General features: G+C 36.8%; 1 protein-coding gene and 1 long non-coding RNA gene across 4 annotated transcripts; one reads left to right on the top strand and one right to left on the bottom strand.

Annotated features, from left to right (window-relative positions):
• Positions 1-11,856: 11,856 nt before the first annotated feature.
• Zmat3 (zinc finger matrin-type 3) lies at positions 11,857-45,873 on the bottom strand. 3 transcript variants are annotated; one of them, XM_015494245.2, is made up of 6 exons: positions 45,677-45,873; positions 41,694-42,020; positions 24,499-24,618; positions 21,442-21,608; positions 21,212-21,312; positions 11,857-18,846 (listed from the first exon to the last, which is right to left on the bottom strand). In XM_015494245.2, exons 2-6 carry the CDS (start codon positions 41,961-41,963, stop codon positions 18,635-18,637), a joined length of 870 nt encoding a protein of 289 aa, XP_015349731.1. In that variant the 5' UTR covers positions 41,964-42,020; positions 45,677-45,873; the 3' UTR covers positions 11,857-18,634. The 3 variants fall into 3 exon arrangements, with proteins under 3 accessions (XP_015349731.1, XP_015349732.1, XP_048670210.1); XM_015494246.2 differs by having other exon boundaries at positions 11,857-18,843; XM_048814253.1 differs by lacking the exon at positions 45,677-45,873 and adding an exon at positions 45,572-45,673.
• Positions 45,874-45,920: 47 nt separating this feature from the next.
• LOC125620053 lies at positions 45,921-47,772 on the top strand. Its single transcript, XR_007351641.1, has 2 exons — positions 45,921-46,511; positions 47,553-47,772. It is a non-coding gene; the product is annotated as an uncharacterized LOC125620053 (long non-coding RNA).
• The last annotated feature ends 11,660 nt before the right edge of the window (positions 47,773-59,432 follow it).

Below are 59,432 nucleotides of genomic sequence, written 5' to 3'. Positions count from 1 at the left end.
GGGGGGTCTGGATGACATACCCATTGGTGAGAGTGCCTTATTGAAATTTCCAACTATTACGTATTGTAGTTATAGTTTTAATGGTACTTTTTATGAAATTGGGGTGCTCCGTTATTAGGTGCATATGGATTTATACTCATAATACTACTTCCTGATGCATTGATCCCTTCATCATTATTTAGTGATCTTCTTGTCTCTTCTTAGTATTTTTGTCTTAAAGTCTGTTTCGTTGGATATAAGTATAGGTACTCCTGCATGTTTTTTTTTATTCTATTTGTTTGGAATATCACTTTTCAGCCTTTTACTTTCAGTCTATATGCATCCTTACAGATGAGATGAGTTTCTTCTAGGCAGCATAGTTTGAGGTCTCATTTTTAAATCCATAGAGCCAGTATGTATCTTTCAACTGTAGAATTAAGACCATTTACATTCACAGTTATTAATAAAACATATGGAGTTGTACCTTGTCATGAGCCATCTGTGGGCTGTGTGTGGACTATGTTGCACATAGGAGCCTCCTGAGGGGATCAATCTGGTGCTGCGAAGTCCCTGGGGCCCTCCCTCCAGGGATTAACCTCATGATGCAGGTGAACTTCCCCCTTAAACTCTGCCTAAGATCCCACATAGCACCTGAGATATGTGTGACCTGCCAAGACATCAGTCAACCTGATGACTGCAAGACATCACAAAGCAAGACTTCTCCCTTGAAACCTTATCCCTGACTTTGATGTACTCCCTTAAATAAACCCCTGGAGGCATTTTGTCTTTGTCTAATTCAAGAACCTATGTGGATTCTGTCTATCAGAGGCTTTGCTTTTATAAATATATTTCTGAGTGTTTGTGCTTTATTATTTGTTAATTATTTGAGATATTAATATTTAGGGTGGCTTGGATTCCTCTGGGGAGAAGAACCCCTCAATGAGATGCTGGCCATCTTCCCCCACAAAGTACCTGTCATTTCATTGATTTTCTTCTGGTTGTTTTGAATATTCTTCACTTGATTCTTCCTCTTATTTGTCTTTGTGGTTTGATGGTTTACTGATTGATACTGTTTGATTATTTTTCTGTTTCTCAATTTTGTCCCTAGTGGGATTTATACCTCCACATGCTATTCTGATAGTAGTTATCTTTCTTCAACTTCCAGGTGTAGAACTTCCCTAAACATCTTTTGTAAGACTAGTCCAATGGGTATGAATTCCCTGTTTTTTCTTATCTTGGAAGATTTTTATTTCTTCTTCAATTCTGAAGGATACCCTTTTTGTGCATTATAATAATCTTGTTTGGCAGTTATTTCCTTCAGGGTTTGAAATTCATTACTCCAGGCCTTCCTAACCTGGAGAATTTCTTCTAAAAAATCTAATATTAGTCTAATGGTGTTACCCTTAGCATGACTGGCACTTTTTTCTTGCAGATTTTAAGATTCTTTGTCTCGTACTTTTGACAGTTTGACTGTAATATGTCATGGTGAGGATCTTTCTGATCATATCTATTTAGAGTTCTAAATGCCTCCTGTATGAGGATGTCCTTGTCTTTCCCAAGATGAGGGGAGTTCTGGCTGTTATTCCATTGAGTAGGTTTTCTGTGCTCTTACTCTTTATTTCTTCCCTTTTGGGAATGGCAAGCATTCATACATTTGATCTTTTAATGGTGTCTCAAAGATTTTGTATGCTGTCTTCATTCTTTCTTATATTTTTTTCTTGATTTTCACTTGAATGTGATATTTCAAAAGATCTGTCTTCAAGCTCCAACATTCTTTCTTCTACTTGATCTCATCTTGTCAAGACTTCTAGCTATATTTTTTATTGGACTTATAGAGCTTTTTACTTTCAAAATTTCTGGGTTTTTAAAAAAAATCTCTCTTTGCTGAATTTCTTATTCATAACCTGCATTGTCTTTGTAATTTCATTTAACTGTTTATCTGAATTCTTTTGGATCCTGCTTAGTTTTTAAAAAATCATTCTTTTGAATTATTTCTTAGGCATATCATCATTTTATATCTTATCATATGTTACTAGAGAGTTATGACTTTAGAAGGTGGTCATATAACCTTGCTTTTTCATATTTCCTATGTTCCAATATTGAAATTTGCACATCTGTTGGAATGGGTATTTGTACCATTTTTATGGATTGGACTTTTTGTAAATGACTTTCTTCTAAAGATATGTCTTAAAGTATTGGTTTGTTATACAATGTTGAGTTTACTTCCAGTTGAATTCCATAGTATAATCTTTCTGCAGCTTATTTGGCTATGATTAGTGAGTTTAACATACTGTATTCAAGCTGGAGAGACTCACTGGCTCTGTGGATCATGCAAGAGGGAGGACACTAAAAGTTCAAGGTGTGGTGGGGGTATCAGAGCGTTTAAGGTGCATCCTATGTGGCTATTTCTATAATAGGAGCAGTAGCCCCTATAAGATGATGGGAATTTCCTCAGGTACAGTTGATACTGGCTATTATTTGAATGGATTTCTGGTATCAGCTGTTCCAGTAGTAAGTAGTAGGGGGCCTGAAGCACTTGTCTCTAATTAGACACCGGTGCAGGTCCAGATACTTCACAAGCAGAGGCAGAGGCCAGAATCACATTTCTGCCTCTGTGGCACTCATACCCAGTCTTGTCAACAGTGTGTGATCAGACTAGGTGCAGGGGTGACTGATGCAGGGCACCCATGTAAGTGTGGAGAGAGGAAAACTTCTGCTTTGGGGGACATGCTCACCTCACGAGTGGGTTCTCTAACCCCACAGGTTTGCACTCCTAGGGATGGGGAATGACTGGGACCTTTTCTTTCCCTAATTCTGTCCATGGTAGTGCCTGCCAGAGATCAAGTGGGAATAAATTGAATCTGGAACTGCATAAAATTCTTCTTGGGTGAGGTATTTGCAATAGTGATGGAGAGCAGAATATATTCATTACTGGGCAGTTTTTCTCTGGTCTTTCTTAGGATTGTTGCCTCAGGAGTGGGGCTATAGCACATTTCTGTGAGTAGCCTGTTAGCCACAGGTGCCTGTGCACAGTGCTGGGAAAAGGGTGGTAGGAACTGCCTAGGCAACTACCCTCAGTCCTGGAACCCACACAAAACCACACACAACTGGCCATGCCCCCAGTCTCAGAGGGAAGGCTCCCCACTCCCCAATTCTTGTAGACAGCTCCCTTCACTCCCTTCTGCATTACAACATCCACTCCTCCACTCTGCAGTACTCTCAGTGAGTTTGTATCAGAGTCACTCCACCAACTGAAGTCTGGCTCTGGAGGCAGCCACCCATGGAGCTAATGCAGTCGAAAGTCTGAGGGGTCCTGGAGATGGGAACATGCAAGGGTTTCTGACCTCTAAAGCAGTCCAAATTCAGACAGTGGGTCCACTATCAAGATGGCTCCTGCCTACAGCACACTGGGAGTTCTTTAGGAGATGAACCAAATTTCTTCTCCTATGCCAGGCTACTTTGCAGATTTTAGTCCTCTTCTCTATTTAGGCTATAAGCCTGCAAGGGCTGTGAAACTTTCCAATAGGTGGGATTGTCAGTGCATGTGCTGATAGTTTTCAGGGATTCTTTCACCCTTCCTCCCACAGAGGGGAAACTCTTCATATCCCAGTTGTGGAACCCAGGTGGTAGATGATGGGCTATTTCATTTCTCTTTCAATAATTTTTATAATTTCTCAACTGTTGAATTCCAAAATTCTCCCATGGCAGCTCCCCTGAGTATGCAGCTGAACACCTATTACTTCGGTTCTTCTTCTTCTTTTTTTTTTTTTTTGTTAAGAGAGAGAGAGAGAGAATTTTTTAGTATTTATTTTTCAGTGGACACAACATCTTTATTTTTTTTATGTGGTGCTGAAGATCGAACCCAGTGCCCTGCGCATTCCAGGCGAGTGCATTACCACTTGAGCCACATCCCCAGCCCTACTTCGGTTCTTTATGGAATCGCAAAGAGTACCTCCATTCAAGCATCTTCAATCCTCCTTTTTGAAGTAAGCCCCTACAACTGTACCCCTGGTCGTTTACAAGAGTTGGCTCTACCAGTGTGTTCCTCCTCCACCTGCAGTTTCTCCCTCTCTCCTGCCTCCTTCTTTGCCTTTAAAGATGCTCAAATGTGAAGGAACTAGCTAAACTGAAGCTGGCTTTGAAGGCTGAGTAGGATTGCTTGATAGAAAGAGGGGTATCATTGGAGGATTAGGGCAAGAGGAGGAGTTCAAGCAACGGAAACAGCACTAGTGAAGAGCTTTGGGATATTGCATGAGGGGAGTTGCTCAATGTGGTAAAGGTATGGAGGACCTGAGGTGCCTTCATAAAGGTGAATCTTTAAGGTGGGGTCCAATTCAAAAGCTTTAATGGCTATAAAGGTAAATTGTATGAGGTAAGCTTGTTTAGAAAATAGAGAACGGAGAGGGTTTTAGCCTTGCTTCCCATTGAAAAACAGAACCCAAGACAGAGAATTAAATGCAGGAAGTTGATTTTAGGAGATGTTCCTGAGGAGTGAAAGTAAAAAGGAAAGGGAAAGCCACTCCAAGGGTGAATGTGGATCTGCTTACTGCCATGGAAAATTGTGACTCTTTTCCACCGGGGACTTTCTGAAGAGCTACATAGAACGCACCTTGGAATTATTCACCAGAGACATAAAAGTGAGGAGCATTTCGCAACTCATTCTTGATCTTTTTTACTCCAGCGCTGCCCATGGGATATCAAAACTTTACCATTTTCAAGTTTGCACTGCATCAGGAAGTCTAGTGAATTTCTTCATGCATTCCACTCTGCAGAGCAAAAAAACTTTGGAACAGAAAATGAGATTTACACCATGGAACAGCAAGTCAATAAGAAAGTACTCACAAAGGAGAGCAGTGTGGGATTGAGGGGCTGTGGCAAAGTGGAGACGAGCTCATGCCCCATCCAAAGAGTGCACACACAACTCATATTATTCTATTTATATCCAATTATTGGCCAATAGTGCCAGAAATCCTAATTTTCATGTTAAATCCCTCGCCCTTTCTCTCTTGGTAACTAATTTTTCTAAAGCACCATGGGACCCAAGAGAACACATCTGCCAGCCTAATTCAGCACTAGACCACTGGTTTGTTACTCCTGTTTTAAGAAGGCTTTGATTTAATTCCACATCAACAGGATTTTAATTTTAGACAGTGGGGAACCAGGGAAAGTTTTTAAGCAAAAGAATGTCGTGACGAGAGTTTACTTGACAACTCTATGTTTACCTTCAAATGCATCAGCCCATCAATCCATGAATCCCAAAGGTGGTGACCATCTTCAATAGAGCCATTATGAGGTAGCATACAACTCTTTTCTTGAGATCTAGAGACTTTGCAAAGTCCTTGAGCCCAAATTCCTTGTTTTTCTCCCCAGCTACAGAGTGATAAAAAATGGTGATCACATACAAAGAAATATTAAAATGCTCACAAGTCACTAAGAAGGACCTGGCAGGAGGACATGTTGAGGAAGCACATCCTGGCATTAGACAGCAGTCATTCTGAGAGTACCCATCTGCAGAACACAATGAGCATTTCCAAAGACCCTTCCAGAAAACACGAACCAGTGGCAGATTACTGTCCTGACAGTTCTTTTTCTTTCTTTTTTTTTTTTTTTAGAGAGAGAGAGAGAGAATTTTTTAATATTTATTTTTTAGTTTTCAGTGGACACAACATCTTTATTTTATTTTTATGTGGTACTGAGGATCGAACCCAGCACCCCCCACCTGCCAGGTGAGTACATCCCCACCCGCTGCCAGTTCTTTAAGATGATTCCTATGGAAAAATTCATCCATCTTCCTGCATAGGAGGCAGAAGGGAAAAGAGAAATGAAAACCTCTCACTGAGAAAATGAAAATCCCTCAGGCTGCTAACTAAATGAGTGACTGTCACCAGAGGAAAGGCAATTCCAGTGCAAAAATAAGGTGTGTTTCTCATCCCCAGGAAAGTCCTGTTCCTAACAGTTTATCCAGCTAAAAAGCAGGAGAAACATAATTAAGGTGTCTTTAAAATATAATTCTGATACAACAATGAACTCCCCAACTTTGGTAACTTGGCTTAATCCTCTGGAGTGTATTTTTAAACTGCATCTTGGGTGAATAATTCATAGCTGGTGTCCCACATGGAAGAATTTAGCAAATCTAGGAGAGAAGTGAGAAAGTACAGTTGCATAAGCAGCACTATTATACATATTAAAAGTGGATGGCTTAGACTATTTATGTAGAAATAGATAGAAAAAGGTTTGGCAGGATCATATCTTATGCTGATAAGACTAGTTTCCTCTGAGAAAGGGAAAATGGAGATGGGGAGCTTAGAGAGGTCCCCCCTTTCAAAGATGTTTGAATATTTGACAGTGGAAACATATTATGCTTACTTATGTTCTTAAACATGAAGTTAAGCAATGGAAAAAACAATTTCCTCACTTGGAAAATATTCCTTTAGGTTACATATACTTGGAAATAGCCTAGCCAATGTGATTAAAGGACTCTGCTCCACAACTATTCAAAAAGGTGCAGAGAGACTGGATGGATGATAATGACCTGAGAGACTCTACTGGGGGATGAGGAATTTCCCCTGTTTTGACCACCAAAGCTCTCTTCCTTCAGGAAGCCTTAGTTTTGCACACGTTGGAGCCCATGCCATGTGCCGGTGAGCTGGTGGGAGCTTCCCTATGAAATGATCCAGACAGGATGTTGAAAGTAGACAGCCTCACTGACTCACTTAGCACAAAGCACAGAGCCTCGCCTGCTTTTCACGGAGTATTTTGCATTAGTAACTTGTATTACTAACATATGCTTCTGACTTCCTGATAACTACCATCTCATTCAAAATTTCAGAATCTTCTTAAATGGAAAGAAAATTTTCCTACAAATACTAATTGAGATAACATTAATAAAGTGCTTATTAGACGGTCACTTGATAAATAATTAGTGCCTTTAAGTGTTTGTTAAGAGATTCAACTATTAACTAAGAACTAATTTTATTCAAAATGGGACAAGACACTTGCTCAAGTGTTTTGTTAATTTACTGTGTTAGAGATTCCATCTACCTGCCTGTTCTACCCCTTACAGGTGAATGTCTCTTTTCTGCATCCCATGAAAGCCAAGTGACACACAGCTGCCACAGTTGTTTTCAATCACACCATTATTCTTAACTTTGGCTACATATTAGAATTCCCTATAGAGCATTTAAAAGATCCCTAGTAACCCAGGGACACAGTAGAGTAATTAAATCAATCTCCTGATGTAAGTGGCTATGTTTTGTTTTTAACTTCAGGTGATTCCAATATTCTAATAAATCTGAGAGCCATTGCTTGAACTTTAATATTCTTAAGAAATCAACTGTTTTTCTTAAATAAACATAGGTTCTAATTCTGTAAGTTTTGAGTAGGTACTGTGATGCTATATTTCTAACCAGCTTCAAGGTGATGGAGCAAGGATTTAGTTTCCAGAATTTATCACATATATAAAAACATCCACTGCAGTATTATTTGTAATAAAGAAACATTGAAAACCATCTAAATGTCCATCAAAAGAAGGTTGGTTTCATTGTGGTATATTCAGACAATGGAACACTATAAAGCCTTTAAAATAAATCAGTCTATATATATCATCATAGACAAATCCTATAAACAATGTTGAGTAAAAACAAAGAAAAAATAATAGAGGTATTTGCAGACTATGATGACATTTGCATTAAAATTGAAAATATAAACAATATTATATATTATGGATACATATGTATTAATATAACAATATACATGAATATAATTTAAAATATCAAACTCAAGACTGTGGGTTTATCTGGGGAAGGAGAAAGGAGATTGGAATTGCAGATGGGTGCATAGTGGGCCTCAGCTGAACCTGCAATGTGTTGTTTTTTGAAAAATAGCATCAAATATTGCAAAATGTTAGGACATTATAGTGCTGAGGAGCTCAGTCATGAGTGTATGTATATTTGGTTATCTTCTATAATTTGCATATATTAAATAACATCATTTTTAAGCATTATTCATGATAAACAAAAGATAAAATAATCCAAGTATCTACTGATGGGTGACTGGATAAACAAATTCTGGTATGTATATATATTAAATATTATTCACTAATGTTTATGCCTGATTATGCCATTAAAATTTGGCATGAACATTAATGAATAATATTTCATATGTATACATACCAGAATTTGTTTATCCACTCACCCATCAGTAGATACTTGCATAATTTGGCATAAACATACTTTATATACAGAGTTACGAAAAATTGTGCTGTGAATAAATAATTATAAATGTAATGCATTCCACTATTGTCATGTATGTAATAAATAAATAAATAAAAGAAACCATTAAAAAAAGAAGAAAGAAATATTATTCATTCTCTCTATATATACTACAACATTGGTCCATCTTGAGAGCCTTATGCTAAATGAAATCAGACAGACAGAAGAAGACAAATACTGTATGATTCCACTTATAAAATTTCCTAGACTTGGGTTGGGCAAAGTAGCACATGCCTTGTAATCCCAGCAGCTCAGGAGGCTGAGGCAGGAGTTCAAAGCCAACCTCGGCAAAAGTGAGGCATTAAATAACTCAGTGCTACACAACTGTTTCTAAATAAAATACAAAATAGGGCTGGGGATATGGTTCAGTGGTTGAGTGCCCCTGAGTTCAATCCCTAGTACTCCAAAAAATAATAATAATAAAGTTTCCTAGACTTGTCAAATTCGTAAAGACAAAAAATAGGAATGTGGTTGCCAAGGACTGGAGGAGAGGGGAATGGGAAATTATTGTTTAATGAGTACAAAGTTTCAGTTTGGGAAGATGAAAAGAGTTCTGGAGATGAAGAGTGTCATGATTGTACAAAAAAGTGAATGTACTTAATGCCACTAAACTGTACACCCAAGAAGAAGTTAAAATTGTAAATTTGTTGTTATGAATATTTTGTTTTTAAGTTTTTAATTTAAAAACCCGTTCTGTATATACGTCCATCAGCAGAGGACCAATAAATGATACTTTGGAAATCATGCAAGGGAAAAATCACACAATCAAAAATAATGAGATAAGGGACAGGCTATAGCTCAGTGGTGGAGCACTTGCCTGGCATTCTCAAAGCCCCAACACTGCAAAAAAAAAAAAAAAAAAAAAATTAAAGAATAAACTAGGGCTGGGATTGTGGCTCAGTGGCAGAGCACTTGCCTCACATGTGTGAAGCACTGGGTTCAGTCCTCAGCACCATATAAAAATAAATAAATAATAAAGGTGTTGTGTCCATCTACAATTAAAAAAATAATTAAAAAAAAAAAAGAATAAGCTAGACCAATGTGTGCTGGTATGCAAAGCTTGCCAAAGCACACTGGTCATGAAAAAACCCAAGGTGTAAAATAGTAGTGATGAAACACCATCATTTATATTGCATAAACCATCTCTAAAAAAAAACCAAGAAACTGGTCACTGTTACTGACAGGTCAGGGGGGCAGGGGAAGCATGGGGTTCAGGGGTGAGTCCAGAACTCTCCTATTCAAAATGTCAATTCATTTTTTTTTCAAAAGACCAATCCTCTAAATTATTCATAAAGCCGAGAAAAGACTAAAAATCACCACAGGTCATACCTGATATCCTAATTCTGGGAAACTGGATAGAGAGAGGCTGACGTGCCAAAAAGTACACAGGTGACAGAACTGGGACCAGCTATCCAGGATGTTCTTTTTCTAAATGTTTGAAACACATAACAAAAGACATAGAAATGTTTCTTACATTGTTAGTTTATTGAAGTAGAAAATATTTTCTCCACCCAAATAAGTTATATTTGGGTAAACTTAATATTTTGTAGTTTTTATTTTGTCAGCACTATTTCTGTGTATTTGGTAACATTTGCCCCTGTATATAATTTGGTTTTAATTTTCAACAGTACTTTTTGATGAAAGAATTTTCTACTCTTTGCCTCCTGTTTGGGGCTTTCATTAACCATAATTTTAATTTAACTTACATGTTTGTTATTCACATATGTTAAAATGTGTTGATAAACTTTTTGAAATAGATATTTTGAAAGCATTACTTTTGTGATGCTTTCCATATGCATAAGTATGTATATACATACACATAAATAAGTATCCTGATTGTCAATTCACCATTTTTCCATTCTGTCATAATTTAGCAGCCAAAGCTGTAAAAACGGCCCTCTTGTAAACATGTCTGTTTTTGCTTTATTTATGAGCAAAATCTTATTGCATGATTAGTTTTGCTTTATTTACCACTAAAAACTTTCATCCTGCGCTCCATGTCTTTTAACCAAATGTCCTGGTATACCAACCACAAACAGCTAACTGTAAGTTTTGGAGAATCCACAAGATGGCACTAGATACCTTTGTTCCAAGTCTATAACCTAGGAAGCGGTTTCTAGATAGAAATCAAGGTTAAAGAAGTGCCTCTGGCATAAGCAAAGATTAAAAATTGAAGCTAATATAAAAGACATCTTGCTCCTGTCTGGAGGGACGGCTGCCAGCCAAAACACATTTGAAGTGTAATTACATACTTAAAGACTCACCCAAAAGGCCAAGCATAAGCTATAGACTGCCTATACTTCTTCCAGCAGCAGATTTATATCTGTTCCTTTGGACATACTTCATTACTGGTACTTGATCATCTTAAACATTTCCAGAGACTTCCTCCTAAATATGCACCCAATCTGTGCTGTGTCTATGTCTGTGTGTATATATGTGATAGATATACATACACATCATGAAATGTATTTGGGACTTTTTGGGTAAGAGCTTATAAAGTTGCATTCTTATTCAATAATATTTACATTTCACAATAATAAACTGTCTTCATCTTTTTTTTACAAGGTCCCAGTTCTCAAGAGTTTATGAATATCCCACAAATTGGAATAAAACTTGGTGGGTAAAGTCTTAATTCAAATGTTAAGTCTTAAAACTCATCACAGAAAAATCTATTTCTGAGCTCCTGACAATCCCATATCAATTTATAAAATACTGAAAAAGTTCATTGCTAGTCTTTTACATACATGCAATTTTAAAATATAAGACCCCACACACGCACTTGATCTTGAATAGATTTTCAGCCAGTGAATAAGTCTCAGAAATTCCTCAAGAAAGGAACGCTGAAAATCTCTAGTGGTTTAAGAGTCTTTTTAAAATGTCCATTATTTTAATGCCCATGAGGTTTTATTTTAAGCTAAAAAAATCTCTTGGAAATGATTTTATACAATGTGCTATCTTGAGTATTTTACCACAGACACGTTCAATGTGATCTATTCACTTCTTTCAGAAACATTTTTTGTATATAGACATGAGAATTTTTCCCACGACAGTAAGTGTATGTGTCTAGCATCCCAATTACACCAAGCCTACCAGCCATCTTGCAGTCTATAATCTTCCTAAATGAGCATTTAAATTCAAAAACACACTGCATATAGTAAACCAGAGTGCTCAAAGAACTACTACTCAATAATATATTTTACAAATAAGCTGATTATAAGACTATTTTACATGTGAAATGCCCAGAAGATCAATGAGTACATGCTTTCTAGAATGTGTTTATTTCCAGAATAATGGTTGTGATCCTCAGGTCAGCTTTTGTCAGGATTTGAAGGGAAGATAAATATTGAAATAGATCAATACAAATGGGAACACATTCAGTCCCAGGCTGGCTCCCATGATGGGGAACAAAGGCAGAATGGGTAGCTTGGTCAATTCTGCTGCAAGACCCAGAGTTTACGAAGCCCTTCATGAGTTCAGGGGGTTCATTGTAGATTGTATGAAGACTGACAATACGGGGTACCCAGAGTCATCATCAATCGGCATCAAAATGAACCTCAGTACTGATGATTTACCTCTTTCCATTGATCTCCAACTCATAACCAAACAATTTTCAGACAAGACTCAAACTGTTTTATTAAATTGAACACAAAATGCCTGTTATAACATCAAGCCTTTATCAGAAATCAGTACATAAGTAAGGATACACAGCCAAAATGAACCATCAACATAAGCAGTATAAATTTTAAATAACTTTCAGATTTCTATATTCAATATGCTGAAGAAAACAAAACCAAAAAAGCAATTTCAATTTCACAATTCACAGTTGATTGGTTTTAATCCCATGACACGTTTGTCATTTCTGTAGCCCCAGAACAAAAACAGATTTCCAAAGCGGTGACTGGCACATTGCCCCAATAGCATACCCAGATCTTAAGCCCCTGTGTGACATTTAGAGAAAATGTTATCAAACAACCAAATTTCATACAGTTTGAGCTGGCATTGTTTAGTTATATCCTTTACCAGAAATAGCAAAAGCAGTTTAAATATTTGCCATGCCATTAAGTGAAGGGTTCTAAAGTCTCCCTTGGTTTTCAATGATTTTATTCTCTAATTTAAGACAACAACTGTGTTTAAGTGCAACCTTAACAGTGAAAGCAAAATCAGTTTTGCTTCTGGATCTAGAGCATACATGGAGAGAGGACACTTCCTGCCCTGGCAGGTACATGGAATGCTTGGAAGCAGAGCCTAACATATTCATAAGGCATTTCAAAGCAGACACACCGCACAGACCAAATCACCATGGTCAGTAGAGGGTTCCAGGTGAACACCACATAGGCAGAATCAACATGAGATCCTTACCAAAAAAAAAAAAGAAGAAGAAAAAAAAAGAAGAAGAAGAAGATACAGTGGTTTACAAAACCACAGGAAGGTACTCAGGTACAGAAAGAAGGCAAAAATGACCAGCCACTCCAAAAAGAGTTTTGTTCCCATAAATGCCACATTTACGGAGTAAATAAACTACTTTATATGTGCTTTGCTCTACAATAATATCACTCATCTTGGCACAGGGAGTTACTTTTCCTTTAAAAAAAATAATGTAGAGAATATACATATAATCGTGATACAGAACATTTATTTTCACTAGTGAGGGGGTCACATAAGCACTCACATAGAAAGTTATGAGTGAATTATGAATTCTATTTAAAGGCAAAAAAAATTTGATAAACCCTGCATTATTAGTTGGTATTCAACAGTACAATGAGATTTTAGCAACTGCATTTGGCTTATTTAAGAACTATGACTGTGAGAATATCTTTAAGTTCAAAGAATTGTGAAATGTCTAAAAATAAAGCCTAATTAGTAAAAATATGTACTTTTCTTTAAAGGACCCAAAGGAAGTGTTCAGTTGTTTTAGAAGCCATGAATCTTATCAAACAAGCATAAGAATATAAATCAGAAACATTTAAGTTTTAATTATGATACTGTTTTATCCATTGAAACATCATGACCTGAAACAAGTCACTTAAATTCTGCAGATCTGTCCACAAAAAGTGGGCCTAAAAATAAAGGCATATGTCAAAAAGATTTTCTTAACATTACAGGAGTAAAGCTAAAGATAGTTACTAAGGCTCACAATTTCAACAACTCATTGTACAGTACAATCATTTTTAATTCTGCTAATTACAACTTGAAGCATGAGTAATTACAATACTCAGGGAACTCAAATCAAATTCTTTACATAAATTAATAGCTGCAACTTTCTAACCTACCCAATCTGTTCTAAAGTTGTTTGAAACAGCTAATCATGGGTGGGCTTGACCCTTTACTCCCCTCAACCTTCTTGGAGAGCAGCAGAAAGCAGGGAAAGAAGAAGTATCAGGAAAATAAGCAGCAACCAATTGAAATGAGGTAAAAGCTTATTTCATACACCCCAATCAGTACTTGACAGTTTTCTGAAGAAGCTGCATACATAGTTCAGCAAGAACACATCATCAGAAGAGAGATAAAGAAAAAAAAACTCTCATCGTGAAACTTTAAAATTTATGACAATTAAGCATTTCAAATAGCTGACTCCAGAAAACTTGAGTTTGCAAAGGGAGTTGTCTTTCTTCACTCTAAGCATGCACAGAAACAGAAATTGGAAGAGGCAAGGCCACAGGAGGAAACAAAGATGTGGTGACTGGCTCAGAGTGTCAACTTTATACACAGCTTTCAAGATGCTACTAATATTCAAACAAATATTAATAACACCTCGTAAGTTTATGGTCTGAAATTTACAATGAAATGTATACCCCAGGGGATTGAGAGCTGGAGTGATGGGTAGAAAATAAAAAGGGCTGGGGATGTAGCTCAGTGGTACAGTGCACCTGGGGACAATCCCTGATACCACACACACATACACACAAAAAAATATTATTTTTCTAAACATCATGTCAAGTTCTCCCAATCCACTACACCACCATGTAATAACACATCAAGGTGAATACTGCCAGCCAGGGAAACTGGATTCATCTTCAGAGTGTATGGTTCCTGATCAATAACAACAGTTTTACTTGATATCACACTGAGACTGCATTAAGAAAGAAAAAACCAGATGTGGAATAGAATCCACTCAGACCTTTGCGATTCCAAGCTCCTGTTTTATGAACCGTGATTAATGGCAATAACTGTCATCTCTTCTCTCTGTGAAATGCTGATACATACTAAAGGCACTCATATTCTGGGCTTAACGGACACAGGGTCACATGGGACCATAAGCCAGTACTTTTTTGGTAGCTACCCAGAAAGGGAGTTTATAAATGATCTCCCCATTCACAATGGGAAGAAAACATCAAACAGCTATCAGTAGAAATGTCTTATGAGAAGCTATTTATACAGCAATTTATCCATTCAGTTACATGGACAGAAAAAGCTCACAATGTTAGGGGTTCCCCCACCAACAACACAAAAACAGCAAAACATTATTTTATTACATATGAAACTCCTAAGTAGTGATTTGATAAGGGAAAAAATAGTTGATAACATCAATCTTTTTAAACACTTGTTCAAAAATCTACATTAAAGTTTTGTCTATGCAGACATAACATTCCTAAAGCAGCTCTGTTGTCCTTAGTACGTGCCTCACCAAGTTCTTTAGCTAGTATTTCCAATCTAAGCTCTGACACAAAACAAAGTAGGTTAGGTTCCAAATCCACCATTTTTAGGCCTCTCTACAGAGAATATTACATCAAACAGTTATAGGTCTCCCCTGACACAAATAAGACTCATTTTACATAGGTCAATGAACAGTCCTCAAACTGTCATTGCTCACATTCCCAGACAAGTTTAGAGTGAAGGAATCACAATCCCACTACTAAGCTTTAGAATCTATCTACAGAGGAAGATTTTACCAGATACATACACACATATTTGTGTATATGAAGATGTATTTCTCACTTTATCCGTGTCCAAACTGTAACAGGTAGCTATAAGCAAGCATAAAGTTCTGCAGAATAGCTCTGTGAAGACGTGGGAGGTCTCACACTTTACATTCACCTTTTGAGTCAAAGGGATGCGGGGATAATCTTGAATCACCAAGAGTCTTCATTGAACCTCAGGGTCTCAAAAAAATCCTAAATGGTTTTCTAGGTTTTGCAATTAATTAAAGAGGAAAATATTGAGAAAGAGTTGGGGGGGGGAGACTTTTCAAAACAAATGTTATAAAAAAAATAAAGTATTCACCTTGCAGAATTCAGTGCAGTAAGAAACAAGCAGACAAATATAATGAACAACATGCACATATTTACAAGTTGCAGAACATGACATACAAAAGTCAAGACCAACAAAGTGTTTCCTACTCAGTGTGGAGTCAAAGGATTATAAGACAACCATCAGCTTCACAACTGAACTTTAAAACAAAACAAAAAAAATACTTTGAAGGCGTATGCAGGCTAATCTTCTAATTGAAATATGGAACTTTTCCTTTAAAATCTCTCACTCTTGATATCTTAGAATCATTCCTTTCAAACATTGATTTTTAATGACAACATACACAAGGAGTCACAGAAAAAAGAGACTTTGTTACTAAGAGTTTTTAACAAATGATTACTGAAATCTACTGATTTTTTTTTTTTTTTTTTTTGATTAAAGGTCCTTTTCTGGTTAGACCTCTATCTGTCCTTGTATATGGCATATAAGATACATGATTCCTTGGGGAGCATAGAGTGAAGATCCTAAAGCACGTTACAGAGCAGGACTGGACTTGACAAAAGGACGCCAACAGCAATCACATATCACTGACTTAGAGGCAACAGCGGCCTGCTTACACAGGGAAGAAACAATGTATAGAATGTGTGAATATGAGAAACTGTTCCATGCAGTGATGACAATCCCTGCCGCCCCTTGTCTCACCTATGGAGCACAGGTGAATACTGCAAGGTAACTAGTACAAAACACAACTACTAGCATAGACATCTGTGATTTTTTTTTTCTTTTTGATGTGCATGTAACCTCTATAAGTGATTGTAGAAGTTATCAACTTCCTAGAGTTTAGAAATTAAGAAACAAATTGAGTTACTGTAGGCAATATGGTACTAAAGTGTCATATAAAACAAACACATAGCTCTTTTTTAGTGCAAAAAAAGATAGCAAGTAAGAAATAACACTATAAATCTAACTTCTTTCTTTTAAAGAAAATGCGCTTATGCATTCATAACATCCATTAAGGGCACTGGGAAACTGGAAACCTGAATACACAAGGCCTGAAAAAACATCAAGCCCTTAAGTCCACTGCTTTTTGTACACAGATGATGAAATTGTTAAGTAAGGAGAGCAGGGAAAACACATCCTTTAATTTCATTTCCAGAGGAAAAACTAAAAGTAGATGAATGCCACTTTTACAAGATGTAAATTCATATTCACAATCTTTTAATGTTATCTGAAATATAAAGATACAATGACATTCTCTCTAGGGTATCATATAAAACTGTGTTTGCGCGTGTGCCTGCGTGGCTATGGCTATGGGTATGGGCGTGAGTATGGGAATGGGAATGCACACATACAGAGGGATAATGTGAGATTTCTAAGTACTCATTGAATCAAGTGGCAGCACTATATTCATATCTACCCAAAAAGTGACACTTAGCAGCAAAATGAGTAACCTATTGGCCAGTAAGATAATCCCTAACCTTCTTAAACTAATCAATTTTATAATTACTGCAAAAAGGGTTATAATACTAAAAGTCACAGGTCCATATAGAATCTCAACATAACATTATTTTATTTTTCTATTTCTGGGGAAAAAAATTACCAAAGAATTCTATTTTTTTGTAAACCATCACTTCAGTAGAAGAAAATAACTTGATATTGTTCTGGAAGTTAGTCACAAAACCAATTTTTAACTATGGGTCTAGATGGCTCAAAAATTGTTCTGAAAAATTACCAAAAAGGAATGGTGATTGAAATTTTCCTGCTCTCCATCTATTTGCCTATAGAACTCTCAAGGTTACACAAAGAGTTTTAATTAGCAACATAAGCAGTCAAGTGTACAAAGACATGGTTCAAAACAACCTTCTTGGTGAATGTGGCTTTTCAAAAGAAATAAGACTGAGTGTCAGTCTTATCCATGTCAAAGAGATCAAATACAAAATTAATGAAATTTTACATAATACTTCATTAGTTCATCTAGACATACTCTATGATTTCATATTTTAAAAACAAAACCCCCAAATAATAGTAATACCATTATAATTATCAGATACCAAAATCATCTATGATATAGTTTGAATATTCTCAGAGATGCCAGATTACAAAGGATGAAAAAAAGCCCATGTATTTTTCTACTGGAAATGATGACACTAAAACTTGTCAGCTTTTTTAAAAAAATTCCTCTATCTATGAAACAGCAGGAAGTGGTACTTTTCAGGACAGCAACTGGCAAGACAGAGAAGAATGTAAAGTACAAGAACTGGATCATCTAAAAAGCCTGCCAAAACAATAATATATCAAGAGATCTGAACTTATGGTTGGAGACCATCACACAAGGGCATATTACCATGAATAAAAGCATAACTCTAAACTGAAAAAAAATCAAACCCATCTTTATGTTTCCTAAAATCAGCTGAAAATATTTAAAAAGTCATGTCCATCTTAAACTCATTAGACACTCAAATCTGGGGCTTAGAAAAACCACAGCAGAGCTAGGACATGAAAATGAGCTTATTAGACAAGTTGATTCACTAGTGGAGGGGAAAAAAAGAAGAGAATGGTGGTGGCAATTAAATGTGTGAAATCCATAATTGGAAATGAAGTTTAGCCACTTGGAAGATAACAAGCACACTGCAAGTGTCTGAATTCAAGAAAATCTGCATTTTGGTGGTGGAGGGACATGATACAGGGAAAGTGTCCTGGGAAAGACCCTAATGCCATTATAATGACATATCCTACTGACAGTGCATGGAGGTAATGGTTCCAGCGAAGCCTTGGGAAACAGAACTCTGCTTACCTGTTTTAACTGTGATCTGAAGTAAGAACTCAATACAGCTCTTTATTTAACAGTACATAAAACTAAAATGACAAAAGAAGTTGAAGTTTTTAAATAGTCATAGCTTTAAGTGATCAGGCTACTAGTCAACCAGAACTTGGCCAAGATAAAGTTATTTCGGATGGGGTAGGTAGGTCACATGCTACAAGTAGCTCAACACAGCTGACCTGGGAAAGTATTATGACCAAAGAAGCACATTTCCCTCCCCCCACCCCCAAGTTTTGACATCTTGTGGTACCACTGCAGGCTACATGTATTAACATTAAGCAGAGGAATGTACTCATATCAAAAGGACCACAAAGCAGGGCAAATTGACAGAAGGCAAACAGGCAGGACAAGCTGCTCTATCTGAATGTGGCCATCACTATACATAGCCCAGATTCTCCATCTCATTCCTGTACCGCTGCTCAGACACCTTGCTTTTGTGTTGCTTGCTCTCTAAGTGCTGCCGGAACTCCATCTCTTCGCCAGCCCCAACATTACACATTGAGCAGTAAAACTGGCCACTTGGAGTAACGCACATGGCTAGATCACGTGGAATTCTCTGCCGAGAACGGGGATTGAAGTAAGGACCTGCTAAAGCCAGAGATAAAAATATTGCAGTTGAAACAGTCACTATGTGAATGATACTCTGACCAATTCGTACTGTAATTTTTAACTCTAAATTCAAGTTATAAAATTCCCAGATTCTTAACTTTAAAGGAAGGTGAAATTAATTTTTTTCAATTACCAGTTTATACATTCTACAAAGATAAAATGATTCTCCCAAGAATGTCAAAAAAGTTACTGTAGAGTCAAACTCAAACTCTAAATGGTTATGCCTCTAAAAAGTGAATACAATTTTTAAAATACTTTAATTTCCAAGTATTATATCTAAATTCTTATAATCATGTGTTGCTTGCTCTCATTAATCTAATTCTACTTCTGAGAATTATCCTAAGAAAGTATTAAGAGTTTCTACACAATGGGCTGGGATTGTGGCTCAGGGATAGAGTGCTTGCCTAGTGCGTGTGGGGCCCTGGGTTCAATCCTTAGCACCACATAAAAATAAAGAAAAAAAAAAAGAGTTTCTGCACAGTGATTTATCATCAAGGATATTGATATGAGCAGTGTTTTATAAAGGCAAAATTGTGGGGAGGAGAAATTCAAAAATAGGATTTGAAAAATTATGGTAATGACTGCAAAGAAAAACTATGTATTCGATAAATATAATGATACAGGAAACTATTAATTACATGAAAATATAATCACAATATGCTGTTAAGTAAACCAAGAATATCATAAAATATGATCATATTTCTATTTTAAAGAAATACTATGCAGGGCTGGGGTTGTGGCTCAGCAATAGAGCGCTCACCTAGTTCGTGCGAGGCCCTGGGTTCGGTCCTCAGCACCACATAAAAATAAAGGTATTTGTACAACTAAAAAATAAATATTTTTTTAAAAAAGAAATAATATACAAAAAAGGATTAGAATGACATTTTTGATATTTTGATATTTTTCTTCTTTTTACATTATTGACTTCTTTACCTGGACTATAAGTTTGCTAATTTCCTCCTTTTTTTTTTTGGATTGAACCCAGAGGCATTTGACCACTGACCCACATCCCCAGCCCTTTTTAATTTTTTATTTAGAGATACAATCTTGCTAAGTTGCTCAGGGCCTCACTAAATTGCTGAGGCTGGCTTTGAACTAGTGATCCTCCTGCCTCAGCCTCTTGAGTCATGAGGATTACAGGAGAGTACCAGCACCCAGCCTGCTTTTCTTTTCTATTATAATAATAAATATTTAACACTTTTCTCAAAATATAGCTGTGATTGAAGTCTATAAGTTTTGATATGGTATTTTCATTACTATTTGATTATAAGAATTTGTAATTCAGTATGATTTCTTCTTTGAACCATGAATCCTTTAGAAATATTTTAAAATTCCTGAACAAATGGAACAAATGGAAATTTTGTGCGTTTTTATATTTTGGTTACTGTCATCTCATTTAGTTGTACTCTGGTAAGAGAATATGGTCCATACTACATTTCCTAAAGTTTATTTTACCTAATATCACTACATCTATCCCAGCATCCTTCATTTCATTGAGTTTCTTTTATGCAGTTTGATAATCTTTGTCTTTTAACTGAGACTTTAGTAAATTTACATTTTTTTTAATTCCTAATACTTTGAGACTCTTATATACTTACTACATTGTGCTTTCTATTCATCCTTTCTTTACTAGGTATCTTACTTTTCAATTAATTTTGCTTTTGGTTTGTGTCACCATGCACATAACTGCTCTCTGCTGACACACGTAGCACTGGAGACTGAAGGAGAAGAATGAAGGGACCACTCAGTCCTCCCCTCCCCAAGGAAGAAAAGCAGAAAACTTCCCAATAAATAAGTGGTTCTGAACTGAATGTAGATATCAAAATCACCAAGGAAGCATTTACAAAGCACACATATGTCTGGGTCCTATTCCAAATTTACTGATGGAAAATCTTTAAGAAATTATTCAGGTGCATTTTGAAAACACTCCCTGAATAATTCTGATGCAATGCCCTGGTTAAAACCCATTGCTATTTTTTTTTAATTTTCTCCAAGAAATGGGAATTGAATATGGTGCAACTTGAAAACAAACAGCTCATTTTTATGACACACTTTTATTTTTCAGCTGGCAAACATGGGAAGAAACATAAAGGAACTATGATGAAAGACCCTAAAACATAGACTATGTTTAAAAATCAAAATAAATAATATACTAAGTAGGAAATAAATAAATAACACTTGAAATAAACACCAGCCTGAAAAAGTCAATAGACCAATTCAATAAAACAATGACTAACCCTGATTCTCAGGGCTATCTATTACTATGAAAGAAAATAAAAAGAAAAGAAACCATTTGTAAAGTGTATGTGGAAATTTCCAAGGTATGTGGAAATATACAGGATACCTGAATTATTCTGTACTGTATACATATTTCTCCTATTAGGCATCATCTTAAATTCATTCCCCTCTTTCCGAGCTCGTCGTTGACCCACCTCTGAGGAGTCCCTGGAGAAAAGAAATTGAAAAAGGATGAGGCTTCTAAACAAGGATCCCTTTCAACTTCTTTTTTTTTTTTTTTTAAAGACAGTCCATCTCACATAACACTTTGGCCTTGGAGAAAATGGCAATACCTACGAGAATGAGTTACTCTGAGCTTCCGCCAGTCGCAGCCTCTTGGCATGATTCTTCCCTTGATAGTGAGCCTGAGCCACAGCCGGGGAACTAAAGGAGGCATCACAGAGCTTACAGTAATCATTCTCTGTAGCCAGGATCACTCTGCCTCCTGGCTTGAAGGAGCCCATCTGATATCAAAGACACAAGAAGAAACAAGGTTAAAAAATATGGAGCCTATTCCTTCCTTCTCCTAAAGGTTTTTGTAAGAACTGAAAAATAACCAAAGGATATGACATGACCATAAACAATCTCTCAGCTTTATAAGGAAAGGAAATAATTAATTCAAAAAAGAGAGTCTGGGAGACATAATCATGGTTTTGCTCTATAATCACATATGAATTAAATCAAATAGCTTATTGCTCTCTCCATTGAAGAAATTTTTTAATGAATTTAAAATTTTTAGCATGGAAAATTTAGGTAAATAAATAGGTAAGACCTAAACCCTCATTTCCAGAATGAGTAAAGTCTTCTTAGAATCCTTCGATAAACATTTCCTGAATGTCAATGGTTTATTGGGTTTGCTTCCTAATCCAGAAGGGATGTACAGACATATAAAAGTCCTTGTCTTCCATGAAGTCTACAAACTAGCTACAGATATGTTATAATCAGGGAAAATAACTAGCAGATCCAGACAACTGTATTCAGATTGGAGAACAACATGTTAAAGAAAACCTAACAGCACCTGGAAGATGGCAGGCATTCACTTTTGTTGGATTAACAAAAAGTTACAGACTAGATTTTGGCTATAGGAGAATAATATATATAATAAAGATCTTAGAAGCTATATCATAACAGGAACAATTGAAGGAAACAGCTCCGTTTCACCTAGAAGAGAAGATTCTCTCAGAATAGGATAACCGTCCTCAAAAATCACAAAGGGCTCTGCTATGAAAGACTGCTTAGGTCATTTCCCTGAGGGGATAAGCCAGAGGAAAGCAATCCCCAACAGGGAGCAGCCATCCAATTCTAAAGCAGCCTTCAGTAGCCAGCAGTTTGACAAGTACACAGCTTGAAGATCCCTGTTTTCCTCTCCTCTGATTCCATTTTTAATATATCTAATTTCCCCACAAATCTATGAGGAGGAGGAACAGATGGAATTGCTATCCACATTTTAAGCACTAAAACACTGATGCTAGCAAAGTAAAATTATACCATGGTGGTTAGGAACAGAGAGGTCCAAGGATCAAAAGGAATTCTTGCTCCACCATTTTACAAAACGATGCAAAACCATGGAAAGTTACTTAGCTTTCCTGAGCTTCTAATAAACTTACAGTGGAACTCACACTGCAGGCCCACAGACCACACTTTGACTGAGGCTGATGGCTCTAAGTTTTTACAGGTATTAAATGAGGTAAGGGGTTGGAACGAGAGTGAAGCAAGTGAGATGCTTGCCTTGAGCACAGCAAAATCTCAATTTAATAGATTTTTTGTTAAAATACTGGGGATTGAGCCCAGGGATACTCTAACATTGAGCTATACACTAGTCCTCTGTTTTTTTATTTTGAGACAGGGTCTCACCAAGTTTCCCAGGTTGGCTTTGAACTTGCCATCCTACTGCCTTAGCATCCCAAGTACCTGAGATTACAGGTGCGTGCCACAGTGCCCAGCTATATTATAATGGACTATTTTTAAAAATCAAATCTAATGTAAAAAATAAATTCACAGCAAAATATCAAAATTTTTAAAGAAAGACAGGATTAGTAGCAATGCCATGCAAAGCCATGGAATCTAAAGCCAAAGGAAAATCAGTATGTTTTTAATGTTTTGTTCACCAATAGCTTTTTCACATTTTGCATTTTTTAAAAACCCTAATTTCAAATATTCATCTTGAGTACTGAAGGTTTTTTCTTCCATTTAAATTTTGTACCCAAGTCAAGGACAACCCTTACCTCATCCTAGTTCCAGCCCTGAACAAAATAATGCATGAAAAGTGCTTAGCAGAGTGCCTGGCATAGGAAGTACTCAATTACAGTAATTATTTATAACTACTATATTGTTCTGTGGGAAATAATATTTAAAGATAGGTTATGGAGTAGTGTCCATATTTCAGAGACTACAACATGCAGTAATATCTTTCCTGAATCACCCTCTCTGTCTTCCAAAGAGCAAAAGGAACTGGCCTCTCAACTGTGTCTCATAATACCAAAGTCCGGAAAGTATTTATACATGCTTTCTACACACAAGGAAGTAAAGGGCAACCTGACGACAAAATATAACAAGGGCAACTGGAAGACAATATAACATAAATGGAATTAACTACAATACAGAAATCAATTGTTTCTCTTTTCATACAAGACATAGTGTTGACATACAGAATCATTTAACCCATAATTTTGAGAAATAGATAGAGAAATACTCATGAAACAATATCTGTTTCATCATCTCATGCATCACAACCAAAGCCAATGAGAAACCTCCAAGTTCACATCTGGTGTTCATTAAAACCAGCACATAGTTCAAGAAGTTACAAATACCGCCAGGTGCAGTGGTGCACACCTGTAATCCCAGTGGCTCAGGAGGCTGAGTCACAAGAATTGCAAGTTCAAAGCCAGCCTCAGCAACTTAGCAAGGCCCTAAGCAATTTAGGGAGACCCTGCCTCAAAATAAAAAAACTAAAAACCAGGTTGTGGGGCTGTGGTTGTGGCTCAGTGGTAGAGGCTTGCCTAGCATGTGTAAGGCACTGGGTTTGAGTCTCAGCACCACATATAAATAAATTAATAAATAAAATAAAGGTTCACCAACAATTTAAAAAATATTTTAAAAAATAGGGTTGGGCATATGGCTCAGTAGTTAAGTGTTGGGGGGAGGAGGGGAGGAGGAGGAGGAAGAGGAGGAGGAGGAGGAGGAGGACGAGGATGAGGACAAGGACGAGGAGAAGTTGTTACAAATACCAAGTAGGACATTATTTCAGGAATATTTCTATCCTGGTAGACAAATAGACAACAAACTTCATTCATGACCATTCATGACCATACAACAGCTTCCTCATGCCACTTCACCGTGACTCATGTGTCTCACCTGTGGAGGGACTGGAACAACTGGGGTAGCTACAGGCTCCACCACATTGCTCATTCTGGCAGGAGGAGGACAGCTATTGGCTGCATAGTAATTTCGTAGTTTCTTACCATGATTTTTACCCTAGAAGTAAAAATAAAATGAGTAGTCACCATGAGGAAAAAATATATAAATTTAGTTATTGTATTCACTTCAAGAAAAAAATACAAGCAATAGTAACTACATATTATTTCTTCATATATACACAGCACTGGGGTAGTCAGACTACTAGCTAGAATTGCTTGCTAGATCTTGAAGTATAATAGGATCTAAAAGAATTTATCTGGATAAAGTAAGAGAACAAAGCCAAAAAAAATTGATTTCCTACATGTTTCCAAAAAAGTGTCAACATTGTCCAGGGATCTATGTCCTCCTTCAACTTGTTGCCATTCATGTGCTACTGCTTAAATATGAACTTTATGATACACTGATCTAATCTACTTTAGAAGTAATGAACATAGACATTCCAATTCTTTTTACCAAAAAATAGTACTTACAGATTATCTTTTTACTTACAAAGGACTTTCATAAGCATGAGCTCATTTGCTGCTCACAAAAAATCCTATAGAGGAATTTGTTGATATTATCCATATATGACAGCTGAGGAACTTCTATCTACAGGAATTGGGGGGCTTGCCCACAGACCCCTTCAGGAAGATACAGCAGGGAGCTAAAGCTTGAAGCAGATCTCTGAATCCAAAGCATGGCTCTTTTTCACTACAGCATGATGGCTCTAGGAGGCACTCTGAACCTCTTAAAATGGATTTACTTTTCTCATTATGTTTTGCTTAAGTAATTATTTACATGATTCTATCCCTTGAACTAATGAAAACACTGGAAAAGGTCAATGGTCCAAAATCACTCTAAATGGGGGTAAACCAGCATATTATTTGTTAAACCAGACTGTAAAGTTCAAACCTCCAGGCAAACATCAATTTACCATTTACTATAGGCTAAACCCTAGGAATAAACAGGACTAGAAGAAACAGACACATAGCAATGAATTAATGATCTAAGTTTCATCTTATGCCCAAATGCCCTAGCTGTGCTCCCACCACAGTGACATCCAGAGAGTCAAATCTAATGGTCCCACCTATGCTTTCATCTTGAACTCTAAGCAGCATGACACAGTTGATCCTCTCTCCTTGAAATAACCTTCTCATTGTCCTCTGTCTTCTGTGGCTCCTCCTTATCTCTCCATCTCTTGTCTTCTACCAGATCTTCAACTCCACAGCACTGAAGGTCCTACACCTGGCCACCTTCTCTCTCCATCTGTGCTCCAATTCTAGGTTATTTTACCCAGCCCCACACCTTTAAAAGGTAATGAATAAGTCAATGACTTCTTAAATTATCCAGCTCTATCCCTGAACTTCAGAACCATGTCTCAATTGCATTATTGCCTTTCACACTTTGAAATCTTAGGAGGCATATCCATTTTAATGAAACTTTGTATTCCTTCCCCATAGAACTTTCTCATTACCACCACTGCCATCACTCATCCACATATCAATAAAGGTACCGCCATCCACCCAGTTACTCAAAAAAAAGCCAAGGAGTTTGTTCTTGGATCCATCCTTTCCTAAAACCAACACATTCAATCTATCAGCAAGTCTTGTTAGCCTACCATCAAAAAATATCCCAAATTATTCCACTTCTCCCCACAGACATTAAGTATACCCCCATAATCCAAGCTACCAATGCTCTTCACTTGCAGTAGCAACAACTCCTATCTAGTCTGTTATCAATCCTGACTCCTTATAACCCTCATTATAAACTACAGTGATAAGTCTAGACAGAAATCTGGTCACATTGCTCACTCACTTAAAATCTTTCAATGGCTTCTCACTACTACGCTTAAAATTGACAAGTCTTGCTTATAAGGCCCTACCTATCCTGGTCCTGTCCATCTCTCAGATTTTATGCCATTCAGTGCCCCTTTCCCTGCTAATTATGCTACTGCCTACTTTCTGGTCCTCAGAGATGCCAACCCCATTTTAGTTCTGGGGCCTTTGAACTTGTTGTTCCATAGAATATAGCTCTTTCAGATTTCTGTATGGCTGGCTCCATACATTTCATCTTTGAAGTCTCAACTCAAACAGCATATCTCACTGACTCTCAAGTGTCACATCCATTCCTCCCTTGTGTGTGTGTGTGTGTGTGTGTGTTGTGTGTGTCTCTCACACACACACAAACACACACACTCCCCACCCCATCAGATTACCACATTATCTAATTTTATTCTGTTCTAACACCACTTTCCACTATTTAAAATGATATGGTTTGTTTACTTATTTTTGATCTTTCCTCCCATCTAAAATGTAGACTCCTTGAAAATAAGGACCTTGTCTATCTTGTTTATTCTTCTTTCTCTGATGCATAGAACACTTTCTAACAAAAAGCAAGCAATCAATACATATTAGCTATATCAATGAATCAAATATCATAATGGAGATCATTTTTTTAAAAAAAACTAGTAGGAAAACAGAGAAGGAATTTCTTACGTCTACCGGAAATGTGTCAGAGGCTTCCCTGAAAGGGGGACATTGAGTTGTCTTTTAAAATGAGTAAAAATTTACTCGGCAGTAAAAAAGTTGAAGGGGAAAGAAAATTGTGATCTGAGGAAGGGTCCTGCCTGCTGTACTGAGAAGCCTCAGGAGAGAGGATCTTCAGGATCCTTAGGAGAGGGGGTAGGGGTTGAGATAGGAAGCATCCTCAGTGGTTCTGTTCCTAATCCAGAATTTGAACTTTTGAGGCAGCAGGGGACTTCTGAGAGACTGTAGGCAAAGCAGTACCAGGACTGGATTGCATTTGATAAACATCATCCTGAGATCAGGGGGACAAATCAGAGCAGACCAAAGCTGGGAGCTGGGAAGATAGAGAAAGTCAATGACTAAGCCCTGGATACTCCAATTAAGTGTGATAGAAAACAAATGTCCGGAAAATGAGGTTGATAATGCCTGGCCCATCAAGTAAGGCAAAACAGACAATGTATTATCATGGAAGCCTAGAACCAAACTGGAATTTGGGAGTGAGGTTAGACTGAAAAGGCATTATTAGCACGTACATGATATTTAACGCCATAGAACCAAAATAGATTACCTAGGCGGAGAGGAAACAGACAAATGTTTTTGAAAGTGAAATGAGAAGATGAAGCAAAATGAGGGTGTGTAGGAAAATAATGGCTGGAGTGAGAGAGAAAGATCTGACATCTGTGAAGAAGGTAAAAATCTAATAAAAAATTTTTAATGAGCTATGGAGTTTAGTTACCCCAGTGCAGCTGTTCTAAAGCAAGCCTGGCACCTCCCATCAGTCTCTCACTCATGTGCTCTTGTTACTGGCTTCCCCTTTCCACTTTCCTCCATGCTATGATGCAGCACAAGAAGCCCTCACCAGAAGCTGAACAGATGCTAGCACCTCTTTCTTTTATAAATTACCCAGCCTCAAGTATTATGTTATTGCACTAGAAAAATGGACTAAGACAAAGTGGTATTGAAAAGAAGATAGTCTGGGTCAACACACTGAGACTAAAATATCCATCACAGGATATCTGGATGTTGTGCACCAGGTTGGTTAGCACTGAGGAAGTGAAGGCTAAAGCAGTTTGCAGAATCTTCTAAAACTGGTAGGAATTTGATTCCACAGATTTGGAGAAGGACAATAGAGTTAAATAGTTACTGATTTCTCCCTATGTGCTGGTCACTGTCCTAAGAAATGGAGATAAAATGGTAAACACAAAGTCCCTGCCCACAGGAAACTTTTCCCAAGAATGAAAACAGAATATATATACATAAACAAAACATGATGTGACTGACAATGGCTCTGCAGAAAATAAAACAGGATGATGTTACAGAAAAACAGCAGAGGAGGGTAGGGTTGAAAGATATTTGGCTTTTCTGTAGAGACACATGAGCAAAAAACTAAAGAATGAGAAGCCTCCAGTTGTGTGGAGAAGATCTGGGTATTCAGATGTCCATTGGGCCAAGTTAAGTCAGAGATGATTCTCATTGTCCAAAGAGCCCAACCTAGTGTTCAGGAGTGAGGTCACGCTAGGGATAGAACTGGAGGAGCTACTGATACACATAGTATTTAAAATCATGTAAATGGAAGAGAAAAAATCACCTACACAGATCAAATAGAGATTAAAGGTCAATTTTGAGATAAAGAGTACAAAGGACAAAACTCTACCTTGTAGAGTATGAGAAAGAATAAGCATCAAAAAAATGAAACTGAGAATGCCCAGCATACAACTAAAGATGAACATCTGGCAAGAGGGCATTATGGAAGCCTACAACAAGCTAGCCTGTTTGGGAAGAAAACTATCTAGTTCGATACATTATAACCAAGGAAGAACTTACTTGTAGGCATTGCCAAAGAGAAACATGCACAGGGAGACAACTGTGAGAATGTGTCTAGAATTGTTTGTAACAACAGAAATAATTTAAATGGCTATGCACAGGATAATGGCTAAATTACAGTCTATTTGTGAAATGGATCAGTATAGTGGCACACAAGGAGCGTGCATGGCAACATAAATGATTGTCATAACAAAATGATTACTAAAACTAGCAAGTTTTTTACAAAAAAAGATGTACAAATAATTTTAATATGGGATTTTAAAACATGAAAAATAACACTACACATTAAATAGTCAAACACATTTTTGTAGCTAATGTATAAAAAATAATTTAAACTATGGGAACAATAATATCAATTCAGCATTGCAACTACATATAGGGGCGTGGGAGATGACACAACTAGGAAGAGATATATGGGGACTTCAACTGAATGAATAATTGGTATTCCTCAAGCAAGATGGCAAATATAAATGTTCTCTCACACACAAAAAAAATTTAAAAACAATAATAATAAAAAAGTGATTCACCAGTGCTGAGGAAAATCAGAACAAATTACTATTTTGATTTGAAAAGACAAAGGTCAAAATTGGCCTTAGTATCATTTCTGTGGAGTGGTGAGAGATAAAAAGTTATATGGAAAGACAGGGGAATGAATGTGACATAACTTTTCCTACATACTTATATAAACATACATACCACAATGAATCTCACCATTGTGTACATCCACAAGAAATTAATTTAAAAAAAAAAAAACTATGGGTAAATGGCAGAAAGATCAATAGAGAGAAGAGAGCAGAGGTGGGGAGAGAGAAGTGAAAGGAGAGGTACTAGGGTCTGAATTAGAACAAGTTATATTCCATGCTTGTATAATTATGTCAAGATGATTCTACTGTCATATGTAACTAAAAAGAATCAATAAAAATTTTAAAAAGTTATATGGAGTTTTTAAGGAATGTATAGGAACTATGAGTAGAAACAAGTATAGGCTGGTATATATAGAAAAAAATCCCACTTATGTTAAGAGAGAAAAGTAATTTTTAAACACAAATATTAGGGGATTAAGAATGGACTGCAAGGAGAATTAAAACCAAGAATCAATAAATGGGATGGAATCAATCTAAAAAGTTTCTTCTTAATCTGTGAGGTGAATAGACATACTCATAGTGGGGTAGGGAAAGGGAGTATGGGAAGAATAGAAAAACTCTAGATAGGGCAGAGGGGTAGGAGGGGAAGGGAGGGGGCAGGGGGTTAGCAATAATGGTGGAATGTGATGGACATCATTATCCAAAGTACATGTATGAAGACATGAATTGGTGTGAACATACTTTATATACAGAGATATGAAAAATTATGCTCTATATATGTAATAAGAATTGTAATGCATTCCGCTGTCATGTAGTTAAAAAATAAAATCAAATTTTTTAAAAAAAAAAAGAGTATTTGAATAAAAAAAAAAAAAAAGAATGGACTGCAAGGGATGGTCGGGTATGACACGTCTCTGAGTGAACTTTTTTTTCTTTTTGAGGGACTGGGGACTGAACCTAGGGGCTCTCTGTTACTGAGACACATCCCTAGCCCTTTTTATTTTTTCATTTTGAGACGGGGTCTTGCTAAGTTGCCCAGGCTGGTTGCAATTCTCCTGTTCCAGCCTCCCAAGCTATTGGGATTACAAGCATGTGCCACTGTGCTTAGCTAAGAATGCATTTTTTAATATAGTTTTGAACTATAGAACTGTATTACTATTTTACAGAGTTTAAAAAAAGAATCAAATCAAGGAGGACAGTGGAACACAATGTGAAACACAGACAAAAGCAAACAATCCTAACTACATGAACAGAATGACTAACAAGCACACTGAAGGAGCAGAGAAAAAAATACCATGAACATTTTCATATAGTCTTAAAGTATCTTCCCACAAGACACTTATTAAACACCAAACAAAAAATACTAACTACAAGGAAGAACCCTGGCAATCCCAACCTTTGTAAACTAAGAACTTTAGAAAACAAGATTTGACTGCACATTGTAGTGATAAAAACAAAAAGAACAATATATAATGCTATGCTCTGGCTAGTATTATTTGCTTTTCTCAGGGGTATGGATTATTGACTGCCAAACTACTTCATGTGCATTGAATGTATATGAGGAAGCATGTATTTTGTGAATAATGAAAACTGAGATCTCTCACTATCAAAGTACTTACACATAAGAAAAGATGGAATGCTAAAATGAATATACTGTTGTTTTGTACTGAAATTGGAAGTGTCCATCTGAAATCTATTTTAAATACAGGTACACATAGATAGATGTAGATGTAAAGACATATATTTACTAGCTCTGTTCACTGAGAAGATCTAGAAATGATGATCTTCCAGTACCAAAGGAAACAACACTTAGATTTGAGTTCCTAAATATCATTCATTCTCCAATTCCAATCATGACTACTTAAGAAATGGCTGATAGGGGAAAGCACAAGAAGATCCCCAAATGTTTTGTATTGCTAGAAATTAAGGAAGTATGCAAAAAATTATGGAAACATGTCAAGGACACAGAAACATCAGCCTGCAGGGACTCACACTGGTAAAACCTGGGGCACTCTATTGCATCAAAATAAACAATAACAGTAATAGAATATATTATCCCTAGAATAAAATAAAAATCCAGGCATCTATGATGATATAAACAAATGAATGTTAAAAAGGAAAAAAATCTTTCTTAAAATAAAATTCAAACAAATAAATGAGGGTGGAAAGATCAAAACAGAAAAATCACCATTTGGCAAACACCACTGTAGTAAGAATCATCACTGAGCTAGGCATGGTGGTACACACCTGTAATCCCAGATACTCGGAAGGCTGAGGCAGGTGATGGCAAATTTAAGACTAACCTTTGCAATTTAGGGAGGCTCTAAGCAACTTAGTTGAGACCCTATCTCAAAACTTTTTAAATATTTTTTTAAAGATTGGGGGTGTTGCTCAGTGGTTAAGCACCCCTAGGTTGAATACCCAGTACCAAAATATAATTAAAAATTAGATTTAAAAAAAAGAATCATCTCTGAGCAAAAATATGGTAAGAAATAAAATACTGCTAGGCATAGTGGCACATATCTGTAATCCCAGTGACTCAGGAGTCTGAGGCAGGAAGATTTCAAGTTAGAGCTCAGCCTCAGAACTTAGCTAGACCCTGTCTCAAAATTAAAAAATAAAAAGGGCTGTGGGTGTAGCATTCAATTCTCAGTACCAGAAAGAAAAAGGAAAAAAACAGATTGTGGATATAAAACAAAGAAATAAAATGTTCCCATAGACTCAAAGTATCACTCCACATGATACTTATTCAAAACAAAAAGCAAACAGTAACTTTAAAAAGGAGACCTCTTGCAGGTAACACTTTAGTCGGGTGGTCAAAGTTAGTAACACCAGTATGGCAACATATTTACCTCAGGTTCTTCCTGATGTGATGCACTAGAAAGAACACAATAGTATTTCTGTAGTATTTTTGCCAAAAAAATATATAACCTGAATTTAATCAAGGCCAGGTTTGAGACATTCTACAAAACAACTTTCCAAAAACTGTAAAATCAAAAAAAAAAAAAAAAAAATGATGAAACAAAATTTAGTCAAGNAAAAAAAAAAAAAAAAAAAAAAAAAAATGAAGATTTATGATGTCAAAATACATTCAACTGTCATGCATGACTAAAAATTACAAATTTTTAAAAAGTGATAAAATTTTAAAAAGATAAAAGAAAAACCAAGGACCTGTCCAAATTAAAGGAAACATGAAAATGACATACAAAATTTCATTATAGATTGGTTATTGGAACCAAAGAGATCATTAGTAGACAACTGGGGAGATATAAATAGCTTTTAGATTAGATAATATTATTGCATTAATTTCCTGACTTCAATAATTTTACTGTAGTTATGCAAAGTATTAATATTTGGGGAATCAGAATGATGTGCAAACAGAAATTTTTGGACTTTGTGCTATTTTTGGAACTGTTTTGTAAGTCTACAATAATTCAAACTAAAAAGCTAGATAAAAATTACCCAAAGCCACAAATAAATGGTACAGTGGGGGACAATCTGGTTCTAGAATACATGCCACCATGCTCTATTGCCTCCTAGGACCATTCAACAGTATTAAGGACTACCTCAGGTATAAGAACTGTTTTTAAAATGCATTATGCATTTGACTTTCAGATATGAATAGTATCATCATCATTGTCAAAATCATCATCTTCGATAGGCAGAAACAGGTTAAGAAATATTTCCAACATTATACATCTAACAGGTAGTTAAGACTACAAAGTTAATGCTAGTCTGACCCCAAAGTCATGAGTTTCATGCCCTTAATATCCTAAGGAAAAAAGAAATATTAAGAAATCAAGAGATCCTCAAAAATTAAAGACATGATTGTCAAAATTTAAAAATTCAATATAGAATTAGAAGTCAAAAACACATCAAATTAAAATAAACAACATAGTAACTAAAAAGAGAAGAGACAAACAACACAGTAGTCCCCCTATGCCTTAGTTTTGCTTTCTACAATCTCAGTTACCCATGGTTCTACCTCAATATATAGTGAATGGAAAATTCCTGAAATAAAAAATACATATGTTTTGAATTGTGCAACATTCTGAGTAGTGTGGTAAAATGTGTGGTAAAATCTCATGCCATACTGCTTCATCCTGTTCTGGTTATGAATCATCATCCCTTTATCCAGAATATCCATGATTATGCCACCACCCTTTAGTCATTTAGAAGACATTGTACAGGTTATCAACTGTCACTTCATTGCAAAAAGTATCTTTTATATTACTTAATAATGGACCCCAATGGCAAACCTAGTGGTATTGATGATTCAGAAATGCCAAAGAGAAACTGTAAAGTACTTTCTTTAAGTGATAAGTTAAAGTGAAAGTTCTCAGAGGAGGAAAAAAATCATACACTGAGGTTGCTAATGTCTATGGCAATGACAAATTCACCCATGAAATTGTGGAGAGAAAAGAAATGCATGCTAGTGTTGCTGTCACATTCAAACTGCAAAAGTTGCAGCCACAGTGCATAAGGGCTTAGTAAAGATGGAAAAGTCATTTAATTTGTGTATGTATGCATATGAAAAAAAGCACAGCATATAAAGGGTTTGGTATATGTTTCCGGAATCTGTTAGGGGTCTTGGAATATATCCCCCATGGATAAAAAAGTCTACTAGATAAAAATAAATAAATCCATCAATTATTCTTCAGTAAGCTGGAGAGGAGGAAAAATCCAACAGGTCTAGAGATGGTAAGAGTTCCAGAAAGAGAAAGAAAAAAAAATTGAAAGGACATTAGCTAAGATATATCATCAAACAAAAGTCCCCAGAGCTCAAAGAATCAGGAGTATATAAACTGAAAGTTTCTACTAGACCTGAACAGAAGTGAAAAAGGACCTAGACACATCCATCAATGTGAAATTTCAGATTCCAGGGATAAAAGAGACTAAAAGCTTACTGAAAAACAAACCAAAAACAACAAACAAACAAACAAAAAAGGACACAAAACTAAAGCAGGTCACCTATAAAAGAATAAATCAGGCCAGGCACAATAGCACACACCTGTAATTCCACCTACTGGGGAGGCTGAGGTGAGGCAGGAGGATCATAAGCTTGAGGCCAACCTTGGCAATTTAGTGAGGCCCTGTCTCAAAATAAAAAATAAAAAGGGCTGGATGTGGCTCAATGGTAGAGCACCCCTGGATTCAATCCCCTTTACCTCCTTCAAAAAAAAAGAATAAGAATCAGAATAAGATTTCCTTCAGCAAAATTAGATAATTAAAATACAAACACACACAAATGGAGTTGCCTTTAAAAGGAAAAATAATTGTTAATCCAGAACTAAACTGTCAAATACAAAGGCATAACACAAACATTTTTTTAGAAATATAAGATTTCAGAAAAAATCTACTTTGCATTCCTCCTCCATTTTATTTACGGGAGATATATGTTGCAATATACATTTATATTTATTCTTTCTTCCTTTAAGTCATGTGAAGATGCACTCCAACAAAACAATTAAAAAGACAAACAATAATAGAAGTATAATGAGAAAATAGTGACCCATTCCAAAGAGCAATGAAGGAATGTACAAAATTGACAACTGTGTATGTAGCAAACCCACAGCACTACCCACTGAAAAATGGGAGCAAGAAAACAGAGGCAACTAGGATAAAGGGAGATTCCATGCAAAAGAGATCATGATTGGGAATTATGAGGTGTGGGGGGGGCAGAAAAAAGAGTATATGAAAACGCAAGAAAAAAGTGGAAAGAAGTAAAACAACTAAAAGAGTAAAACAAATAAAAAAAGAGAAGTAAAACAACTAAAAACTCTAGGAATACAAAAAGCTACACAATGAATCAGGATTCAAATATAGAAAATATAGAAAAACTAGTCCAAATTAGAACAGGAAATCAATGGGTTGTAAACAATTAAAAAGTTAAAGAAGTTATTACTTAAAAAAAAAAAAAAGCATAAGATCTTCTTGCTATTTTTCAAAAAAGTGCCAGAAGCTCAAGGAAAAACAGCTTTTGCAAAGTTATAGTTCACATACGAATTAAACTAATATGACTTTAAGCAACTGTGACATTCCAAAAACAGTTACACATTTGACATCTCTTTTTTTTTGTTTGTTTGTTTGTTTGTTTGTTTTTTTACAGCATAAAAGCAAGGCTTGACTTTAATGACGGTCTTGCAAGATCTGATGCCTGGTGGGTGGTCAGGCACACACAGGGTACAACACCTCTTATCCCCTAGAGCTCAAGATCCTCCCCTGGTTCCTCACTGGCTGAGTACTATGGAGTGCAAGATCCTCTGGTTTTACTGTCCCCTATTGGGTTATTTAAAGAAATAGACTTGGTTGTCTCTACCTCCCTTGTGGCGAGATGTCCCCTGAGACTGGGTGCCTGACATCTCTTTTGAATACCATGGCATCATGCAGCTAGAAAAACAGGGAAGAAAACAGCTTTGCAGTGAACAATATTTCCCTACTCAGAATAATGCAAAATTTAATTGTCAGTTTTTAACAACTGGAACCAACCTGCCAAAAGAACATGGAAAACTTAATTTGATTGTAGACTAGACAAAATGTGATCAATCTTCATAATGTCAAAGTGAAACCAGAGCCAACCCAAGTTGGGAGGCGGAAGGAAGAACAGAATAATGAAAAAGAAAGAAAAGGATAAGGAATGTGTGGAGAAAGGAAAAGAGGTAATTACTGCTTTTCATTATAAACTCTTGGTTCCACAGACATTATTTTGAGTAGAAACACTTTTTAAAAATTTTTTTAAGGAGAAAATTGTCAAGAGGTGAAAAACTGCTAGATTTTGGCCTATAGGACCACAGATGACTTCAGACCACTTGGGGCATATTGTAATGCACACTAGAGGATAGTGTGCTAGGGAATCAGAAATAAAGACCGGAAAAGAATAATTACATGTGACCAAACTTTAAGGAAAAAAGAGAAGAGGGAAAGGTTATAACAGGAGGGATTACAAGTAAAGGAAAAGTCGCCACTGCCATTTTAATTTACGTGGAAGAGACTTGGACATGATTTTGATTTCAATGCGGTGAAAGAGGTGACGAAATTGAGAGGGCAGCATAAGAAATTAAACACGGACAAAAGAAGGGATATCTATTTGTTTCAGTCGGCTTTTTCGCTGCTGTGACTACAAGGACCCAACCAGAACAACTGTAGAGAAGGAAAAGTTTATTTGAGGGCTCACGGTTTCAGAAGTCTCGATCCACAGACAACTGGCTTTATTCCTCAAGTCTCCAGGTGAAGCAGAACAATATAGCGGAAGAATGTGCAGAGGGAAGCAGCTCACAAGATGACCAGAAAGTAGAGAGAGACCTCCGCTTGCTAGATACAAATGTATAGCCCCAAAGCCACGCCCCCAATGTTCCACCTCCTCCAGCCACACCCCACCTGCCTTCAGTTACCACTAGATTAATCCCATCCGGTGATTAATTCACTGATTGAGTCAAGGCTTTTGAAATTCAATCATTTCTTCTCTAAACCTTGCACAGGTGAGCTTCTGGGGGAGGACTGACATCCAAACTATAACACTATTCTTCTGAAATAAAAAGAAAGGAGATGGGGTAGACTCTGAAGATGAGGTAGAAAGCTGCTAAGCTCCAACAGGTGGGCGGGGGGGGGGGCAACCGCAGCGCTTCAATCCCTAACATGAACTCAGCCAGGGCTGGGCGAGCTTACAGAACCCGTCATTGCGACAGCAATACAATAGAACCGACAAGGACTTACCGTCGGAAATATAAGTGTTCAGAAAAATTTACTTCCTATTACTCCCTCATTTTATTTAAGGGAGAGAGGTATGTTGCAATGTACATTTATATGGAGTCTTCCTTTAAGTAATGTGGAAATGTACTTCAACAAAACAAAGTAAACAGACTAAGTGGAGAGGCCGCTGGTCTGGATGAAAGTCCTTTTACATTTGAGAGTCATTTTATGTTACCTCATCTGTTGGTTCCATTATTTTTTTAAGGTAACCTGGTATCTGGCTCCAGAGGAGTATGTCTGGAGGACGACCAAGGAGGCCAGGTTTTACTGGTTGATACAAGGTCCTACAGGAAGTTCCTATCGAGGTAGTAACAACAGTTAAGAGAGCTGTGTGCCTTCTTTTAAGTCCTTCTAAAGCTACAAGATGAAATGAATTTTAGTTCCTTTCAGACCAAAACACTCTAAACAAGAGGTATCTCTTTTAATCAGCCAGTATTTATTAATATAAAGTACACAATTCTCACAACCCTGCAAGGGAAATACAATCACCCCTACTTTATAGACATGAATAGAGATTAAATATCTTGCCTAAACTAGCTGAGCCCAGATTGCAGCCCAAATCTGTCAGATTTCAAAGCATATATGCCGCTTGTGCTTTGTAAACAACAAATCTGAAGTACATTATGATAATTCTCATTCCACTGCAAGTTCCTTTGGATGGGGGGAAGTTTTTTTTTTATAATTCTTATAACTTTTTTCCTTATTTCCTTTTTTTAATTAGAGCATTATACACACACACACACACACACACACAGTAGCTGGGTTCATCCCAATAAAATCATACATGCATGAAATCTGACCTACTCCATTTCAGTCCCTGTTCCTCCCTCCTTTTACCTCCCCTAAGCACCCCTGCCCCCACTCCACTCATCCTCCCCTTGCTCATTGTAAGGGAGAATTTTGAAAACATCAAAATCAGCTGAGATTAGAGTTACTGATTATTCCATCCAAACTGGGGAATCCCTGTTACAATGTATGTGCCTAAATCAACACTTTAAATTTGGGGTAAAATTGTATTCTTTACATTATGAATTAAGACCACTACATTCAGCATCATAATTCTACAACTACTTTTTTTAACCTGTGTCCTGTCTCTCTTACTAATGAATCTAGATAGTTCAACAGGTTGTTATCTGATACTAGGTCTTATATATAGAAATGTATGGGGTTTTTCTCTTTCCACATTTTTTAAATATATTTTTTAGTTGTAGGTGGACACAATACCTTTATTTCATTTTTATATGGTGCTAAGGATGGAACCCAGTGCCTCATGTGTGCCAAGCGAGCGCTCTACCACTGAGCCACAACCCCAGCCCTCTTTCCACATTTTTTTATTGGTGCATTGTAGTTGTACATAATGATGGGCTTTGTTGAGAAATGTATGTTTATGACAAAATTTAGAAATGCACTTTGAGTAACTACTTATTTTTCATATGGACATGCAAATTAGCAGACAAACAGTGTCTGCCTTTCAACTGTGGATGCCTGAGGAAACTTTGTCCATGCTTTTTGCTTTTTTATTTCTGTTAATAACCTTCCATCTTAAAGCAGCTCTTCCCCTGGGTATTTATGCTAATGAAACAGTGTTATATTATTCCATGCCAGGCTTGCCCTAAGTACCTGAAGCATACAGACAGATTTTAATAAAATGAAGACATGTTTCTCCTCCAAAAAATTTGACTTTAAATTAAATTATAATGAAAGCCATGATTTTGAGACTGCAAAATTAGATAATCTCATTAAAAAATAAAACAACAGTTGAAGATGTTCTGAAGCCTGACCATATTGTAAAAGTTCTGGGAATAAAACTATATGTGTGAGGATATATCCAGCTCATTGATAAGGTAGCAGCAGACTGAGACATAGGGATGTCAGGGGGAAATGGTAGTAAGCTTAAAGGGAAGTATTTATGGAGGAGTTTCCACAGTGTGCCCCAGATTATGGGAATGGAATACAGAAACACCAGTTGTTTACAATACCCATGGAAATTTGAAACTTTGGGATTTCAATAATGTTATTAACTAAAAAGTTTTCAGTAATATAATCACAGTGTTTCATCACTTTACATGAAGGTGTTTCTGGCTCATAAACAGATTGACAGTGACCACTTTTATCTTGTACATAACTAAATAATGGATTTATGATCCATTCTGTATTAAAATTACAATGTAGATTTTTTAGCTTTCAAATAAAATTTTATGTCCATTATCTCATTTAATCCTAAACCACCCTGTTCTGTTATTCTGTAATCATTGTCACTCTGCCTATTCCTAGTGCTTGCTAAGACTTACTCATAGGTCTTACAGTTGTTGTCACCGTCTACTAATGCAATCCTTGATATGCCCCCCCAGGCTCACCTTCCATGTCCTCCTTCCTGTTGGTTAGCCCACCTCCAGGTTATGCTCAAGCTCTGGTCCTTTGATTCTCATCTACTCTAGGATCCATACTCCTTCATCCTGACCAATTCCATTAAATGCAAATCTAGATTTCACTTCTAGCATTAGCTTTCTTCCATGTTACTCTAATGAAATTGCTTTGTACTTTTATACATAAACTTCTCCACCCTGATTTCTCTGTTTAAAAACAAAACAAAAACCTCTCCTTTAAAATTCACTTGTCTCTCCTTTTTGCTTTTATTTTTACCCTACTGTTTGGCTAATTGAATTGTCCCTTCTGACAAGCCATCCTGCCCCTCTAACTTTTCCACTTAAAAATTCTGATTATTGAATCTGTCAAATTCTTCTTCCCTTATTTTCTAATTTTTTACTCACTGCATAACTGAGGGAAATAAAATTAAGTGTAATTACATATCTTGTCAAATAAAAAACTTAGAGCAAACACACACAAAAATGTACATTTAAAAAAAAGCTGTTTCTTATCTAGTTTAAGCTTTATAATCCAATAATCTTGCATTAAGCTGAATTCTTTCTATGCATAACCCAGAGCATCCATCACTGTCTATAGAATCAAAAAATTATGCTGGAGAAAAAGGATAAGAGGTATGTGCATACAAAATTACATATTGCCCAAGAGTTTTCCTTCATCAAAATAAACTACTCTTTCTTAAAAGGCAATTATGTGTATGACACATTAATGATTAGCTCCCATTAATGATTTAGTAAGGGCTTTATATAACCCAAACCCAAAACGTTAGAATTCAGGCTTGATTTTTCACAATGAGCCTCAGGTTATAAAACTGAACATCCCACACAAATAAATGAAGAAGAAAGTTAACGTGGAATTTTGAATTTGTGATTAGTCGTCCTAACAGATTCCTTGACAGACAAAGAAAGACCCTATATCAAACCCATTGTGTCAGGGAGTGATACACCAAGGGAGTAAGAACAGAAATGGAGGAAAAGAAAATGTAAAAAAAGAAAAAAAAAAAAAAAAAAAAAGACCAGAGGAGGCCTTTATGAACCAAGGATGACAAGGCCAAGATTAGAGAGAGAGAATCAACTCAACTCTGCCACTAAGGGCAAAACAATTGGAGCTCCAGGGAAGCTACATATCATGCCTTCTCCTAAATCCCCAGAAAACAATTCACCATCAGAATACTTCTGGTGCACAATTACAAAGTGAAACAATTGTCCAGGCATTGGGATCAAAACAAAAGATTTACACAGCAAACAAAAAAATCAAACCAGGGAAAGTTATACTATCAGAGTAGAAGAAATACCTTTGTCACAGTCAGCTTTCTACCAAGCTGTCTGACTGCTAGAGACATTCATGGAGAAAACAGATAGTCAAATTAATGATGGCCCAGAAGATAATCTCCACTCAGTGGGGTTTGGCCTAGATTAGTGCCCACTTCACTTTTTTCCAGAAAAAGAGATTATATAATTTCATACAGTCAACAACCTAGAATAAAAATAAATACTATATCCTCTCTTTCTAGTAAAAATTTAATCTCACATTTGCTCTTAGGTAATGGTACCCTTTAAAATCCACTCTCCATTCTACATTGAGGTAAAAGCTTTAAATCTTAAAGCAGTTTACACTAATGAGAATGAACAGAGCTCAATACTCCAATGTCATTTTATTCTCACTACAAAGACATCTGTGTTTTCTTTAGGGTTATACAGGAAGAGCTGAAGTCAAAAACGGAAAGCAAGAGAATAATATGGAGAGAGTACCTCAACTGATGCAAACTGAATTAGCGTCTAAATGATTTTCCACTGAATTGAATTTGGCACATCATGTTGTCCTTAGAACCACAAGTTCAAACATCAGCATAAAGGTTTACATTTGCTCACAAAGACTTGTCAACTACCAAATGCCACTTAGTGTAAACAGTTGAGAATCACTGTATGAAAAATGATACTTATGTTTATATAGGAACATTATTATTGTTAGTCAAACAAATAAACACTTAGTTGTTCTCTAAGCTTTCATGATTTTCCATAGTCAGTCTTATGTGGAAAAGCAAGTGCTTAAATAGGCAGAGCCTGAATACCTGAGTTTCCCTTACCTGATAATGAGCCTGAGCTTGCTGTGCTGAATTCAGGGTGACATTACAGAGTTTACAGTACAGGGGCTTACATAGCTCCTCCAGGGCAGAGTCTTGCTCCCCTCCCTTAGGTAATTCTTCTTCCCCAGCCAGAGGCAAGGATGCCTCTTGCCCAAAAGGCTTCTGTGGTGGAAGCTGCAAGGTTCCTGTAGACCTGGTGGCCACTGACATAGGAGGAGAGGATGAAGGTCGCTTAGGTGGAGGAAGCCCGGCCTGTTGCAAGAGGATCATTGGGTAGGAAAGCTGTGGGCATAATCCAATAGGCGATAAGAAGTTGAGTCTTCAAATCTAAATCAACAGCAAACACAAACAAAAAACAGTTAAAAATGAGACCTTAGCAACAAGATATATAAATGACATCATCATCTGATTCTTTCCCCTACTTTTCCAAAACCATCTTTGGGACCTCTTTCCTTTTGTTTCATCTAGCAAACTTTCCCTGCTAGTTCATTCACATTAACACGAAGCTCTTCCACTGAGAATGGTTCTATAGATTTGGCTTTATTTTCCTTGAAACAGCTCCAACTGCTGTCCGTCCCTCTAGTCTGTGAACATTAATAGCATTGCATCCATAGCTAATTAAATCTAAAAATCACATGGCTGAAATGGACATCAAAGGTCACCTCATCCAGACCCCTTCCCTCAGGCATACTTAAGCACTCTGGATGACAATTATGCACAGACAAAAAGAAAAAAAAATGGCTAAGATCTTGTAAAATATCTCTTTTCCATCTAAATGATGGCAAGACTAAAAAAAAAAAAAGAAAAAAGAGTATCACTTCTGAGAATCCTTAAAGCACTTCCACAACTAGCTCAAATACCAAGCAGCTGTAGGAATAACTCAGAATTAAAATGTGACAGTAATAAATGGAAAGTATGCCTGCTAGCCAGGCTCAATGGCACATGCCTGTAATCCCAGCAACTTGGGAGGCTGAGGCAGGAGGATCACAAGTTCAAAGCCAGCCTCAGCAACTTACCAAAGCCCTAAGCAACTTAGCAAGACCTTGTCTCAAAATAAAAAATAAAAAGTGCTGGGGATGTTGTTAAGTGCCCTTGAGTTGAATCCCCAGCACCAAAAAAGAAAAAGAAAGTATTCAACTAGCAATATTTATTTAGTTGAGCTAATGATTCCTTAGAGCAGAGGTTGAAACAAACAGCCTGTGGGCCACATAGAGCCACAGATGTGCTATTTGGAATATCGTGTTTTGTTTTGCTTTCATTTTTAAAATTGAATTAGTTGTCAATACTTAAAAATCAAGAGATCTGTGGTTTTGTGTAATAAAAGGATGATTTGGCATCGCTGGTCCTGTGTTTCTCCAAGGGAAATAATTAGCAAGTTACTACTCAAAGGATTGTCCCTCATAGCCAGGCCTGCCTTCTCCAGGCCACATCAGTCACCCCTCAGACTGCTACCTATAGTTGATGATACCATCTCATATATACCTCCTTCAAGAGGTAAACTATGTGCAGAAAACAAGGTAGCCACATTGGTAAATGTCCAATGGAATAATGAATCACACTAAAATAAGCTCTATCATAATTCCAGTTTCTTAGTCTTCAGACAATTTCTTTCGCCTATTTTACGAAATAACTGATAATCTCTATTTTCCTTAGAAAAGACCCAAAATGGTCCACTTTCTCTTCATTCTTTATCCATGATTTCTCCTGCCTCCCACCCAGATGGTATCTTAATTCTGACTATCTCAAAATGAATCATGGGTACACCCTTTTGAGTTCCCAAGATTCTAATTAACCCAAATTAGAATCCTTATTTCAAAATCTACAATTCCCTCCACTCTCAATACTATTAACACCTCTTTTCTTGGTCAATAGAATATACCTATTTTTAGCTGCTGGAATTTTCCATCAGGATGAAATGTATATGTATGGCAGTATAGATGTTCTAAAATGAATCAAGTTTCGAAAAGTTAAAAGAGGATGTCTTATCAAATTCAATAAATATATATCAAAGAGAAATTGTAATTAAGTAACAACTTTTATACTAAATTCAAGGTCTGGGGGCAGGAGAAGAAATCACTGTAAGTGGGAACTAATGTGGTAAAGGACAAAATGCAAAAATCATATAATCTAATAATACTTCTTATTAATCATAACTTAGAAAAGTGATACTATCATTTGACTCACAAGCAGGAGTATGCTTCCCATATCTCCAGGAACATAAACAAAAAAGCAATACAGATTTAAAATGTCTAAAACATCAGGTTCTCTATAATGGTACTATTTCTCTCGATTAAAAATCAAGCAAAGACATTCAAAAAGCAAAGACATTCAAAAAGCAAAGACGGATACGGATATTTTTGAAAGGGAAACTAAAGAGACAATGACCAGCTTTTTTAAAGTTTGACAACCTAATTATAATAACTGATTATGTTAAAGGTTACCTAGCCAATGTGTACAGTTACACTGATGCTAAGCTGCCATAAACATGCAGCTGGGTCTTAAGAGAAAAGGTATAGAAGGGTGTCAAACATTCGTATAAAAAAAATCAGCAATATAGACAGAAAATCAAATGCTACTAATTGTTGAGACAAGTCTGGACTTGTTTTATAAAAGCTCACTCCCACTGGAGGAAACTCTAGTATGTGATTCCCCCCGATGTTATCTACAGGTTTCCATCAAAATAAAGGCCCTTCAAGGCACAAAAATACAAAAAGCTTCCTTCCAGAGGAGTGGAATTAAAAAAAAAAAAAATAGTCTTGCCAAGCACAGACTTACTTACCTGCAATTGCATTTTTTATCTTGTCTAAAGAGTAGCTAGCTATTCCGAAATTAATTCTTCTGTTATATTTAACAATCAACATAAAATCAACTCCCCTGAAAGAGCTTTATGTGATGACTGAAAGAAGTATTACTGCATTTGTAAACAAAAATTAGCAAAAACTACAAATCTAAAATAAAACCAAGCCTTTGGTGAATGCGCAAATGATGGAATATAAAGACCCAAAACATATGTGACTCAGATCCGTTCGACTGTTGCATTGGTTTAAGAGAGACTAATCTGAAAGCTGATATAAATAGCTATTCCTTAGATCTTAAAAACCATTCAATTTGATCCTTGCAGTAGCATAAACGAAGGATTTATGGTGGTTAATGTCCTAGTTGGTAAAGGTTTTGAGAGGACACTAAAATCAAAGCTCCACAATATACCTGTTTAAAGAAAACGAATTATTGTAACATACTGAGTTTTCATGATTGGACTGGGGCCTACTCTTCACATACTGATTTGAACTCAATCGCTTTCTCATTTGGAGAAATCCACAGAGGAAAGAGAACAGAATACAGAAACAGGTTTCTGATACCTCAACAAACTGGGGAAGACTGTCACTGGGAATTCTGGAAACGAGGGAAAGTCAGGGCAGCATTGCTCAGAGGTCATCAGAACGCAGCAATAAGAATACAAGCGAGAAAACCAGAAAAACAATCAGCAGAGGCAAGATATGTCATATAAGCAAGACCCAAAAGAACGAAAGAAACTGGGAGGGAAGAGGCCTTGGTAAACGGGCAAATATTTTCCAGTCTCAGCTATGTCGGTTCCGAATCCTAGGGAACCGTTTACACAAGTGAATCAAAGCTACAGATACCTCAGCATCGCCCACATACACCTCACATTCCTGAGATGTGCATGCACACACACGAACACACACACACACACACACACCTCCCCCCTCAATCCCCTAAGGATGCCATCACGAAAGATGGAATCCCCCGACTCCCCTCGGGTGAGGACTAGTGCAAGGGCCAAGGCAGCTGCAAGCACAAATGATCCAAATAGTACACGTGAAATGCTCAAAACAGATAAATAAGAGCAGTCCAGGCACCGTCACGTGGAGGGCAGGTGGAAAAACAGCGTGAAAAAGGAACCTCCAGTCCTGTGCTCCCGTATCGTCCTAAACGCCCTGAGGCTCCCAGTCGCCCGCACTTACCGGAACCCCCGGGACGCGCCGGCAGTCTCGGCGCCGCGTCCGTCCGGGACGCCCGCCGCCGCCAGCCCTGCGCGCCCGGCTCGACCCGGCTCCACCCCGCCTCTGTTCGGAGCAACTTTCTCCGCTCGCGGCCGCCGAGCCCCCTCCACAGCTGAAGGCTGACTGTCAAAAGTCAGTCCAACCCTACCCACAGGGAAACAGCTGCAGGAAGTGACTGCGGAACCGGGAGGCGGCGGAGGAGGAGACTGAGGGCGCCGGGTCGGCGTCGCAACTGCGCATGTGCCTGACGGAGCAGGCCCAGCGGCAGCGACGGAAGGCGGCGGCGGCGGCGGCGACAACCACGACTGCGGCTTCAGCATCCCTGGCCACCGCCAGAGCGTGGGGCAGGTGCTTCAACCACAAGTTCGGGGGCTTCGCACTGAGACCGTACAAGAAACAAAGGCATGAGTCAGAAAAAAGGTGCACCACTGCCCGTCTCTACCTACAACTCCTAAGAGCTGTTCACCGTGGACCCTGGAAAGTTGATTCATAGCTGAAGCCTGGGCAGAGCTTTTGCAACTTTCATCTCTTTTTTACGAAGGCCAAACTACACCTCTCTGCACTTCCGCCCCGGGATGGAGGAAGAAGAGCGCAGCTGCCCGCATGGTGGCCTCCCGTCGCACAAGAACCCACGCACCTGCCCTCTCTCCCCCCTGCACTAAAGTGAGCAAGACTTGTTGGAGACTTTTTCTCCTGACCAACGGAGCTTCACCCTCAAGGCAGGAAGAACCAGGAAAGAGACTGACTAACGCTGGGATACTGCATCTCTCTCTTTGCCAACTTGGATACCTTCGGGGTTGGCATTCCAGCTCTAAAATTCTAAATAAGCTGAGGAGTTCCAGCTATAAAATTCTACTATTGTTAGTACTTTCAGCATGTAAGATGGGCTGGTTTTTTTTTTTTTAATCTGTGGTAAACTAAACATAAATTTACCATTTTAGGAGTACAGTTTGATAGTATCAAGTATATTGCACTGTTGTGTGGCTGTTTTCATCACTAAAATGCCAAGGAGATCTTAGTAAGATGTGCTCTAGTGTTAGGCAAATTTCTGCAAAAAAATCAAGGCTTTTTCTTTGGCAGAATCATGCCATATCCAATACCAGAAACAAATCAGCAATCATTTTATAAGTAAAGATAACCATTTAGCAAACATGCACAGCTAGTGTACAATGATGGCCTTTGGGATGAGTAATCCATCAACTGAGTTGTTTTTCCAACTGTGTATGTACATATACTTTATGTGTCCGATTTTTAAATGGCCACATTGCTTTAAAAAATAAATAAATGCAGCTGAAATCCACTTTGCAGCACTTTTTCTATATGGCTTTAGCCAGTGGTAGAACTTCACAGTCCACACTTTTGAACTAGGACAATGACTGGGCCACCGCTTGCCTTTCCATTCTTGCCTCCCACAGTTCCTTACCTTTACTCAAGGGTACCATCCATGCCACTAACTTTCCCACCTCAGTGATTTAGCTTGATCTATATTTTGAGTACAAAATGTTTTTTCTCCCCTCTTACTGCATTTTCAAATTCTACCTATTCTTCCAGGCCTCTTCCATAAGCTCCTATAGCACTTCCCCTACACACCTTGGTGATACACAACATGTGTTGCCCTACATTTTAATTACTTAAAGAGATAGTTGATCTGCTCTATAAAATCCCTGACTGCAGGAAGAATACATGTCTTGGAGTTTTCAAGTTTTAAATTTCATGGTTGTATGCATTTTTGCATGTCAAGATAAAAATCTAAAAAAGTTAACTGAGGGGCCCCACCCTCCAGCTCTGCATGCACACATAAAATTCATGTTCTTTATCCCTGGTCTTATATTCTCAGGCAGCTACTGCATTTCCTTCCCGGTCTCAGAAGAAAGAAGGTGGCAATTCCACAATGTTTGTTTAATAGGCATTTGAAGCTCATGGCAGTAACAGTTGTCTCATAAATCAGAGCTTGTGGTTTGGAATAGCTGGACTTAAAAGAACTGAAAGAAAAAGAAATGGTCCACAAACAATGTATTCATCACTTTTACTGTAAAAAAAGTGATAAGGCTGCATAAGTTTATTTCTTGCTTGTACATTATATTTTGTGGGTCAGCCAAGGTTCTGCTCCAAGGGTCTTCTTGTCCCATGCTGAAGAAGAACCCTTATGTGGGACTTGGACAATTTTCATGACAGACAAAAAGATCAGAAGAGCTCATAGAAACTTGTGAAGCATTTAGGCTGCTTCATCCATGTGTCATGACATTCCATTGGCAAAAGCCTTTCATATGGCCAAACTTCAAGTCAGTAGAAAGTCTGTTTCTTCCATAGGTAAATCATATGGCAATAGGCATGGATTATAATCCTTTTTGGGGTTGTGGGGGACAGGGTTGTGTGGTTAATTGTAAATAAAATACAGTCTGCTACAAATACAGAGGCATTTGTGTATATCCCCAAGAAAGGCCTGAGGATATACACAACCATACACACACACAGTTCCTGAGATAACTTTTAAAAAGTCATGGAGAGAGAAATAATAGAACTCCAGAATATATTTGAAGATCTAAAGATTGAGGGTATCTGAGCTCTGTTCGCATTGGGAATGTTAAAGGAACCAAGATTCAGAAGCTTTCTTTCAGTAAACCAACAGAGGGCAGCAAGCTAGCATAAACTGTTTGGGCATAAAGAGGGGTGCTCCCAGCTTGTTCTTATTTTTAGTATTTATGGCTTTAAAGACCATTCAAAGTTTCTGCAGGAGGGCTGTAGAGGGTTAAAGAGCCTATAGGTCAGAATGAATACAGACAGACCTGAAAACAGACCAGTGACCCAAAGGCAATGGAAAAGGAGATACCAAATTTTAAGGCCAAAATCAAGAGGTGTTTGCATCTGACAATCAGATACCTGCCCTGGCCACCTGCCTCCCCACCTCACCCTACTCACTCCCAAATAATTTTGAAGCTGTCCTCAGAAAAACAAGGGGGAGGCAGATAATTTTGAAGAGATAACATTTTAGCTAAAAATGGTTTGGGGACAGAAGAGATTTGGAATTAACATAGATGAATTACTATGAGTATGTGGAATTAACAAAATTAAAATTTTCTCTCCATAGAAATAACAGATCGCAACATTGAGACTACAATTATTTTTTTTTATAATTATTTTTGTGCACTTGAATTTTAATGACCTGATATATTTATATGGCCATACATTTAGTAAACTTATGAATAAATGAAGAATTTCTGTTTCCACTATTCTATAATAGGAATTACAGTGCCTGACAATTGTACTTCACAGGAAAGCTGTCTTTTTAGTGTAACTATTATGTGGGAAATGCTGAATTTATCCAGGGAAAACTCTCATATTAAAACAAAGAAAACTGCCTCTCAGATACAGCATCTATCTCCGGGATATACAAAGAAGTCAAAAACTTAACACCAAAATAATAATAATAATAATAATAATCCAATCAATAAATGGGCAAAGGAAATGAACAAGCACTTCACAAAGGAAGAAATGTGATCTGTCAACAAATACATGAAAAAATGTTCAACATCTCTAGCAGTTAAAGAAATACATTTAAAACTACACAGTGATTTCATCTCACTCTAATCAGATTGGCAATTAACAAGAATATAAGTAACAATAAATGTTAGCAAGGATGTGGGGGAAAAGGTACCTTTTTTTACATTGCTGGTGGAACTGCAAATTGGTGCAATCACTCTGGAAGGCAGTATGAAGATTTCTCAGAAAACTTGGAACAGAACCACCGTTTGACCCAGTTATCCCACTCCTTGGCATATACCCTCTAAGGACTTAAAATCAGCATACTATAGTAATGCAGCCACTTCAATGTTTAAAGCAACTCAATTCACAGTAGCTAAACTGTGGAACCAACCTAGATGCCCTTCAACAGATGAATGGATGGATATATAATGGAATATTACTCATCCATAAAGAAGAATGGAATTATGGCATTTGCCAGTAAATGGATTGAACTGGAGAATATCATGCTAATCCCCAAAAACCAAAGGCCAAATGTTCTCTCTGGTATGTGGATGCTAACACATAATAAGAAAAGAAGTTCACTGGAATAGGCAAAGAGGAATGAAGGGAAGGGGGGGGGCAATGGGAATAGGAAAGATGATAGAATGAATCAGACATTTTTTTCCTATGTTCATATATGAATTCTTGACTGGTGTAACTCTACATTATGTACAACCACAAGAATGGGAAGTTACTCCATGTATGTATAATATGTCCAAATACGTTATACTGTCATGTATAATTAAAAAGAACATATAAAATTTTTTAAAAAAGAATAAATATTTTTCATTATTCTAGATCTCACATTAAGCAAATCTATATTTTTTGTTAGTTTATTTACTAAGAAGATAGTTCTAACATACTTTTGGTAGCATGATTTGAGACTTTGAGGAATCTAAACCATGAATCTTCATTCTGTACCTCAATCAGAAGGGGAGAAACACTCACTAGTTTGTAAGGACTGGTGCAATTTGTCAGGTCTGACTCCTCTCTCATATGGAAATTTGCATCATCATTTGAGACTCCACACATCTTTACTCTCATATTCAGGACATAGCATATCATATCATGTCTTCCAGTTCTATTTTTTCTTTAAACCATCAGAGAAAAACTCAAAAATTCTTTGTCTCTGATTTTTAACACAATCCTTCCTTCATAATCAGAGCAGCACAATACACAAAAATCTCAAATAAAGCAAAATAACCTCTCGGATGTTTTAATAACATTTTTACTAAAAACAAAGTATAAAGGAATAATGAAAAAATTGCAACAGCAATGACACATTTTTTTTTTTTTAACTCCGGGGCACTCAACCATTGAGCCATATCCCCAGCCCTATCTTGTATTTTATTAGAGACAGGGTCTCACTGAGTTACTAAGCACCTCGCCATTGCTGAGGCTGGCTTTGAACTTGTGGTCCTCCGAGTAGCTCTGATTACAGGCATGGACCACCACAACTGGCAGCAGTAGCACAATTTTTAATCCTCCCTTATTTCCTTTTAAGTTTTTTTAAAAAATGCACCAAATAGGCAGCAATACCAAAAGCCTATAGCCAACTACTATGAGGAAATATCCCCATAACCTTAAAATATCAGTGGGAATGGAGACAAACCATCCAGCTGCAAGACCTGTATGGCAGCAGCAGGAGAAAAGAAGAGAACCATCAGGGCAACTGGCCTAAGAATACCTAATAGCTCGTGGGCTCCCTGGAAAGCTCAGAGGGCCAATCTAAAAACAGAGCTTTGCAGACTCCAAGAGCAGATTTGTACAATGGATACAGGACAAATTCTGGAGGGGTTGTAGCAGTGTGGTCCCATAACTCTCAGAACTCACCAACCCAAACTCCTTTTTCAGAGTGAGAGAAAATGCTTTGAGAGTCCAGATGGTATAGGTTAGAAAAATAGGAAAGAGATTCAGTTTAGTAAAGAGGAGGAGCAAAAAGACCATGGATTGAAAGTCACCATCATTGTGAACTCTACATGAGAACAAGAGGGAAAAGTAGAAAGGTTCCCTAAACCACCCACTCTTCAGCTTCTGATCAAATCTGTAGATTCTACTGTGGGCATGCAAGAAACTTAGAGGGCACAGAAAGAATACCCTCTAAAATAGTTATGAGCTCAACAAATTCCAGGCTACAGAACAATGATGACCTGATATCCTCCATAATTAAATGACACAGAAAAAAGGGGACAGGGACTGAAAAGGGAATGTACGGGTTTTTAAAAGTCTAAAATAATTTAAAATACTGGCAAAATTAAATTATAATATTTAAACATGCTTACTTGGTTATGTTATAATAAAAGGCAAAGAATTGATCACCAAATCATGCAAAATAGCCTCTCAGATGTTTTAATAACATTTTAACATTTTTTAACTAAAAATAAAAGTAAGGATATTGGTTACTTTACAGGAGGTAGAAGGGTGGGGATTTTGATTGGGGGAAGGGACATGAAAGCTTTTTGGAATAGTCAGCCAAGTTTTGTTTCTTGACACAGGTGGCCGTCAAGAAATAGAACTTGAAATAATTAAGTTGTACATATGTTTTATGCATTTTTCTATATTTATGTGCTATGGTTTGAATATAGTTTGTCTCCTCCAAAACTCATGTTGAAGTTTGATTCCATTGTGGCAACGCTGGGAGGAGGTGTCTTTGAGAGGCGATTTGGTCATTAAGAGGGATTAATACAGTTTTCATGGGGTACGGGTGAGTTAGCTACCTCCAGAACAAATTGTTTTAAAGTGAGATTTCCCCTTGTGTTTTCCCTCTTTCATGCTCACCAGCTTGCCCTTCTGCTTTTCCACCATGTTATGATACAGCACATGGAGATATGGCTTTCTGATCTTGCACTTCCAGCCTCCAGAATCGTAGGCTAAATAAGCTTTTTTCATTTATAAATTATCTAGTCTTAGGTATCCTGTTATAGAAACAGAAAACAGACTAAAGCACCAGATCATAATATAAATAAAAAAATCTTTTAAAATAGAAAAAAAAAACAAGTAATATATTTTCAAAGTAGCAGAATTATATAAAGCAGAAATTGACTTTTTCAGTCATACAGTGCATTTTAAGTTTTTATTATTTTCTTTTTTTTAAGAGAGAAGAGAGAGAGAGAATTTTTTAATATTTATTTTTCAGTTTTCAGTGCACACAACATCTTTATTTTATTTTATGTGGTGCTGAGGATTTAACCCAGCGCCCGGCGCATGCCAGGCGAGCGTGTTACTGCTTGAACTACATCCCCAGCTCCAAGTTTGTATTATTTTCTTTCAGATTTTTTTCCACACAAAAAGCATACTGTTAGTGAAGTTGGATTTTGCTATATATGTGCCATTTTTCACTTATAAACACTTTCAAGAAATAATCCTAGAAAGTGGCACTTGTAATGGCTCCAATGTTTCATCCTGCATACATAGTATAATTTAAACATTCATGTATTGTTGGGCATTGAGGTACCTTCAAATTTTCACTAATACAATTAACACTATACTGTTCCTCATCTTTGTTCATAGGTCTTGATTAATAACATAAATTTATTAATGTTTTTCTTATATTATTATAATATTAAATTAATAAATCAAAGGGAATAACCGTTTTTAAAGCTTTCAGTATCTTTTGCCAAATTCCCTTTCTAAAACATTGACCCACTCAACATTCCCACTGGGCACTCTCTGAATATGATCATTTAACAATTCATGCACAATATTGCTTGTTACAAGTTTTTTCTTCTTTAAAATTTAATAGGCAATAAAATAAATACATTTTATTTATTTCTTAATTATTTTTTTAAATTATCTAATCATATATTTTTCTTTTGCAATCTCATTGATTATGTAAGCACTCTTTTAAATTATTGTATTTGTTCTTTTTAGTTATACATGACAGTAGAATATATTTTGACATATACATACATAGAGTTTAACTTCTCATTTTTGTGGTTGTACATGATGTACATGGTTGTACATGATGAGTTTATATAAACACACTTAAGAATGTCAACCTATTTATTGTCAGTTAATGCTACAACTAATACTTCCTTAGACTTAGCTCAGTGCTAGAACAAGTACTTAACATGTGTGAGGCCCTAGGTTCAATCCTCAGCACTAAAATAATAATAATAATAATACTCCCAGGTTTTTTTTGTTGTTGTTGTTTACAAATAATATTTTTGACTTTAAACAGTTTAGTTTTTCTTTGGGTCTTTGGTTACATGACATCTCTTCTGTGAAGTCTATTCTAGCACCAAAGTTAGTTTCCAGTCCCTTCTAGGCTCATCTATGCCAAAAACCCTTTGTATGTCTGAAAATTGAACCAACGTAATTCCCGTGCCTGTATTGGACAATTATAGGACCAAAAATGCTTTCCTGTCCTATGTTATATGATTCAGAGATTACTTTCCTATACCAATATTAAAGCTAAAACAAGAAAAATGAAACAAAGCTTAGTTACTAGTACCCAGAAATATTTGTTCCTAAGCAATAAGAATGTGAATTTATTGAAAGAGATGTTTATTTTAAAGACTAAGAGTTTGATCTTTTTGAGAACTTGCCCCACTTGAACTGCCCTGCAGAAAAACACAAGTAACAAAGAATGAGTGCCAACAGCCATGTGAGTGACCTCCAGCTCTAACCAACCCTGCAGAAAACTGCAACCTCATGAGAGGCCTGGAGTCAAAACCCTCCTGTTAAACCACTCTCAGATTCCTAGCCACAGAGACCATGACAGATCACAGACATTCTTTTATACTGCTAAATCTGGGGTAATTTGTTATGTATAAATAACTCACATAAGACTCCCAATATAAGGCTCCCCACTATTTGGACTCTTCAAACTAAGTTTATAGATTATTGGCTAAAAAGAAAGATGAATATCTCCTTACTGAGTGGTGTTTTTTCGGGGGAGGGAGGGTACTAGGTATTGAACTCAGGGGCACTCAACCACTGAGCCACATCCCCAGCCCTATTTTGTATTTTATTTAGAAACAGGGTCTCACTGAGTTGCTAAGCATCTCGCCATTGCTGAGACTGGCTTTGAACTCGCGATCCTCCTGCCTCGGCCCCACAAGTGGCTGGGATTACAGGCGTGCACCACCATGCCCGTCTCCTTATTGAGTTTTGATTTGTTTGATTGTTTTCTTGCCTATTATCTGCTATTTATACTTCCTAACTTTAAAACCATATTGTCAAATTTCTGAAGAAAATTTTTATTTTTGAGGGGTGTGATGTGGTAGGATTTGGTGACAGGGTTTCCCTATGTATCTCAAACTGGCTTAGAACTTTTGATCCTGCTGCCTCAGCCTCTGAGTAGCTAGAATTATAGGTAGATGCCACTGTACCTGACTTTTAATTTGAATTTCATAAAACCTATAAATTAACTTGGGTAGAATTAACTTGTTTTAGCTTTAATATTGGAATAGGAATGTACAATGTTAAAGTTTTACATTCTCCTTCTTGCTATTCAGTCTATAATAATTTGAAGTGTTTTCCTGGCTCTCTCTAAGATTTTGTGCTTTTCTTCATCATAGGTACAATATTTTTATATATTATTACTATTATTAAAGTGGAGGAAATATACATTTTGCTTTAGTGAATGCAATCTATTTTCTTCTAAGTAATATTGCTAGTGTATAGAAATAATTAGCAAAGTCTTGTATTATAGTAAGCATTTAAAATACTTTATTATATCCTTGTACTGTTGCTAGAATCCTACATACTTCCTTGTGGGCAGATCTATGAATATACAAGACAGAAAATGAATGATTTTAATATGTAGCAATCACATTCTTTTTATGTATCCTGTGTGTTGTCCAATTTAGACTTTACAACCTGAAAGCCATGGAAATAATTAGCTACTTACCTAAAAAATCTGTATTTCTTTGCAGGTATAATATCCTTTTCCTTTTCTCAACTGCATAACTTCTTCCCTGCCAATTCTAACATTAATTATAAACATTTAAAACACTATAAACATTTGTTATGATATTATGCCTCTCTTATTCAAAAGAGTTAACTTTCAACTGTTTCTTTGCCTTGACATCACTAATATGAACTCAATTTTTCATACCCATTATGACAAAGAACATCAAACCAAACTTCCTCTTGACGCTTGTAGTCACTATACTATTTTAGGGAAAGGCACATACATTATGCCTCTGTGTATTCTTACCGGTACCACTTTGTGTGCATGTTTTTCAGTGCTATTCAATGGAAAGGATGATAAGTTGTTTAATTTTGGAAAAGGAATCTAACTTATAATAAGAGCCTACTATATCAGGCACTATACTAGGGGTTTTCATATCCTAGCTCATATAATCTTCACAATAATACCAGTGAGGTAGGAATTATTTTATCTATATTAAGGATGAGGAGAATGATTTCAAAATGTTAGGTTGTAGTTCAGAATTATCCGGCTTTAATCTCCCTGACCTGGTGCCTTGATTTCCACCAGGTCAGAGCTTCTCAAATTCTCACATGCACAAAAATAACCTGGTAATCTTTTTAAAGTTCAGATAAGTAAGTCTGAGGTCAGAACCAAGATAATGCATTTCTAACAAACTCCCAGGTGATGTTACCTTTGCTAATCTCCGTACCATACTTTGAGGAGCAAAACATAAATGACTCTGAATTTAAGGCAAGTACCCATGGGTCTCAGGCCTGACAGCCCATGACTGTCATCATCAGGGAAGACTGATAGCAGTCTCTATTTTTCTATTCCAAATTTTAAAACAACATTTGCTTGGACAAGAGTGGATCAGATGTCCATCCCTGTATCAAGTATTTCTGGTCAGAGAAGTACCAGCTACTTTAGTTGGTCAATTGGTAACTATGATGTAAGCAATATTTACATGCTGGAGGAAAGAGCTTGATTAAGAATTGTACCTAGGTAGTTGTCCTGCTTATGATGGTCATTTCCCAAGTTCCTTTGGATAAATCACTTAATAGCTTTGGGCAACATCTCTCTTATTTGCATAATAAGTGCTCTGAATTAGTTGATATCTAAAACCTTACCAAAACATAAAATTTTACAAATCTAAAAGTTATGTATAAGATAAAAATGTAGGATTTATTCAAGTTTAAATGTTAGATTTTTTCAAAAGAAATCTATAAAATGCCACCATCTTCCTTTAGTATTCTCTAAACTTTTGAAGATTGTCAGGCATGCCTGACAATTTCCCAAAGGACCACTCCAGTGCTAATATTCTTTAATGTCAATGGCTCAAAAGTCACATTGGGAAGAAGAGTACACTTGAAGTTGATAAAATTATTTGTGGTTTATTATAGCCTGTCCCTAGACATAACTGTTAAATTTAAGATTTTTTTCAAGCAAGGAAACCCCACTCTTTCTCTGCCTAACAACACAGGGGCTTTGAAACAGTAGTCAGAGCGAAGAACAGTGTTAACCAGAGTTGAAGTTTCAGCTAGAAAAGTATAAACAGAATGAAGCTGGCTGGCTTCCAAAAATTTTCCTGTTACTTTAAGGGAATCTATCATCTCAGTATCCATTCATTTAACAAATTCAATTGAAATCTGCTATGTATCAGGTGCTGGGGACACAGCAGAGAACACAATCCCTGAGCTTTTGATGCTTATATGCTAAAAAGATAAATAATCAATGCATTCTAAAAATATTTCTAAAATACTACAAAGAATCAGAAGTGCTATGAAGAAAATATGATTTAAAACAAGTGACTAGGGGGAGGGGTGATGGGAATAACCTGAGCCTGCGGTGGGGGGTTATTAAGGACCCTCATTGGGGTTTTATTTCTAAAAAGGTGATACTTCTTAAAAATGAGCAAAAGGAAACCTTCATATGATGATTTAAAGGAACAGATTTACATTCAAAAAGCCAGGACCCTAAAGCCAGAATCAGTGTGATGTTTCTATGTTGTCTATAATGGCTGAAAAAAACTGGAAGCAACTCAAATATCCATCAAGGTAGGGTTTATTAATAAGTTACAGTGCACAAGGCCCTGGTTCAATCCCCAACATTGAAAAAATCTTTAATAAAAATAAAAGTTCCAAACAGGGACTAGGGTTGTGGCTCAGCAATAGAGTGCTCACCTAGCACATGTGAGACCCTGGGTTCGATCCTCAGCAGGAAGGAAGGAAGGAAGGAAGGAAGGAAGGAAGGGAGGGAGGGAAGAAAGAAAGGAAGGAAGAAAGAAAGACATGTGTCTAACTACAACTAAAAAAATAAAACAAAAAAAATCCCAATACATTCATAAAATACTCTAAAGCAATGAAAATTAAACCATAGCTACCTTCACCCATATAGATGAATTTCAAAAAAAAAAAATGCTAAACTAAAAAAAAAAAAATCAAGCCCCCATAAAGAACATACAAAATGAATACATAAAACTAAGCAATACATTATTTAAGGATATATTATTAGGTGGTGAAAACAATAAAGAAAGTAAATAAAAGATTAACACAAATTCTGGATGGTAATGTTTGGGGGATGAATGCTTGATGTACAGGCCAGCAAAAGCAAATCTCTGCTGGAAAAGAAAAAGAAAAGACAATGTAATCATAGGAGTGGAGAGGATAAAGAGAGGTTGTTTTAGAAATGGTAAGTCAGCAGTAACAAAATCACACCAATATGTAACTCTAATGTCAAAGTGTGGATATAATCAGATTCTCATTAGCAATCTTTCCTAATTAATAAGTTCATAAGGCCACCTCATGTTCCTTCATTCTGGTTATATTTCATGAGAATTTGTATTTTGAGGCATCCTTGCTGGATACAATATTTGAAAACTAGTTTATAAGACTTACTCAAATTTTACCAATTATAGAAAACATGTCCTTTTTTCTGATGCAGGATCCATTTCAAGATCACATGTTACATTTAATTTCAGACTCACCTTCAATCTGGAATAATTCCTTAGTCTTTGCCTTTCTTGATCTTGACATTTTGAAGAACACTGGTCAGTTATTTTGCAAAATATTCCTCAATTTGAGTTTGTTCAGTTTTTCTCATGATGAAATTTAGGTTATGTATGTCTGACAAAAATATCATAGCAGTGAGGTTATGTCCTTTCAGAACCTAGCATAAGGCATACGATGTCAATCTGTGTAATTAATGGTAATGTTACCTTTGATGACTTGTTCAAGGTGGTGTTTGCCAGGTTTTCCCACCATATGATTATTATTTTTATCTCTGTAATTGCTGTGATTTGGATATATTCCACTTGGTCCTCCTTGGGGCAGTGTCAGGAGGTGGGGCCTAGTAGGAGACAATTGGATTGCAGCCCTTGTCAATGAATTAATGTTGTCATCACTAAACAAAGCTGTTAAAAAAGTTACTCTGCCCCTCATTTTTCTTCTTTGCATGTATTCACTTGTCCTCTCATAACACAGCAGGAAAGCTATGGCAAGATATTACCCCTTTCTATGCCTTAAACTTCCTAGTCTTCAACACCATGACTAAAATGAACTCATTTTCTGGAAACTGAAGATATGCCTCAGTGGTAGAGAGCTTATCTATCATGTATGAGGCTCTGGATTTGATCCCAATCACTGAAAAAAATTCTATATAAATTACTTAGTTTATGATATTCTGTTACAGCAACAGAACAAACAGTAACTAAACCTGGTACAGTGGCTGAATCCTGTAATCCCAGAGGCTTGGGAGGCTGAGTGAGGAGGATTGCAAGTTCAAAGCCAGCCTTAGCAACTTAGTGAGGCCCTAAACAACTTAATGAGACCCTGTCTCAAAATTTAAAAATTAAAAAGGCTGGGGATGTGGCTCAGTGATTAAGCACTCCTAGGTGCTATACCTGCTACCAAATTAAAAAAAAAAAAGTAATTAGTAAGTGTCTCCGGCAAGATACTTTGAGACTATGTGAATATTCTGCTTACAAGAACACCATACTGGAGAAGATGGCCGCTGCGTACGGGGGTTGCTGAAGTGCTGAGCGTGGTGCTCAAAGCAGCGGCTATAATAGAGATTTCCCACAGTCTCTTAGAGCTTTCACCGTTAATCTGTAGCGGACCACTTTGCCAAGGAGTAGGAAGAACAAAGAAATCAAAAAAGAGACGCTTGGATGCTCAGAGCCGCGGGCGCTTTGCTCCCATCTGCTTCCTCTTTCGCTTCGCTCCGGGAGGAGAAGATGAATGTGTAATCAGCAGTGGATTGTAAGTACCCGAGGCAAAGAAAGCTCAGTGCGCCCCGCCTTTTTTTTTTTTTTTTTTTTTT

Source organism: Marmota marmota, unplaced genomic scaffold, assembly GCF_001458135.2.
Source record: "Marmota marmota marmota unplaced genomic scaffold, marMar, whole genome shotgun sequence".
NCBI classification, from domain to species: Eukaryota; Metazoa; Chordata; class Mammalia; order Rodentia; family Sciuridae; genus Marmota; species Marmota marmota.
The sequence above is the reverse complement of the archived record's forward strand: the minus strand, read 5'-3'. Positions and strand labels throughout refer to the sequence as shown.

Excerpts from the sequence above, each read along its gene's own strand:
- Zmat3 (XM_015494245.2), bottom strand. The coding sequence starts at position 41,963 with ATGATCCTCTTGCAACAGGCCGGGCTTCCTCCACCTAAGCGACCTTCA. Across the intron at positions 21,609-24,498 it reads TTGTTCCAGTCCCTCCACAG|ATGGGCTCCTTCAAGCCAGG; the intron begins GTGAGACACATG and ends CTTTGATATCAG. Across the intron at positions 18,847-21,211 it reads TACAGTACAGAATAATTCAG|CAGGTCCTTACTTCAATCCC; the intron begins GTATCCTGTATA and ends CTCTGGCTTTAG.